The 72089-nt window shown below is 42.9% G+C and overlaps 3 protein-coding genes and 1 long non-coding RNA gene across 4 annotated transcripts in view; all 4 read right to left on the bottom strand.

Moving 5' to 3' along the window:
- rffl (ring finger and FYVE-like domain containing E3 ubiquitin protein ligase) overlaps nt 1–8608 on the bottom strand; it is a 9437-nt gene extending 829 nt beyond the window's left edge. The window contains 10 exon segments of the mRNA XM_030745490.1: nt 1–1515; nt 1885–2099; nt 2263–2286; nt 2839–3043; nt 3214–3242; nt 3245–3467; nt 4337–4534; nt 8434–8507; nt 8510–8551; nt 8554–8608. The exon segment at nt 1–1515 is cut by the window's left edge and continues 829 nt beyond it. Coding sequence (XP_030601350.1) covers nt 1912–2099; nt 2263–2286; nt 2839–3043; nt 3214–3242; nt 3245–3467; nt 4337–4534; nt 8434–8507; nt 8510–8551; nt 8554–8608 — 1038 coding nt within the window. The 3' untranslated portion in view covers nt 1–1515; nt 1885–1911.
- A 9211-nt stretch (nt 8609–17819) lies between these two features.
- eif4h (eukaryotic translation initiation factor 4h) lies at nt 17820–27695 on the bottom strand. The gene is given in 11 exon segments (XM_030744485.1): nt 17820–17923; nt 17926–17958; nt 19516–19662; nt 20163–20243; nt 22154–22250; nt 22336–22400; nt 22484–22537; nt 22540–22566; nt 22569–22644; nt 22646–22670; nt 27631–27695. Coding segments are annotated over 11 exon segments (774 nt in total).
- Nucleotides 27696–33152: 5457 nt separating this feature from the next.
- Nucleotides 33153–56643, bottom strand: ano7 (anoctamin 7). The gene is given in 25 exon segments (XM_030743518.1): nt 33153–34361; nt 34481–34600; nt 34788–34878; nt 37330–37456; nt 37459–37471; nt 38120–38325; nt 39778–39929; nt 40194–40291; nt 40940–40994; nt 41220–41331; nt 43060–43162; nt 43285–43383; nt 44609–44746; nt 44851–44994; nt 47153–47249; nt 47378–47468; nt 47558–47723; nt 47807–47917; nt 49273–49330; nt 49417–49553; nt 49628–49735; nt 50457–50584; nt 50660–50717; nt 54728–54831; nt 56581–56643. Coding segments are annotated over 24 exon segments (2649 nt in total). The 5' UTR covers nt 54812–54831; nt 56581–56643; the 3' UTR covers nt 33153–34208.
- Nucleotides 56644–66184: 9541 nt separating this feature from the next.
- LOC115789932 (uncharacterized) lies at nt 66185–70843 on the bottom strand. Its single transcript, XR_004020748.1, has 3 exons — nt 70751–70843; nt 69715–69822; nt 66185–66869 (listed from the first exon to the last, which is right to left on the bottom strand). It is a non-coding gene; the product is annotated as an uncharacterized LOC115789932 (long non-coding RNA).
- Nucleotides 70844–72089: the final 1246 nt, after the last annotated feature.

Raw genomic sequence — 72089 nt, 5'->3', positions numbered from 1 at the left:
GGACCTCTGCTGCTTCTAATAAACCTGCAACTACATTTAAAGATACAGTCCAACTTTCACCCAAACCTCCAGTTTGTGTTTCCAGGCACAGAGGATGAAGAGCTTGGGGTGCAGGCCAGGAATTATGTTTCAGAAATAAATCTGTGCTATTACGAGTCTGCAAAAAAACACTGACAAACACGTTGTGATTAATGGTTTCTGGGCTTTGTTCTTTCTGATCAGCACTAACTGCAAGAACTGTGAGCATGTACGTGGACCTCAGGGGAAGCTCCAGGTTCACGTTAGCTTAGCCAGCACACAAGCTGCCCAAATGCAGGACTTTGTATTTGGTCTCATCTCCTGGTCTCTACAGCAGCTTTGGTTCCAGTGCTGTCTGTGCTGCCCCCTGCTGGTTCCTGCATGACATTATACATGTGAATGATTGCACTTTTTTGAATGTGTGTGTGTGGTGTGTGTATTGGGGGGGTGCCTGTGATTTCCTGTTAATGTCACAGTGATGGACAAATTTGTACTTTGTTACCAGTTACAGACATTTAGCAGTAAAATCTGTGACCTGTGAACTCCAGTTTGGTTCTAAATGTAAATGCAGATGTTCCTATTACAAACATCTGTTTGGGTTAGACATTTAAAATGTATTTCCCTGAGTATTTCTTATAGAAAAACTACATTAAATAGGAAATTAGGAATTTCCTTGAATAGTCAGTTTTATGTTAATTATACACCATTAACTGTATGCTAGACTACCTTTAATTTGCTTTGCATTCATTTTTCATGCCACATGTTCAGCTGACCCACACGTGCTGGTCTGAAGCAGCTTTATCAGATTTTATTCCACCAGTGCTGACGAGTTAAAGCCGACCTCTGGAGACAGAAACTTTGGGGTTGGGTTTAAAGGCGTGGACCATCTCAGGGAAGCTGGAACTACAGACTGCTGCTGACTCATATCTGAGTGTCACACTGTGGGACCAAAGTCTTTAAGCACACAGGCCCAGGTGTGTTTCGCTTCACTTCCTTACTGCAGTGGAAACACTCTGCAGACTGTAAACAAATATTGCAATAAGAACGCAGTCCTAGAGTGGGTTTAAAGGCAGCGTGATGAGCTCCTGACCCTCATCACTGGTGGAGTTAAAGCCACGATTTGCTTTGGTAGATCTCTGCCCCAAACTTCTCAGAAGTCCCGATTGGACTGCACTTTGCTGATAGTTTGCAGGTCAGACAGAGGAGGTGAGGAGTTGTTGAAGGCACAGTGGATTCTTGGTCAATTGGTTCACAAACGTGCGATGTGGCCCGCATCGTTCCACTGAACGATTTCTGAGTTTGTACATTCAGCCTGTGCATCTAAACAGCAGCTCTGTGGCCTGAAGGGCGAGTAAGGGCACTTCATGTTCTTCAGACAGTTAAACTGCATGTTTTATTTCCACTAGAAAAATAGAGTTAACAAAATAAAACCCCATTCTGTCAGTTCCCTTCAGAAAGATCTGGTTACAGTTTTTATTGCTTTGGAGGCAGTCGGTCCTGCAAAGGAGAAGAAGAAAATCATTTTAAAATGATTTTATAAGTGATAAAATCTTTTCAGATTATAGGATCTGGAAACTTGAGGAACTTCTTAAAATTTAGAAAACAAGCATGCAGACGATGGCAGGTGAGGAATAAAGTCAAACTGGGTAAACTGGGACTGAAGTCAGACTGCTCAGTGAGCTCTGAATGACGATCAGTTTGTTAAACACTGAAAACTGCAAATGCAATAAAAATGGCTTCAAATTGTTAAAAGGCTGCAAACACTGAGGCAGGTTCAGGTTTGTTAAACTGCGCCTGGATGCACATTGTGCAGGTTAAACTGGGATCAGGACCGGGGTGGCGGGTTCAAATCTGGGTCGAGTTTACCTGGCTTCAGGCTTCAGGCTGGTGAGATCAGGACCGGAAGACGTGGACGGCTCGGATGACATACTGGCGGCACATGGGGCACTCGCTCATCCTCTTTCCACACTTGGTGCAGGTGACCATGTGACCGCACTCCAGCAGCACGCAGTCGATGGGAGAGTCCATACAGATCTTACAGAGGTTCTCCTCCAGACCTGCAGCACCGACACCGCCCGACTCTACAGACGGAGGAGGGACGACAATATTTTTTATTAATCACACGTAGGAATAAATACAGTTACACAGACCCAGAAAATCAGCTGATTTAAAAGATTTATGGCTTAGGCTTTACTTCAGCTGTGACTGGCCTGGATGTTTGTCTGTATTCTTTTGTAAACTCACCTGAAGCGTTCACAGCGTTGGCTGCTGAAAGCAAAAAAGAAAAGAGTCGTTACTTTGTGTGTGTGCGTGGGATCATCTCAGCAGAGCGCATCATCGACCCTCCAGCACAGATACGTTCCCTGCAGCTAACTGAGCGCGTCCCCGTTCATGTGCTGGAATTTCATGAACAAGTTCTTGTGAAAACATTTCCTAAAGAGTTAGTCCAAATTATTTTTCATGTTTTACCCTCAGAGCTTCAACAGTAGCTTTTTTTTTCCACTGGACTAAGTGGAAATTTAAACCAAACATGTAAGAGACCCACAGAAGAAACATCAGTTACTTTTTTTTTTTGTATCAAATTCTGCTCACTTTACTTTTTTAATTTAGTGCCATTTATTTCCTTTCTGTATTACTTTTAGTTCAAAATTCATTTGCTTTGCATGTGAAAAGTGTGGTATAATTAAATATTGCTTGCAGCTGATGGTGATGTTTGCATTACGAAACCTTAACTGTAGGTGGAGCTGTTCCTCTGTATATACTGAGCCTGCTTCATGTTAACATGAACAAACATATGAAAGCATCAGTGGATGGACTCACCCAGCAGGTTCTGCTGGTCCTGGTACAGACGCCTCACTCTCTCCATCAGTTCCCACTTCTCACAGCAGCCTTTGTAGTTGACGAAGTTCCTGGCGAGGATTTCCTTCAGCTGCCGGACGCTGAGCGCCTCAATGTCGTCCAAACAGGTCAGGTCGGCCAGAGACGCCCTTCGACCAGGAACCGGGGCCTCTTCGGGGTCCCAGGTCTGAACCAGATGGACATTAAGACACGGAGGCAGTCACACAACCCAGACTCAAATTCAGCACCAGGATCCAGGTTTAGAAACCAAACCAGGACACAACATGCAAAACGCTTTAACTGAACAAAAAAGTAACTTTGACTAATCAGAACTGCTGCTTAGGGTTCTGGGATTACCTGATCTTCATCCTGAATGTCGGGCTCAGCGGGGGTGTTTCTGTGGGTGGGGTTGGGGCCTCAGGCTGTGCAGTGGGGGGGTCAGGAGTTGGGGTTGGCATAGGCGTGAGGGACTCGGGAGTCGAGGTGGGGATGCGAGGGGCTAAGTTAGGTGAGTGAGAGGTCACAGAGGGTGGGTCAGTGCTCGGGGTCTCAGGGGCAGAGCTGCTCGATGGTGAGGACTGCTGGCCCAGAACAAGCTCCACCAGCTCCTCCTGAACAGCAGGAAACAGCATTTCATTTAGCAGGAAGTCGAGGAGTCTCAAGACTGCTCCTCAAAATCTGAACCATCAGCAGCAGCAAAAGTTCCGCTTTTAATCAAAGCTCAAATCAAGCAAAGAAATCTCAGTAAGTCAGATGGGTGCAGAGCGCGCGCGTGTGTGTGTGTGTGTGTGTGTAGACATTAACTCTACATTAACTACATCTCCACGGTGTGTGGAGTGAATTAGCCTTTTTAGCCTGACTGGATGTGAAATCAGCATAAACAGCTGATATTTCCGGCACTTTGAGCTCATTTGGATTTGATTGGATTGGTGTTTGTGACACTGCCCCCTGGTGACAGTAAACAGCTACAACATGTAGATAACCTGCAAAGCTGGGTGTAGGTCACATTGAAGCCATTAAGGGTTATACAAAGTTACAGACAAAGACTACACAAAGACTCAGAGAACTTCCATGCAAGGTAAAATATTTCAGCGTTGCTTCGTGAAAGCCTCTCAGCTGATGCCACCAACGAGCAGAGACAGAGGAGTGCTCGCAGAAAAGCGAGCTCAATCGTGATGCCAGCAGCTGGTTGGACTCGTCCTCCTCTTTACTGTTATCAATGAATATTTGTGGGTTTCCAAAAACATCCCAGAGCCTGCAGTCAGCAGGATCAGTGTGAACACATCATACTGACAGCTGATTACAGAGGACAGACGTCTTGTTATAAAGGCATTAAATATCAGATGTGATTCCCACACGGCTGCATTTCACGTGATGAATTCATACAAAATTTAAAAAATATATATTTCAATGTCTTCCATCAGGAAGTTTAAACAGCAGCAAATGAAACGGACCAATCACTTCAAACTGCATACGTCACCTTTTCCCTGCACATGTGGGTGGAAACCTCGTGTAGGTGCAGGTAGTCCCGGAGCTCCTTCACTTTCAGCTTCATGAGCTCCGCCCGCTCCAGCAGGTTGCCGTAGAAACGCTGGCAGGTGTGACAGAGGCGGGGCCGAGGCTCCCGCTGCGCGGAGCATCGGCCGCAGTAGTTCTTCTTACAGTCGACGCACACATGCTGAAACACACCGCAGGGCATCGGTCATTAAAACTGAACCCGGCATTCAATCATTTCTCTTTGAGTTCATTTTCTCAGATGTTTTATGGTGAAAAACACTCAACAAACCCATGGTGCCCTCACTCACATGGACAATAAAGACTGCTGCTGTGGAGACGGTGAGCAGCACCACGTTTCTGGGTGTGCATGTCACAGAGAACCTCTCCTGTACCCTGAACACCACTTCTCTGGCCAAGAAGGCTCACCAGCACCGCTACTCCCTCCGCAAGCTGTAAAGAGCCAGAGCCCCGGCCACCATCATGTGCACATTCTACAAAGGCACAATCGAGACCATCCTGACCAGCTGCATCACGGTGTGGTATGGCACCTGCGCAGCATCTTGGTGCAGGACCCTCCAGCACATAGTGACAGCAGCTGAGAAGATCATCAGTCTCTCTTCAGCCAGCTGCCATCAGGGAGGAGACCGCAGAGTCTCCGGGCCAGGACGAGCAGACTGAGCGACAGCTTCGTACACCAGCTCTCTGCGGCTCGTGTTTCAGCAGCTTTCATATTGAAATGTGTGTAAATATATGTGTTGCTAGGCAACCAAGCATGCAGTGATTGTTTTACAGTCATTTCTATGAGGGCAAAGTGACGTCCTCAGCAGTTCTGGAAGAAGTTATGCCACACACACCACAAAATTCCCTCTAAAATGAATAAACCTGTTTTAGGGAAAGTCATGAAATCTGATGGGGTTTGACCTGAATGGAGGTACAAGATTTTTAAAATGCAGGTTCTGGTGGTAACCTGCGTTCAGCAGCCTGTCACCTGATTTCTCCTGCAAACAGCTTTACTTACACAGCCCAACATGACAGACCATAAAACACCTCAGCCCTCTGAACTTTGATTTAGACCAGAAGAAAAAAAACTGCAGCGATCAAAGGTTTAAACTGTTCCAGCGTCTGCCACACTTGGATTAAGTTTAGTCCCAGACTACAAGGAAACATCTGTGACAGAAGCTTTCAGCTTAGGTTTAATCAGAGCTTAGAGTGGGCTGGAAGGATTAGAAGCTGAAGCCCTACATGTATGAGCTCTGCTCCCCAAGCTGTCACAGACCGTCTGTGAGGCTGGACTTCAGAAACGAGTGTTCAACATTTTTAGAGCGTGTGCGGCGCCATCTGGTGAAAGCACAGACTGTGAGGTCACTGGGTGGGTTAGTTGGTTGGCACCAGCAGACTTACATTAGCTCATGTTAGCTAACTAGTGACAGAATCGATACCTCAGAGGAAAACATGTAAACTAAACTAAACAGCAGACTGAGGGGGGGGCTCTTAGTGCTGCCCCCTGGCTGCAGCACCAAGTTTATGTTAAAAACAAGGATATCCTGTCCACTTTCAGTATTTGATGGCTAACTGCACTGAAACAGGAGAATCCGGCTGTTAGCGGTAATGTTCGTGTTTGTAGAGCACTGTATAACTGAGGACTGTGTGGAGGAGCGCCTGCTGGAGGGAGACGCTCTGATTCTTCACGCTCGGGTCGGTGTACCGAGCGATGCGATCAGTTGGCAGAGCCAATGTCCCTAATATGCAATCAGCTTTACTCTATGCAAAAAACATAACAGGTCACTACATGTGCATCACACCACAAACATGACTCAGTTTCTTACTGAAGCACGATCGGGAATCCTGACATCCATCAGCAGGAGAACAGATGGGTGTGCCACGGACAAACAAACAAGCAGAGCCTCTGAGGAAGAGCCTTTGGGAAAACTTATTTCCTTGTTTGGGTTTAGAAATTATTATCTCACATTATCTCACTGGGTGGATTCCTTCATACTAGACGTGAGGAAAAGCGAAGCCCAAACGTGAGTGAAGGAGAGTAACGGGGCTTTATTTCCCTGCAGACGTGCTGATGGATGTCAGGATTCCCACTGCCCATGGCAGGCCGTTTTAACATAAAATCTGTTTGTCTGACTATCCGTAATTACATTTCAGATATCTAAAACTGCATTATGACTATCCAGAATGATAATTTAAAGATATCCGCAGTTACATTCTGACTAGTAAGAATAATAATTAAAGATATCTTCAATTACATTTTGACGAGTCACAATTCCTTTCAAGACATCTCAAATGTCGTCACCGGATTCGTCATTTGACGGGTCACACATCCCTAATTACAATTTAAGATAACTCAAACGTAATTATGACATGTTAAAATTACGTTTTAGATATCTGAATTTAGCGATTGCATGTAAGCCCCCTTGTGCTGCACTGAGCTGTCCAAACAATTGCCTGTGTAGAATTTCAGGTGGCTTTCAGTCTGACTAGTCAGACTGTTAATTTAAGATATCTTCAATAGAAAAGCCGTTTAATTCAAGATATCTGTCATTCACTTGGAGATATCTTAAAAGGTATTTTGACTAATCAAAATTACAGTTCTAGATATCTCTAATTTAGTTTTGCCTAGTCATTATTTGCTTTCAAGATATCTAGAATTTAATTTGCACTAGTCAAAACTATTTATCGCCTGTGTAACAATACATTTAAGATATCTTGAATTAGAATTATGACTAGTCAGAATATAAAACAAGATATCCTAAATTAACTTTATGACTAGTCATAATTTACTGAAATGTGTGTTTCAGATAGTCAGTAATTCATTGAAGATATGTTAAATTGAAGCCGCCATACAAATCAATGGTAAATCTGACGTCATTTCGACTAGTCAAAATATAATGAGAGATATCTTAATTTACTAATATGTCTAGTCATAAATCAATTTCAGATATCTGGAATGTAAGTGTGCTGAATCGGATTTTATGTTAAAACGGCCTGCCATACACTGCACTTCAGTAAGAAGCCGAGTCATGTTTGTGGTGTGATGCTGATCCCAGCATCATGAATACATGCGTCATGTATTCATGATGCTGATGTCAATAAAGTTGCTGTACTTTTAGCTACTGAGGGATAATGAGCACTGGTGGAACACTGGAAACCACAAGTCCTCAGGTAACTTCAGCTCAACACCTGTGAGCAACCAGGGGACAGAGGCTTTATTTAAGGTGAGAGAAGAAAAAAAAAAATTTAGCGCGTGTTCATTTTAATGTTTGAGATGAAGAATGATGTAAGAAAGACGGGACAAGAGAGCAGGAAGAGGGACTATTTTCAAAAGGTATGGACTAATCCGGATTTCCTATTCAGATCCCTGAACCACCTCATCAGGCTGCTTGTTGTGCTGAAGCCTCGCCCGGTTTCATCAGGCGGTCGCCTCCAGCTCACACTGCGGTGCTTTTCAGCCAAATGTGAAACGGGAGGCATGAGAATCAGCACCTCCAAGTCTGAGACCTCAGTTCTCATCAGGAAAAAGGCAAAGTGCCCACTCCGGGTCAGGGAGGAGTTCAAGTATCTCTGGGTCTTATTCATGAGTGAGGAGAGAGCGTCCACAGATATGTGGACACTGTACCAGTCTGCTGTGGTGAAGAGAGAGCGCCTACCTTCATGGCCAAAGGGAAAGAAAACGATCAGAGATACAAGCAGCAGAAAGGAGCTTGTTCTGAAGGGCGTCTGGGCTCAGCCTTAGAGACGGGGTGGGCAGCTGGGTCAGGTTTGGGTTTTGTATTTTCTGTTTTGTTTCCTTCTTTTGTGTAATTTTACCTTTTATTTTTATGAACCATTTTACTTGATTTAAGCTCCTGTGTTTAATGTTTTGGCTGCTGAAACAGAAATAGCCCAACGTCTGTGGAGGATATAGCTCAGTGTTTGGGAGAACGGCAGAGCTTTGTTCCTTCAGGTGACTTCACAGCAGCACAGACTCATTTCTAACGCGCTCCCATCAGATTTCACACCGAGCTGAAAGAAGAAACTCAGGAGCTCGGCTCGCTCCAGCTGCAGGTTTGGGGCTGGAAATGATTCACTCACCTTCTTGGCAGGTGTGTCAAAGGGCCCCCCGCAGGCCTTGCAGGTGTGTTCAGGTGGAGTAGGAGACGGCTGGTGAAGGCCGAGTTTGTGTAGGACCGATGGCGTCTGTCGCTCCGGTGGACTGATCGACGTCAGTCGTGTCCATACAGATCCAGTTACAGCAGGACGCAAACATGCCTGAGGACGCAATGAAAACACTGAGACAGTCTTAAGGACTCATTTTTAAAAGGGTTCAAAACACATTCATACAAATGCTTCACAATAAAAGCCTTTAATGAAATAATGAAATATTAATATTTTATTTCCTCATCAGACAGAAATAGTCTAGTTTTGCACTGGTTTGCAAACGACTCATTTAGGAAAGCACACTTAAAGATCCCAAATGAGGATCCGCAGGCTGTTACACAATAAGCTCATTCATTTACAGCTGGACTACAAAGCAGCGCCGACATTTTCAGGCTTATTTGTGTTTGCTGGCTGGACCGAACCTAAAACAGTCGGAGATAACGTGACGGGGTAATCGCTTTCTCAGCCCGTTCTCTGCCAGGCTCTGAGCATGCTCACACCAAAGGAGGCAATACAGCACTGCCTGCTCGAACCAGAGACACTCTCACAGGGACGGACGACACATCTATTAAAAAGTCAATACAGGTTCTGCAAATCATCTCGTGATCAGTAAAACAAAGTGTGACATGTGTGGGGGACTAAAACAATTAAACATAATGATGTATCACAAAGATAACTAAACTCTATGATGTTACATTTGATCTTATGGCCAGGTGTGACATCTACCTCCACCTGCTCCTCTGTTAGGTGTACCTGTCCAACTGCTCATTAATACAAATATCTGATCAGCCAATCACATGACAGCAGCTCAGTGCATTTAGGCGTGTAGACTGGTGAGGACGACCTGCTGAAGTCCAAACTGAGCATCAGAATGATGAAGAAAGTTGATTTAAGTGACTAAAGTTGGCACGTTTGTTGGTCCGAGTGTTTCAGAAACTGCTGATCTGCTGGGATTTTCCCACACAGCATCTCTGGGGTTTACAGAGAAGCTCCGAAACTGAGAAAATATCCCGTGAACAGCAGCTGAGAAAACGCTGTGTTGATGTCAGAGGTCAGAGGAGAATGGCCAGCCTGCTTCAAGCTGACAAGAAGGCAACAGGGACTCAAATAACCACTTGTTACAACCAGGGTAGAAGAGCATGTCTGCACAACAAGTCGAACCTTCGGCAGCAGAAGAGCACACCAGGTGGGAAACTGAGGCTCACCAAAGCCTGAAGACTGGAAAAACGCTGGCTGGTCTGATGAATAAAACGAGAGCCTCAGCACAGCTCACTGACTCACTAATCTCATCATAAAGCAACGTCATCGCCTTTTTAATTGACTGCTGAAAACCATTTTCAACGACTGAAATAAAATTTTAAAGTTTCCGGCTGAGTTCCTGCAAATCTCACCAAATAAGAGTGAGAGTGAGTTAGACGGGGTTGATTCATCTGCTTATTAACATTGGGGTGTTCACCTGAGAGTCAAGCATTCATACTATAATCCTGATGTAATATCCAATAAATATCATTCAAACTTTCTAACATTAATATCTCCACATTACAAAACAGAAGTAAAGCTGAAGCGAAAGTAAACAAAGTAAAAACTGAACTGAAACAGCAAACTCGTGTGTGAACCGATTGAAACAAAAAGAAAAATTAAAAACTGCATGAAAAAAACCCTAACAATAATAAATCTGGTTTTTATACAGTGAAGGCCGTCAGTGCCTCAGCACAGCTTTTTATCGCCTGCATGTATTCCCTGCTCATCGGGCTCCAGACGAAAAACTGTCCCTGTTGTGTTTCTTTAACTCATCCATGAAGTTAAACACATCACTGTTGTCACGGCTGTCCGCCTCATCGTCCTCACAGCTGGACTTTCAACACGAGCCATTTGTTCCATAACAAACACCAAGAGCCGAGCTTTACCTGGAGACATGGGACCAACTTATTACTGAACTCTGTCACTGCCATGAAACAACTCTGTTCTGAAAAACTGTGTTGTTTTTGAGTTTCTCGCAGACGTTAACAAAATACTAAGAAAAAAAAAGCTGAAATATTCCTGATTATGTCCTGATGAATTCGGTTTTACGTTTCATGACGTTTGAGGCTTGATTAATAAGTCATCAGACCGACACACAAACTTAGCTTCACCTGTACGTCAATGTTGATCACACTGACATGTCATTAAAATAAACACTGTTAGATTGTAACTTGAGCCGAATGAGAAAACGTCTCCATATAATTCATAATAAGTCGTTATTTTTGGGTTCGGGAATGGCCGTACATTCACAGGGCAGCCACGGGGCTTTAAATCCCATGTTTTGTGAACGGAGTCCGGCGTGCGGAGTACGGGAAGTACCCTGTGCTGCTAGCAGGCTAAAAGCCGTGCTAGCGTCAGGCTCGTTAGAAGTTTTAAAAGAGCGAAAACGGACAGAAAGAGCCCCCGGGAACGGAGCCGGCGGCGCGGACACTTAGACCGGGTTAAACCAGCGCGCTTCACGGGTTCACCGATACACTCCCGGCCCGGTACCGACACAACGGACCACCTTACCTGTTGATGACAGGCTGCTGGGCTAGCACTTAGCTAACTGCCAGGAGAGTCGATGTTGGTTCAGAAACACTGACCGGGGCTGGTTGGTTAGTTAGCTGGTTAGGTAGACAGCATGACGACAACCTGAAGGAGGAAGTGAGGAAATAAAGGAGGCAGAGGCACTGAGGGCTGAGACAACACAACCAACCAGGAAGGTACACACACACACAACATACACACACTCACTCACTCACTCACTCACTCACTCACTCTCTCTTCTCCTCTCTCCTCTCTCTTCTCTCTCTCTCTCTCTCTCAGATAACACACTCTCGCAGATAACACACACACACACACACACACTCACTCACTCACTCACTCACTCACTCACTCTCTCTCTCAGATAACACACACACACACACACACACACGCCGCATGAAGAATTTGTCCTTCGCTGGAATAAAACTTTAATTTGACTTCTTTAAAATATCAGAAATTGATTCGGAGCTGTTATTTTTTCTGAACTTGGCGGAACAGACTGAGCGAGAGCTGATCAATCAGTGAGCTGATCAATTACCGCGGGCTTCGATAATTACCTGCGCTGACACGCCCACCTGCACGCTCCAGCCAGCTGCGCCGCGAATGCTGCTGCGCTTTTCTTCCAGAAAATACACCGCGGGAAAGCCAGGCGCAGCTCAGCCGCTGCTTAAATCTTCTTGCGCTTCTAGTCTCAGTTTTATGGTAGAGCTTCGGCCCAAAAGACCCCACCTGTAATAACTGTTCATATATTTGTCACAGTTGAGCATATCACTGTGACATATACCATACCATACCATACCATCTTTATTTATAAAGCACTTTAAAACAACCAAAAGTGCATTTTGTATTTATTTGGGTTATCTTTGTCTAATATTAAAATGTGTTTGATGATCCAAGGAAAGTGTGACAAATATGCAAAAATAAATAAATAACTCAGGAAGGGCGCAAATATTTTTCACAGCACTTCACATTTCCGCTGTCCTTAATTACATGCTAGAAATAGAAATGTGAACATTTTCCTTTATTTTCTATTCATATTACAGACATGCAGACTTTGCACACATGTGGAGTGGGTGAGCCAGAGGAGGAATTTGCTCAGAATTTCATTTCAACTATCAAGGATGTTTTTTAAAATTAATTTTTGATATGATCGAGTTTTATTTTGCCTTTTGAACAGAATTGTGGTGAATGCTGAAGTACGTTGTGATGAAAATCTGCACACATGTTAAGTGGATGAAGCAGAGTAGGAATGTGTTGAGTAATTCATGTCAACTACCAAGGCTGATTTTATATTTATTTTTAATATGATGTAATGATAGTTAATGCACATAGTTTAATTTGAGCCTGTCTGTTGATTTCTCAGGAATATGTCAGAGCTTTGATATGACCCACAGAGGAATGTGTTGAAAATTTCATGTCAGCTCTCATGGCTGATTTTTTATCCTTTAATTTCTACAGAATCCTGCAGCACTTTGATATGAAACTGAGCACACGTGTGGAGCAGGTGGACCAGAAGCAGAATGTGTTGAGAATTTCATGTCAACACACACACACCCACACACACAGCTTTGTCTTAAAATGCCCAGTATGATAAATCTAAGTGTGAGTCACAGTGATATACACTATGACAAATGTATAAACAAAATTATTACAGTTTTTTGGTCTGTAGCACTACCGTAAAACCCAGGTTGCAGTGCAAGAAAATTTAGGCGTCGGCTGAGCTGCGGCTGACATGACCCGGGTAGAAAATACGGTACAGGTGCCGAGCGACCCAGAAACAGAAGAAGAAGAAGTCAACTTTGACCGTTTGCTGCAGAGTCCAGTGGAGGTTCACTATTGCAAATAATACATGATCATCCTAACTCTACACAAGCACTGTCGTGTAATATTGGTGCATATTTCAGGAAAAAAAAAGCAAAGCCTCTAAATACTCAGCCTCTGCCTGTGCATGCTGTATTTCATAGGAGTATGTAATTTTGGACAAAATGACAGGAGCACCTGTTAGAGGGGACGCAGCTATTTGAGTTACGATTTCAACAATGGAGGAAAGAGAAAAAAGCTGAAATCTGAATATGTAGTAAAAGGAATTTTTGTGTCTCAGAATAAACCACATTTTCAAAAGTGTTGCTTCATTTTTTTAAAGCATTTTTAAACCTGTGACCTTTGTTCAACCTCAAAGTTCTGATAAACTGCTCTGAGGGTGTTATTGATGATTGATGATTATCACTCATAATGAAAACTACAAAATAATTTATTTAATTTTGGTTATTGAAATTGTTGGGTTATTCTTTTATTGAAGCATTCACAGTGTTTAAATGAAAATGTGCAGATAATCCTTGAAGCTTTTATTTTATTGGACTTAATTTTTTTTTGTTTATTAAATATGGCCCAAAACAGTGATGCGAGTGTTCCCATGGAAACCAAAATGACATTTGGTACAAATAACAGACAACCCAGAGGACGGAGGCCTCAGGTGGATAAGAGCTTCTTAAGTTACACTGATGTCTGTGATGAACTATTGAATAATAACATTATATTTTAATTGTAGTATTTGACAGCAATGCTCTGCCGTGTGTGCGCAGCAGTGTCTGAAGCTGTTTAGGAGGAACGTGTTGCCTCTGTGCTGCAGGATTTATTTCCTTCATTATTTGAGCTTTAAAGAGCTGGCACCTGTACCGTATTTTCTGAAGAAAAACGCTGGCTCGACCGCAGCGCTGCAGGTAACGCTTCCGTCTGGCCACGTAATTTCAAGCTGAAAGGAAACACTTCCAAAACCTAAAGTGTTGCAGATGAAAATAAATGATTAAAATATAATGTGGATTTCATCAAATACAATTCAAAATGAATGAACATGGAGCAAAATAAATGAATGAAAAAATTAACCAATTAAAGCGTACCTACATGTTTTTGCTCCGCCCCCTTTGAGGGCCAGAACTGAACACATCCCATCTCAAACTCCCCCTCCCAAAACAGCCAGCACGTGTGTGTGTGTGTGTGTGTGTGTGTGCGCGCACTGTGACTCGGAACAGAAAACATGCTGATTTCATTTTCCCTCAGTTTTATTAAACACAATGACGTTTAGCAGCATTCAGCATCACATGATTCTCTGTTTATCTGAGTCACCCAGCAGCGTCAAGGGGCTGATGATGAAGGTAACTGGATTACTGGCTCTTGGTCTTGCTCAGCAGCGTGGTGCCAGGTTTTGGCGGTCAGATCTGGGTTGATGCCATTCGAGGGCCGATGTTAACATAACAGAGGGGGGGTACAGGGAGAAGATTATACTGGCCATCATCAGTGAGTTTTTTGCAGTATCCCCTCCCATATCCACAGAAGTAGTGGTCTCCAACTTTGGGCCCAGAGGGTACTGGTCTTTCTTCTGGTGGACATGAACAGAACCGGCTCTGGACTCCGTGCAGCACTGATTTCAGTCGGTGTGGCCTCTGAGCTCTGTCCCAGTCTTTGAAGCATAAGCTTTCCATCACAGACAGCTGCAGAGACCTCATGGACTTCGTTGCTTCGTCTGTGGCCTTTCTGAACCTGTGAGTTCAGTTTGTCACAGGAGACCTTCAGCCAGGCTGTAGGCCACTCACAGGCAACTATAGCAAAGTAGCTGAAAAGAGAATACTTTTAAGAAATGAGAGAAAACAGCTTGTGTCATCATCATCATGACAGTGAGAACAGGCTGATGGAAATGAGTGATGAGCAGCTCTTGTGTTCTATCCTGGAGATACAGACGGCTGAAAGCTCACACTGGTCCTGCAACATCTGTCCAAACAGGTTTACGAAGACCTGAGACCTCTGAGTTACTCGTCACATCCATGCTCCTACCCTCACCTATGACCATGAACTGTGGGTAGAGCGCACAAAGAAAAGGTGGAAATGAAGTTCCTCCAAAGGGTCTCCAGTTCTGCTGTTTGTTTAAACCCCACAGCCTTCCTGCTGACTGTGCCCACCCCCTTATGACTTCAGTGTACCATCCTCTGACGGCCCGCTTCCAGCAGGATAATGCAGCAAGACACAAAGCTCAGATCATCTCAGACTGGTTTCTTCAACATGATGGTGCGTTCACGGCCTCCAGTCACAGCTCTCAGTCCCACAGGGAACCTTTGGGATGTGGTGGAACGAGGGGTTCTCCTCATGGAGGCAGCAGCTGTGATGCCGTCACGGCAAAATGCACCAAAATCTCGTTGAATCTGTGCCGTGAAGAATTAAAGCAGCTCTGAGGGCAAAGGTCATCTAACTGGATGATACATGTACCTAATAAACTGGCCACATTTGACCCCAACATCCCCCTCTGGCAGGAAATGTGAAGCCTATTTCCTCATAACGACACAGACAAACAGGCAGAACAGAACGAGCTTTATTCTTTATTCTTCTTTCATTTGGAAGAAAAAAATAAAACTTGAATGAGGAGTCGAGCCCCCCCGCCTCCCCCACCCTGAAATTAAACACATTCTGGTTGGTGTGCGATGATGATGATGAAGATACAGTTTTATTGCCATAAACAGTGAAGGGGGAAAAGTTCTAACAGCTTGTTTTAGTCTCAATTTCACCTCCAAGAAAACAAACAAACAAAAAAAACCCCGACCCACTACAGACCCACACCTGATCCACAGCGACACACCTGAGGACCGTTCACCTGGTTTACGGCCAGTTTCCTGTCAGACCCCAGAAAAGCAAACAGAAGTTACAGTTTCCAAACCAAAGCTCCATTTTTATTGTACACAAACAACTTTACAACACTTTCTCGGTGGACGCTGGCGTCTGACCCACACTGAACAACCAAATGACACAAAAAAAGCTTTCAATTTCTTCTGTTGTCGGCAGCACGGCGTGCTAGCGCCACCATCGGGTTGGGGAGTCTGTGGTGGCGGCTTTAAATGACTCAGTGCTGCAATCAAAGACAGATGGAAGGAGAAAAAAGAGGGGAGAGATGAAAAAGGGGGAGCAAAAGAAGGGAAAAATAAAAGTTAAGAAAAACACTTTGAACTCGTTTTGTCTTCCCTGATTTACGACCCTCATCCCGGATTCTGAGACGCTTCTCAGCTGAGAAACGATTTTCCCCAAATACGAGTTTTCATTTTCACTGCTTTACCTGCCGACTTTCAGCTTCTGAAGGCATTTAAAGCAGTGAAAATTCTAAATATAAAATATGTCTGATTCCTTCCTTCATGAGCCCCGTTTTTAAACAGTACGATCCTCGAGAACAGATGTGCACAGCTGTTTCTTTCTCAACAAGCCTGTAAAAAATTTGCCGTTACTCAAACAAATGGATACAGCATTGATCAATAAGTAGGAAGAAGTGACGTGAAAGGCAAACAGAAAAAAATTGTTTCTTTCCTATGATTTCCTTGTTTAAAGCCGCTCCAATCTCCATCATTAATTTCTGCTCAGACTGAAAAAACTTCCGCTAAAATGTGGATAAACTTCCCTCAAACTTTCATGCACAGATAATTAAAGCTGGTAGATTGTTTCTCAAAATAATGAAGCTGTTTCCAAAGAGAAAAACTGTTCATTACCTCTTTGTTTCCCTCATAACAAAACACAAAAGTGAAATGGAGCTGATATTTTAGGAGAAAAGTTTCCGTGGAAAAAAACAAAAAAAAAGGGATGAGTGCAGGAGGAAGAGCAAAAAAACCCCCAAACAAAAATGTAAATGTTTGAAGTTGATTTCAGGTGTTGTTTTCAGTGTGGATCAACAGACCAATCAGAGAAGAGTTTCTCTTGTGTGTGTGTGTGTGTGTCCAGTGTGGGTGCCATTGGACAGGTCACTGCCACATTGCTGCCGATCCAACAACACAACCAATCAGAGGAGCCTCTGCAAACTCTGCTGCATTCAGAGTCTGTTTTTCCACAGTCATTAAGTCAAGGTACGTTTTCTAATCTATAATTTCCAAAAAAATGTTGTCCCTTGAATGCACCCCTAATACTTTTTTTAATGGAAAATCCTGCAGACAGTGAATGCAGAACTTGTTTTCTCTGCCTGCAGTGCATCATGGGAACAGCAGTCTAAAGCTTTCTATTAGTTTACTTATTGAGGAAACATTTCCATCAGGTGGATCTGCCGCAGACACCTGAGTGGGCGGAGCTTTTTGAGTCCATCATGATAAACTCCGCCCACCCAGGATGACCAAGCCACCGAAACCAACTGAGGGCAGATCAAAGCATTCAATGAGCGACAGCGAAGAAAAAATAGAGGGGAATTTTTTTGACCAATCAGAGTGAGTAGGCGGGGGCTGCAGCTCAACAACTATAAAATACAAAAAAAATGAAAAAAATAAAATAAACACTAAGACTTTACAGGTTTAACCTCTGAGCTTCTTTCTGTTGGAGTAAATGTGGGTAACCTTTGACCCAGCAGAGGATGGGGTGGGGCTACAGGACGAAGCAGGTATGACATCACAGAAAGCGGAGGGTGGAGGTGAGGGGGCGGGGCAGAGAAACCCAAAGACGGAACATGCATTGACGAGCTGCTCGCTGCGTGTTAACAGGTGTATTACTGATCAGAGTGTCAGAGTGCGATTCGTCTTTATCCCACTAAGAATAAATATTCTGCTCAAACTGAACTCAAACAGGAAGAAGAAGAGGAGGAGGAGGAGGAGGGCAGCGTCCGCTCGCTCACTCGCCGTCTGTCAGGAAGGATCGCTAACTGTGGCGTTTAAATCACCCCGCTGGCTTTTCATGGTTTCAGTTCGCTCTGACCCACCTTCCCTCCCTCTCCCCTCTCCCCCCGCCCCCCTCCTCCTCCCACCGGCCGTGCGGCCTTCAGTCTCTTATGGTTTTTCTCTTGAGATCACCTCCTCTCGCGGCTTCGCTCCGCCGAAGATGGCAGAGTTGGGGTTGGCGACCTGGTTGAGCGGCTCAGAGACGGTCCGAGCTTCAGCTGCAGCCGAGGCCGCTGTGCGCGCTCCTCTGCAACAAAGACACAAAAACAGACGCTCAGTGCACGCAAGAGCTTCCTGTTCCAGAAACACTTCAAATGGTTAAACAGAATTTTACTCCCCCCCCAAAAAGTTTCTGTAATAACCAGGAGATCAGTGCTGTGTGACATGATTTTAAAAACACTATTTTTCTGCTTTTGTAGCGTCTCCGCTCTGCCAGTGTTACACTTTGTAGACGATCCCTGCACTCGTCTCCTGGCGCCGCTTATAACCATTTTCAAAGTGTCCAGCTTGGGTCATTTTACTGGAGATGGTTGTAACTCATCTCAGTTATGCGTTAGTGACTCCAGACGCTCACACCGATGTTTACAACAAAGTCAAAAACAGTCGAGCATCTTTAAAGTCATTGGAGCAGCAGCTCAGAGATCACACACACACACACACTCTGTGCTGCCAGGTTGCACTGACAGATATCAACTGCATGTCGTGCTCACAACATAGTAATTCATGTATTACAGTTATTCAAAATAAAGTGTGAGGGTCACGCAAACTGTGGGAATTTCCCAGGAGAAAGTAAAGCTATTGGCAGGTACGTACAGACTGTCCTGATGTCACGCTGCTCTGTTCTCTGTGTCGTGCACAGCTGTGATCAGAAGCTTCATTCTCTCATCAGGGTAATTTGGGGCTGTTAATGTTCTTTTTCAGGGTGGGATGAGTGAACAGCACACATCCTTAATGACTTTAAAAAACAAGAATTGGTGCACAAGCTTGAATTTAATTTGGATTTTCTCTAATCCACACAGGGTCAAAGTATGCGTACAGGGCTCAGAAACATGTATACACCCCCACTTATATTTGGTTAGAAGTTGCACCTCGATCAGACTCTTTTGTAGCCATCAATAAGCTTCAGGCATAATTGTGGTTGGATATTTAAATGCTCCTCTTGGCAGAGTTCATTTAAATTGGTTGCTTTCCTGGCAAAGATCCAACTTTTTAAAAAAAAAACCATTAAAGATGTTTGCTGCACAATCATTCCACCCTGGAAAAGCCCCAAATTACCCTGACATTCACACCTATGACGAGTGGATGGAAACTTCTGACCACAGCTGTCTGTTGTCCAACAGTTGACAAAGCTGTGTATGTACTGTAGCCCTGAGCATCAGTGCAATCACAACAACACGAGATGAAGATATCACTGAACAACTAGCGGCTAACCAGAAAGACCAGATTCTGCTGTGTGAGACTGATGAACTCTCCTCCTTCCTTTCTCTCCCTGGTTTAGTGTGAGAGGCGGGTCCTAAGATGCACACACCTGTGAGCACCTGGTTAATTGTTTTAAAAGGGTGTGACACACATTTGGTTAGTTTCTTGTGGTTTCTTTCTGCAGACACACACACACACACACCACAGCAATGCTAAAGCTCCTCAGTTTTTAACAAACTTAATTTGTCCCTAATTGGGAGCTTGTGTTGTGTCCACAGGAAGAGCCACAAAAGTGGCTGAAGGTCTCATCTGTTAAGGTCACGTTAGAGTTCAAAGACTGGAGATAAAATGTTTCCATTCATAAAAAAACAAGACGTTCTTCCACCTTCAGACGGTTCCCTGAAGTCTGTCGTTCCTCCTCGGGGAGGTCCGTCTCTGTAGCGACCCATCCCTCCGCTCCCACCCCTTCTTTCACCAGGGCGACTGCCACCGCCTCGACTCCGCCCTCCCATGTAGTCATCATCTCTAAAACCTGCAGGGAGACAGGTGAGCGGACGAGACACACACACGCAGACAGGTGAGTCTTCAGACAAACTGCCTCAGGCATCCTGAAAGAGTCCCAGACCTGGAAATGAGTATGAGTATGAGATGGTCGTGGTGAAGGGCATGATGGGGGAAAAACAGGGTGTGGTCCAGCAGCTTCAGGAGGCGGAGCCAGACACTAGAGTTACCACTTCCTGTTTGGTGTGTTTGATTAGTTTATTGTTAGTCTCTCCGCTACAGTCTGAATTACTGATCAATCATGTCTCACAATCATAATATTTCTCAGATTATCTCACATGATAAACATCAGTGCAGGTCCACAAAGTTCATCCAAATTTAATTTTGTTTAGTTTTATTGGTTTAAATAAAGTTTGGTGGGCAGGGACATTTTCCTGCCATGTTATTGGCTGCAGCCCACCCGGCAGTGCTCTGATTGGCTGCTGGAATGGGCTGCTGTCCAACCTGAGCTGCTGAACTCTCTAACCGCACCTCCTCCGGGCTGGTCGTAGAAGTCCTCACGGGAGTCACGTCCTCCTCCTCCTCTGGGAGCTCCTCGAGAGCCTCCTCGTCCTGCAGAGGACATGGGGCAGTTTAACACTGAGAGGAGAGGGGGGGGGGGGGGGGGGGAGGGAGAGAGAGGAGAAAAGAGGCGAGGAGAGCGAGGAAGAGGACTAAAAAGGAAAGAAACCAAGAGGAGGCAGCACCTCCTTCTGGCAGGAGCAAGAAAAAACAACACTAGAGAGGCGGAGCTTGTTAGTGGTCCATCAGCCAATCGGGGTTAGAGAGGAGCAGCAGCAGCAGTGTTTTGAACACTAAAGTAACTAAAGGTCATCAGGAGGAGCCGTCGGGTGGAACTCCACCTACCTGCAGGTGTCTATGAACAGCGGGGAGGTGAAAGGGGGGCGGTGTTCAGCGGAGGTGAGAGTGAAAGATGAAGCATGAAAGATGAAAAGTCCTCCTCCTCCTCAGAGTCAAAGGGCAACAAACATGTTTTCTCTGCATTTCCCTGAAGGCTGAATTTCAATGTCTGAATCACCTCTTCCAACGGTAACGGCAGCAGGTGTTCGGAGTGTCGGTAAAGCCCGGCAGAAGTGTCGGCGTGCAGCAAAAGCTGCCGTAAAGCGGCTCGTGGTGCTGTGACGTCACTGACACTCAAAGGTATTTTACTACAACAGAAACCTGCGACACACCTAAAAGCCCTTCAATCCAAACCACAGTGGGCGTTTAGCTTTGTCCTCCAGGTCCACAGAGCCCCACGAGCTCGAGAGCGTAAAACGCCTGCATGGACCGGCTGACCCGCACGATGTTCACATAAGCACCAAACAGAGCTGCAGCATTCAGACACGACTCTCACTCGGCCTCATTAAAAGCTGACAGACATTTCACTTTTTTCATTTCTGCTGTGTTCCTGTAACATCTCAGCGTTAGTGAGGAGCAGGTGAGTGGGCCTCGGCTCTGAACGCTCAGCGTGATGAGCCAAAGTTTTGGCACCGCGCTCACAGCTTTGAGCCGATTACACTCTCACCCTCCCTTTACTAACACACACTGCCAGAAGCAGCTAAAACAGCCACAACAGGTTTAAGAGTGTTCATCATGTTTGTGCGATTCATTTAAATCTCCTCCTCCTGTTTTCCCAGACTGTCCTCGTTTGCATGACCTGTGCCAAAGTGCAAGGTAAGAAGACACTGTGGTGAAGTAAGATGCGTGTTTTGTAGTCCATCTTCTGCACATTGTAGTTTCAACACAGTGGACATCCAGCGTCACGCCGTTAAGGAGACGAGTGTGAGGTCGCTGGGATTCTCCTCTTTTTTCCAAAGTCCTTCTTATTATTCCTGCCCACTTTTCCTTCTCAATAAAGGAAAAGTGGTTAAGAAAAGGAGACAGGAGACGTGCTTTAAGTAGTAAGGAGATCACAGCACCACGAGTCACTTTACGTCATCCTCCATTTTGGTTTGGGGCATGAAGCGAGCAGCAGCTTCACCTTCCACAGTGAGCTGCTTCTTCTACACCGATGGAAGTCTCTGCTGGGCTTTAACTTCACTCCGAACATCTGCTGCAGTTATCGTTTGGAAACGGGCGCCATCGTGTCCTGCATCCTTAACTGACCAATCAGCACGCATTAGCAGAATATTATTGTTTTATGGACAAATCGGCTTCACTGTGAGAAAATGTTAAAGGACATGAGAGCTGTGTGATTTAGGTTTCAGACGTGTTCTGGAAACAAAAATGTGGAGTTTTTGGAAATAATTATTTTAGCCATTTATTCACTCCTACTGACCGAGGAGTATCTCAGAGACGTCCGGATCTCGACTATAAATCTGCCGCAGTGACGTTTTTAAGCAAAAACATCGTGTGGTCTGAGCCTGTTGCTGGACGCAGGAGAAAACACCTTTTACGCACAAACGGTTTTGCTTTTGTCCGACATTCATTCCCAGCACTGCGCTCTGAAGCCGGCGCTCCGACCACTTCTCTGATCGTACCTCTGCTGTCGTCTTTCCTGAAGCCGAAGCCGCCGCCTCCTCGCTCTTGCCTTCGTCCCTCTGCGATGTCCACCCTCAGTGACCTTTCACCTAATAACTGCAGGTCAGAGGTCATGTTAGATACGGAGAACTGGAGCGCAGCAGAAGCAGAAAATGGTGGGTTCATTAAATCAGATACTCACAGCGCCGTCGTACGTCAAAGCTTCTTTTAGAGATTCCAAATCTTCAAATTCAACATAACAAAAACCTGAAAGAGACACAAACAGTCAGACGGGAAGTTTCATCCGAGGTAAAACCCCTTCATCCAAAACAACCAGCCCCTCCCCTGACCTTTGAACTTGTCTGTCTCTTTGTCTCTGACCAATCGGACGCTGCGGATGTTAGCTCGTTGAAGATGATGTCGATGTCTCCCTCACCGTGTTGAACGGCAGGTTTCCCACGTACGCTGTGAAACGGAGGCTCTGTCGCAGCTCCTTCTGCTTCCTGGGGGCCTCCGGGACCGCTGCCGCCACGGGGCCTGGTGGGAGGGAAAAGAGGGTGGCGGGGCATACACGGATCATTAGATGGTGACATAACCAAAGGGGAGTGTGTGATCTGGAGTACAGACTGAAGGCAGGTTTAAGGTGGCAACTTTTTGGGGTTTATTCAGTCAAAAAAGCCCAAATTTTTCTGCTGATCCACAAACCTGTTTTTAATCCAAACTTCAAGCAAATGGAGAAACTTAGCAACACTAGGTGAAAGCAAAAGACAAAAACAACTGTAGTATAAAAATATATTAAATGGAGAAAAGTGCCCAAACCTGAGGGAAGTTTCAGAGCTCAAAGCCTAAACCAGACTCAACCCTGAAAATTTGGTTTTCTCCTCATTTCTGTGACGGTGAAAAATCAAACTGAAGATTCTGATGAATAAAAACCTTCGAACTCCGTTTAACGTTCCGGCTGATAAGTATTAATTCGGCCATACAGCACTCCTGCAGCTTCCCCCACCCGCTAGAAAGGTAAAATGGGGGCGGCTCCAATTTTCATTGTGTCCCAAACCAGTAACCACTCTCCACACAATGAGCTAACTGGTCTTCCAACTGGGAAGATCACAACACAGGCTGTCCTGGGATGGAGTCTCAACAGAAAATGGTGGCGACACCACCCAAGGTAACAGAAATGACCACAGACCTAAGAAATGTGAAAGGCCACGGGAAAACAGCCTCGGCCCTGCGAACGCGTTCCTGATGAGTTCATGGGCTCAGTCGCTCACTGCAGGTCTATTTTGTAACCAAAGCTCACAGTTCGGTTCATATCACGGTGCAGAAGCCACAGTTTGGTTCATCTGCATAAATGAATTGTTATTTCTGGATCAAATGACTAAAACAAACACGTTAATTAGAATTTCTTTGTTCCCCAAAAAATAACCTTCAATGAACACAAAAGCCACATTTACTAGAACACAAATGAAAATTGAGTAAAAAAAAAAAAAACTGATGATGAATTAATCGTACCTATCACCTCATGCTCATTTATTCCAATACTGCTGCAGTGATTGATCTTCACAGATCAGACCTGCGACCCTCCGTTACAGACAGCTGACAGGAGCCGGTGGTTGCGCAGAAAGTGATGTCTGATGTTTGTGTGTTTTTATTAAGTGTAATGGTCTTTGCTTATACTGGTAAACTGACTGCAGTCAACAGGATTTATGAAGGGCTTCTATATAAATTGAAGAAATGACCTGTTTAGTGAGTATCCTTATTACTCTGCTCATTGTATCTATATTATAATCAATCCAGACCTTTTTGGCCACATCTTTATGGAGCTGTGATGTTATATTTGTTCGCCTGCTCTCTCTTCAAAAAGACATTGTTATTGACAGTGACACTTTTTACCCTGATAAAGAAGATATAAAAGTCCTCTGAAAACACTGATTGCAGTTTCTACTCTTGATGACTTGATATAATTAATGAGAGATTTGTTTGGCACGTTTCACAGATTATAGACCCAAAAAAGTCATTTACAACACTTTAAATACCAGAAATCTCTTTTTGGCACAACAACCAGCTAATCACCAGCAGCTCACATTATGCCAGCTAACATTAGGCTGAATGTCCCTTCCCCCCATAAACAGTTTGACTACATTCTGACATCATGTGAGAGTTTGAACCAATCAGCTGATATTATCAGATAATATTCAGTCTGGACATTTAAAAACAACTAACTAGACAAAGCTAATGTTGGGAAGTCCATCAGAACAATCTGGAATCTCATGAAAACCGTTTCCTCCTTCATTCTGTGGATCCAAACGGACAAATAATCAGACTTTATGATGCTTCAACGGTCGGGAGGTGGCGATTACGATGCCGGTAAATCCGTTTACTGCGGCTCTAACCGGGTTAGAAATCTGACGCTCGCTCCCGTTTGTTCATTTTTCTTCTGGATACAAACCAGGTAGAAACAGCTTTTGGGGTCAGAAGTCATGTGTGACCTCTGACCTCTTCCCAAAATGTTTGAATCTTTGTGCCAAACTCAATGAAACAGCCTCTGCCTCCATTATGGTGTGTTTAAGTGAAAGGCAGCAAACATGACAGCTTCATATTTCAGGAAATGCTTTAGCATCAAAATACACTTAAAGTATTCATTGAATATTTTTTTCAGCTGGAGCTAATTTTTATTATTTTATACACAGCTGAGCAGAATAATGTCCAATACTTCAGCACAGGGAGGTACAGTGCCACCTTAATTTCAGTCAGCAGAGACTTATTAACTACAAATTGATTCAAAAGGCAGCAGTCAGGATCAAAAGCTTTGAGTTTCATTCAATATTCAGAGGTTTCCTCCATGTTTGTATTTTGTAGTGAAGAACAATCGTAAGAACTCCATAAGTTTGAAAGACCTTTATTGGTAAATAAATCACAGTTATGTAAAGAGTTCAGAGCTGATCCCAGTCTGTGGATCTGAGGAGTTTCCCAGGATGATCGCAGTTATCTTTGTGCTGTGTGACATGGTGCTCCATCATGTAGATGGTCACCAAGTAGCTCCTGATCACTGAGGATGTGTTCAGTTTGGTCAGCGCCTACAAAGAGAATCCCACAAACTGGATCAACCTGGAGCGCTGATAAGGCAGGAAAACACCTGAGGGGGGCGTGGCGCTGATTCACAGCAGCAGGTCAGCAGCCGGCTCGCCTCAGGCTAACCGAGCTGCCTCATCAGTGACTGGCTGCTGCAGTGATGATGCAGATGTGCTGCTAAAATCAAGTTTCATATATGCTGCCAAAGGGAAACCAGCAGGACTGTTTGAAGCCGTTTAGTGAGTTCAAACTGAGATGTCTCAGACTGCCCCCCCCCCCCGGAGAATGAACAGCACTTTTCACTTCTGAGTGCTCAAATCACTTTAAACTACACAGCCACCACAAAAAGCCCAAAAATAAGCAATGACCCAATGACCTGGGGTCAAGGGTCATTTATATCACCTCACTGAGGAGCTGTTTTCCCTCACAGAAAATCCTGTGAACTGTTTAAAGCCACTCTCATACATGCCGTTTTAAAGCACAGCTGGATGAAGAGGACTCTAAAATGAAAGCTGTGCGTATGCTGATGAACTGATGAAGCTCTAAATCTACTCAGACTTTGCTTCAGGCTGACGGCAGCAACCTCTCTGTCACACACACCTGAGCCAACAACCTCTAACTCCACTACATTTATTTTAAAACTTTAGTTACTAATTATTTTTCCATGATTAAAAAAAAAGGTTTAATATCAAATTCAAATCTAATAAGGAATACTCTGTTCTTATAGATTAAAAACATCTTTAAGGGCCAGTAAAAGTCTGATCTACTGATCTGGAGACAGTGTTGAAGCCACGTGTGCAATGGATTCAGCAGATAATCAAAAACAGGAAGACTTTTATTCTCTTCTCTGCCTCCTCGTAACTCACCATCTCAGTTTGGAGCTTTGCTCAGAGAAAGTTAGAGCTTTAATATCATCACCTGCAGCTCTGAAGAATTCAAATCAGTTGCCTTAAAACCCTGAAGCAGTGAATTGTTCATCCACAGACTGCCCTGACTCAACTAGTTCAGAGGCATGAGGAGGTCTTCCTACATTAGAGCAGAGTGCTTCAGTGTGACTGCAAAGAATTTAATCACCCCCCCCCCCCAAAAAAAAAACAACAAAAAACTGACTGCTTATAAGAAACCCTGCAGACAGTTACAGTCGTCTAATAACAGTCAGTGTAATGCTGCACTAGTGCCGAACCAGCCAGAATCTGCAGAAATAGAGAAGCCCAACCAGGACAAACATCTGGAGCTCTGGCTCCCTACTTGCAGGACTACAGCGCCCCCTGCTGTTTCACACCACAGACAGGCTTTCCTCTGAAGGGATGCTCACATGAACGTGTCAGAGAGGCCCACTTTACCTTCACCCAACCACCCGGCAGACTTTAATACAGGTCAGTTTAGTTTTTGTTGGATGTATTTATCTTTGCACAGCTCAATCAGCCCCCCCTGCAAAAAAAGAAAAAAAAAGAAAAAGTGCACAAATCCCTCCCCTCCAATGGATGCATTTTATGGGGGGATTCCCTTCACTCTTCAAACATGGATTTCAGGCCCTCTGTTCAAACAAAATGTTTACTCCTCCCATCGGATCCATCTCCTGGCAGGCAGGTGGATGAGAGGTGCTACCTGCAGCTCTGTATCAAGACCTCATCTTTTGATTCCAGCCTGGTTCGCTGCAGCTGAAGAAACTGCGTTAAAAACGAACTGAATCTCTGTACCTATGAGCTGCGCTCAGACAGCATCAGTTTAAATCCAGCCAGCAGTTGAGGCTAAACACCAATTATACCTTTTCACAGTAAGTCTGGTTATGCGCATATCAAAGCTTTGTGTGCTGCAGACGTCCTGAACCCCCCTCCCCACCAGGAAAAATAAATCACAGTTTTTAATCATTGATCAGCCATCAGATAACATCCGCACTGAAGCGGAGCGGAAAACAGCAGCTAACCTGCCGGTAACCACAGCGACCGCTCTCCCAACCTCAGGCTCTGCCTGCTACGTGGATGAATGTGCAGGGACACATGATGCAGCCATGCGGGCAGCCTGCAGCTGCGGGTCCGCCACCCTCTCCACCTGCTGTGGGCACGAAGCCCACTGCTCACCAACGCCGGCCCGTAGCCGCACGCACTATCCGAGTATCTGAACTACTGAGCTGCGGGGCGCGCCGCACCAACCCCGGAGAGCCCGTTTTCACTGTCCACACGCAGCTAGCCGCTTGCTAACAGCTAGCATGTTAGCTCCGAGACCGCGTGTTTCCCGGCCGTTCTCCTCAGGATACCCTCACGCGTGCTCTGCCCATTCAGTAAGCGCTGAGCATGTCACGCTCCGGGGCCTACACAGCCTGCTCCCCGGACTCGGGTGCACAGCAGCGGGAACACGGTGACGGTCCGATCGGGGTTTGCGATTGTGGGGCACGGCAAAGCTGCCGTGTGCGGCGGAAACTCACCCTCTGCCGCCGCCGAAGCTGCCGTAGGCCCGGTCCCGCTCTTCAAAGTTGTCGTAGTCCGCCATTACTGCTGCTGTGTGTTGAAGAGGGAGGTCCTACACGTCACACGCACAGAGAGTTTAGCTGCCTCGCAGAGCGCCTGGCCGGGAACCGCCACACACTGACAACATTTTTAACTAAGGATGATGTTCAGAATGCCTATGAAATTAGATATGTATGATCTAAGTAACGAAACACAGCATGAAGGTGGAAAACAGAAGAAGAACAAATAAACTAGACTGAATGGTTAAAACAAATGAATATATAAATAGAATCCATTGTTTAAAATGTCATAATCCAATGGCCATTGATGGCGGCAGCACTGTCTCAGTTTGAGTCATTCGTCCACAGCTCACCACGTTTGTGTACCAAATGTGAGTCATGCAGTATAGACGTGAACCCAGATGTCCTCCTCTCTGAGAAACATCGATAAATACACCGAGCCTCATGCTTTAACTCACACGTGGATTCAAATCTAATAATGAACGCTTTGCTCGTATAGATTAAAGCCGTCTTTTATGGGCCAGTAAAAATCTGATCTACTGACTTGAGACAGTGTTGAAGCCACATGTGCGTGTGAGTCAGTGCTCTGAAAAAACAAACAAAAAAGACAATCATCTGCAGACCACGGCTTTAAAACTGCTGTTTTTGTCCTCAGTCTTCAGTGAAGCAGATAAACCCCTTTACATGGTGCCCAAGGATTTGTGACAGCTTTCCACATCAGCTGTTCAAAGGAACAGTAACACTCACTTAACAAGATATGTTTAGATTTTACTTTCCATTCAATGCAGTTTTATTTATATAGCACCAAATCACAACAAACAGTTCCCTCAAATTGCGTTATATTATAAGGTAAAGACCCTACAATCATACAGAGAAACCAAAAGTCAGATCGACCCCCTGTGAGCAGCACTTGGTGACAGTGGGAAGGAAAAACTCCTTTTAACAGGAAGAAACCTCCAGCAGAACCAGGCACAGGGAGGGGGGTCCATCTGCCGAGGGGGGGAGAGACAACCGGACAAAAGACACACTGTGGAAGAGAACAGAGATTAGATATACTAATGATTGAATGCAGAGTGGGGTATAAACAGAGTAAAAAGAGGTGAATGAAGAAGAAACACTCAGTGCATCATGGGACCCCCAGCAGCCTAGGCCTATAGCAGGATAACTAAGGGAGGGTTCAGGGTCACCTGATCCAGCCCTAACTATAAGCGTGATCATAAAGGAAAGTTTTAAGCCTAAGCTTAAAATAGAGAGGGTGTCTGTCTCCTGAATCAAGCTGGGAGCTGGTTCCACAGAAAGAGGGGCCTGAAAGCTGAAGGCTCTGCCTCCCATTTCTACTCTTAAGTATCCTAGGAACCACAAGGTAAGCCAGCAGTCTGAGAGCAAAGAGCTCTGTTGGGGTGATATGGTACTATGAGGTCTTTGAGATAAGATCAGGCCTGATTATTCAAGACCTTGTATGTGAGGGAGAAGGATTTTAAAATTCTATTCTAGATTTAACAGGGAGCCAATGAAGAGAAGCCAACATGGGAGAAATCTGCTCTCTCTTTCTAGTCCCTGTCAGTACTCTAGCTGCAGCATTTGGATCAGCTGAAGGCTTTTCAGGGAGCTTTTAGGACAGCCTGATAATAATGAATTACAATAGTCCAGCCTAGAAGTAAGAAATGCATGGATTAGCTTTTCAGCAATCACTCTGAGGTGCCGTTTACACGAAGCCGTTTTTCACTGGAAACGGTGTCGGTTTGATGCGTTTCAGCCTTTCGTTTACACGATGGCGTTTCAGAAACGATCCGCCTTTACACGAGGACATGTGAAACGATGAAAACGATGTAGTTCCCATGCCAGGCCACAAGTTGGCGTTGGTTTTCTCTTTGCAGTTTGTTTACGCAAGACGCGCATGCGTGGAGTGACACAGTAGGTAGTGCGGCAAATTGTTGCATTACTTACAAAACGGCCAATGTGAGAGGTTTGTGTGGACAGATGATAGGTTGGATCGCTGCTGCACACAACGCTGAATTAACAAACGGTAAAAAACACAGGAAAAGCATAAGAAAAACTCGTGAATCCGCGAGTACTGTTTATCAGTTTGCGCGTGCGCGAAAACTGGCCGTCGCAACCATAGTGCGCATGTGCGAGTCGAGCGTTTTCAAATCAACCCCGGTTTCAAGTGTTTACACGAAAACGCAAGCCGGTGCGTTTCTGAAACGCTCCACTCTGGACCCCCGTTTCTGAAACACCATCGTTTCCTTCACTCTGTTGTCGTGTAAACAGAAGGCGAAACGCATCAAAACGACACCGTTGTCGTGTAAACGCAAGGCCGAAACGCATCAAAACGACACCGTTCAAAATGAAAACGGTCTCGTGTAAACGGCACCTGAGACAGGATGTTTCTAATTTAGAAATATTGCACAAATGTAAAAAAGCAGCCCTACATATTTATTTTGACAGGAAAACAGTTTTTTTTTTTTTTTTTAATGAAGGAAGACACCTGAAACACTTTAATTAAAAAAAGTAAGACATTTAATATATTAAAGAATCAGAAAAAATACACACATGGCCATGTGGGGACTCAGAGTAAGAGTGTACTATCTCTCTCTCTGAGCCCGTGTTTCTGTCTAACCATAACATTTTTATACTGTCAGCCTCCTCTTATCTATACATAAACAATCTCTGGGCGCTACGAGTTTGACCTTCGTCACTCAGTCTTGTTTAAGCTGGTTTTCATGACTCAGATTCCTCTCAGTCATAAAGCACATCATCTTCCTAATGTTTTAACTTAATCAATACAAACAAATCTTGTCAGATTAATGACAGAACACTGTGACGTTGGTGATGTTTAATTCTGCGTCCTTGTGACCGGTCCTCAAGATAAGATGCACTGAAACAGAGAAGATAGTCTAGAACTTTCTGATCACTTGCTCTCTGTCTAATGTATTATTTAATTGTTATTATTTGGCTGATCCACTGTTTATTAATTAATTTACTGGAGTTTACCTTTAAACATTTGGTCCATTTGTTTTTTATTCATTGAGTAAAAATAATCCCTACTCCCTTCTTTTCACACCATTCATTGTGTGAAAATTTAACACCCCTATGGTTATTAACCTAAAAACAACATGAAACAAACGACATGACATTATAATATATTTAAAGCACAATAAGTCATTACAAGCAGAGTTGCTCTCAAATGATATGTCTGTAAGCCACTGAGTTCTGTATCAATGTTTATACTAAACAAGGACACACACCACACCACACACACCACACACACACACACACACACACACACACACACCACACACACACACACACACACACACACACACATTTGTTAGAAACAGACAGCAGCTCTCTTTTTCAGTAAAGAATGGAGAAGCATATGAAAAGCATAATAATTATTAGCACTCTTATTTCCTAAAATCAGCCTCCTTTTCTATAAAGTAAGACCAAACAAACAAGTGGACTAAAGCACGAGACACAAGATCATAAAACATAACCTCAGAATATCTGTTAAAGCACTTCACATAAAACAAATATTTATTACCACACTTTCATCAATTAGTATTTATTTGCTCAATAATTGATCCTGTTGTTATAGGTTTAACCCTTTTCTTTTTTTCTTTTCCAGGACTTAATCATCTAGTAAAGTGGAAAAGTTAGAATTTGTCCATCTGATTTCCCAAAACATTTTCCCATCATTAAAGATACAGGATTATTTATTTATTTGAGTTCTCTTCTAATTTTGACAATGCTCTGGAGAATTGAACTGCTACAGTTAAATATCATTTAGACTGAGTAAACCACACAAGTATCATCTGTTATTTTATTCTGCTGTTAATGATGTTCAGTTCTATCACTAAGTTTTCCAATCAGCCTCTGTAAGGTTAATCAACATTCCTGATTTAATATTATAATGAACCCAATCTAAGTTTTGTTTAGTTTTGACCCAAAGGCATACAGTGACACAAACTCTGCTGCTGCACCTTAAATTTGTTAAGAACCCCACCAGGAACTCTTAGGCATAAAGAAGCCTTTCAGGCTGATTGTTTTATTACAGCCTGGACTAATTCAGGCACCATCCCATTTTCCCAAGACTCCCATCCTCCACACGTCAGTCCTCTATTTGACAAACCAGGGATTTTTAATGCCATTTATACTCAGATAACAGGCCGTCACACTGAGATGTTCCCGTCCACAGTGTGATGGACAGGTGTTCTAGTCCGAGGCAAAACATTCCCTGTAAAAAGGCACATTTCCTTATCAGTTACTGGTATCTATGAAAAACTAGTCCAGTTGTATTGTACTGATTTTACCTACTGTCTTTAGTTTGAAAAACTGAGTCTGAACTGCAGGCCTTTGGGGTCAATATTTAAATTTGAATAGACCCTGTGGTCTGATCAGGTCTAACTATTCAACATGATTTTATTTATTAATTTTACCCACTAAATATAACACCCTGACTCAGAGACTATCAACTTAAAATCTACAAACTACAATTTGCCAAGAGACATATTTAACAGCAGAAGTGTATGTTTGAAAGATCTATTATTCAGTGTCTTCATATTAAAGATCACTTGATTAGTTTAACCCAGTCTAAATTTTTCTGTTCTGGAAATGATTCAATCTATTCAGATAAAAAATAAAAAGGAATTAAAGCTCTAAAATCATGATTAACACTCACCATGATTAGTCATCCTAGAATCCTACAGTTTAAATTTGCACATGGGTACATGTGTTATACCTGTGGAATAAAATGAAAAAACACTAAAACTAAAGGTAGAAGCAAACATAAAGAAAAACAAACATATATAAATTGTGATACCAAGATCCAACAATACATTGCCTATGGCAATTCAACAGGGAGTTTTGGAAAGTCTGGTTAGACACCATGTTTCCAAGGTTTGTGGGGCCGAGAACAAGAACTTTAGTTTGATCTGAATTTAGAAGCAGGAAATTAGAGGTTATCCAGGCCTTAAAGTCTTTAAGACATTCCTGCAGTTTAATTACACTGTAAAACCCAATGAGTTAGTTCAACTCAAATGATTTGAGGTAATCGATTGCCTTGAATCTTTTAAGTTCAATAACTCAAACATTTAAAGCATGAAAAAATTACTCATTATGAGTAAAAGCAACTCAGATATTTTGTGTTAAAGCAGCTTGGATGAATAAAGCCAAAAATGCTGTGAAGAGAAACAGGGAAGTCACGCAGCTCGGGATGCGAACCTGCGCCATCGGCACCACCACATGGCATGCGAGGTCACCTGCTCTTCCATTGAGCCACCCAGATGTTCATGAGTGCCTATTTTTTTTAAATCTACAAACATACTTATACAAACATTTGTTAAAATAGTGAATTTTCTGTGAATCAACTTATTTAATGGTTACTGATTTAATTAATTATTCTATCTGTTTGATATGACCAACATCAAATCTTTACACTTTGGCTGAGATACTGGCAGCAGATCCTTTGAGCCTGTAGGTTTGAGGTCCTCCGCAAATGTTTGATCACATCAGAATCTCCAAAGTGTCCTCCAGCAATTTTATTGCGGTGATGAGAAGCGCCACATGAATGCAGAGCCCAAGTGGTGGTGATGATGGATGAGCCAACGGGTCCTCAATTTTAAGCAGAACAACAAACAAACTCTGAAATCCAAAACAATTTCTCTCTTTTTTTGGCCATAAATTTTTATAAAAAAAAATAAAACCTTTCAATAATAGTAGCTAAATCAGACAAGACATCAGAACAAACATCTCAGACCAAAAATCACAAACAGCTGAACATGAGGGATTTCTGCTCACTTGCTGGTCTTCTAAAGATCTGGAACCTTTTTAAAAAAGATTGAACAACTCAGGCTGTCAGAGGTCAAGCCAATGTCCAAAAGAGTTTTCAGAAATAAATCAACAGGAACTTATTGTGTTCTTATAAAAGTCTTTCAATCCTTACATACAAGGAGTTAACACAAGTCTTGCAGATCACGTTGCCACATAAGGCCTCTTCTACACCTGATGCAAACCTTGATCAGGTGTAGCAGATGTCTTTAAAGGTACTGTATTTATTTTAGTCCTTATAGGAGCAAGTGACGCCTCGTGTCTGACTAAGCATTCATTTACCTACATGTAGCAACAGTGTGTGAGAAGCTTTTGATGTTGGAATTTATGCCAACATCGAGGATTAACTTTCCATAATCAACCATAAAGTGTCTGGTTATGTATACATTTACGTGTAACAGCTAGCCAAGTGTTGCATTTGCTAACCTATAAGAAACATTACACTGGTCTCTCTCTCTGCCTCCCATCAGGTTGCTAACTATTGAGCAGCTAATACAGAAAAACACTTCACACTTAAAAAATAACTTAAAAAAAATGAAAATTCATCTAAAAGGTTTCAGCTACAATAAACATGGCAAACTATTTGAAAGTGGCTGCAGTCAAAATGAAGGATGTCAGTTATTGTATGATGGGCAGGTCTCATTGGTTTAAAACAAGTGTTCACTGTTACAGATGTGGAGTTAGCGCAGCTCCACTTGGGCTTCATCTTAGGAGCTGAATGTTGCCTCAGTCTCCTCTGCGATCTCCTCCAGGTTCGATGAAGGCAGGTCACTCTGCTGTGGTGAGATTCTGGATCTCCGCTGTCGCAGGTCACTGGGTGGGGCATCCTCATTCCCAGGAATCATGGTTTTCCCCAAAGACTGCGAACACAGAACACAATGGTAAACTAGAACTGGCTCCATCTCAAACCTGAACAACCTGAAACAAAAACATCACGTGAACACTGGACATCTGTTAACTTAGAAGAGTTCTTTGGTACCTGGTTCTCAGCCAGAGCCTCCTTAGCCATGTAGTGCTCCCTCTTTATCTTCATCTCCACCTCTTCAGACACGTCAGGAACCATCAAATCAATGAGGCGGCCAATGAAGAAGACCACATGCTGAGGAAGAAAGACGGGGAAAAGTCTTCACTTCATGGGACGAACACAGCAAGACCTGAATCTGCTGCTGATCAATGTTTTACAGGCTGCTTCTTACAGCAGTACATTTAGATTTCCATTTTTTGTTCAGTTTGGGTTTTGCCAAAGTTTTATGCTTGACGTTCAGTGAAGTCTGAGAGACACTGACCTCAAATATAATGACGAAACCGAGCCGTATAGCGAGGAGGTGGAAGTACTCAGGCAGGTATTCACCGTTTTCATCTCTGAAACCCCGATACCTGCGGAGGACAACAAGTTGATCACCTGCAGAATTTTACCTTTTGTGCTACTTATCCACAGCAGGTAGCTCCACGTGTTTGATGTGGCACATTTTTACAGTGGATGCCCTTCCAGACACACAATCCCAAAGGGTGTTTGTCGCCTCCTGCGATCAAACTGGGGATCTTTCACTTCTTAAGCAAATGTGGAAACCACTGCACATGAAGCCACCAGTATATTAAGTACACAAAGTAAATCAAGTGATCCACAGTAAACATTTAGACACTTGACCAACTTTGGAAGGGCTCTCTTTCCTGCTTCATATACAGCACTGGAAACATCAGCACCAGCAGTGAACTTGCCCTCAGGATTTGGGTGCTAAACAGTAAAATGAAATGAAGTGACACTGAGAAGGTGACTTTGGCAGACATCTAAACAATGTCAAGATTTGGCTGTGAAACAAAAAGGTAAAAAGTTGTTTTGAATATCTAGAAAAAAGGAATTCCTTCATGTATAATTTGATTAAAACATCACAGGAAACTCCTTCCATCCATTTTCTTATGAACTTATCTAACTAAGCTCCTGCAGATCTTGGCAGGTACATCATAACCTACACGGTGAGACAGGCAAACAATTCACTTACACAAACCCCACCAAGAAACACTCCATGCCTACCAGGGGTGAAGGTAGTTTCAAATTCTTGCTGGTACTATGACAAAAACACATATTATATATATATATATATATATATATATATATATATATATATATATATATATATATCTCTCTCTCTCTCCTCTCCTCTCATCCCTCTCCTCTCCTTCATCGCTATCTCTCTCTCGCTACTCTCTCCTCCTACTCTCCGAAGCCAGTCGCATCCCTTGACCCTGTGAAAAATTTTGTTGTTCCGTTACTGCGTGTTTGCTCCCGCTACCCCCCATGGATGACCACCTCCATGCATTCTGGCTCTCTCCACCAATACAAAACTTCTGGAAAAAAAAATGACCAAATTTTCTCAAACCCCAATCCTCTTGGCAACCACCGTGTTTTGGAGCTGAATGCGCTCTCGTGCAGCGTAAATGAAATCTCTGGTCATAAGCAGTGTTTTGAGCTGTGCAGTGTTGTTGAAATTGAGCAGAATAACATGAAACACAATTAGTTAACCTCTATTTGCTTTTAATTGAGAGAGTTTGTAAAAAGCAGACCAACATTAAACGTAGCGGCGAACGTTTTAACCTGTTAACTAGCCGAAACAAAATCACCCGAAAAAACTACGCCTGTGGTTATTGTTGGCTCTGGAAAACCCATGTATGTAGTACATTTTATATGGAAGGCTAGACCCTCCCTTTTTGATTGACACCTCATTCAGCCAATCATATTAAGAAATGGGTTTTCCAGAGCCAATAATAACCAGGGGGTGTCACGTAGCTTTTCTGTTGAGTTTGGTGAAGCCAGTTACATGATTGTCCGAAGGAGGCGTCAATCAAATAGGAGGGTCTAGCCTGTCATGTACAATGCACTACACCCGTCCCGCTTATGGGACTGGCCGTCCGCTGATGGAAGCCTGGATCTCTGAGGGGAGAGAAGCTAGAGAACTGAGGCTCCAGCATAGCACGAACACTTCAGAAACAATTTGAAATGAGAGAGAAAAAAAAAAAAAAGCAATTTACTGATTAAGTCGTGTTTTAGACTGCTTATTGCTAGCGGATCTATTCTGACCCAAAGTGCAGCCATGACCGGTTCTGAATGAAGGCTTTACAGCAGACAGCACGAACTCTTGCTGCTACTGCGTACCGGCGCAGAACCGTACCGGCTTACTTTCACCCCTGATGCCAACTACGTCACCACATTAGTCAAGCACGTGGGACCAATAAGGCAAATATAACCTACTCAGCCCAAACATGCAAACCTGAAGTCCACAGACTGTTGAATGAGTTCACCCTGTTTCTTTACGGCACCTCTATGTGACACTTAGATATAGCCCAGCTTTAGCCCAAACTTACTGGATCAGTGGATGCACCAAAAATATGAGAATATATACATCAAAATTATCTTCCTGTTCCATTATGTATCATATGGTGAGCCTATCAACTGGCTGCCATAGTGCCTAATGAGAACAGTTTATTAGATTAAGTGTTGGGCATGCAGTGATGAGGTCATGAATATGAGACACGTGTATTTGTGTTTTATTAGAATAAGTGTCATTGAAACATCAAATTTAACCTCAGTTTAAGCCTGAAAAGCTGTTAATGACAAAGTAGTAGCTTCTTCTTTCGTTTTCTTGTCCTTTCAAAGACCTGAAAACTTGACGTTTCAGCTTTCAAACAAATCTCAAAGCTGACTGAAACACAGAATCATTTCAGTGACTATTTTGAAGCTAAAACAAAGTCCTGACTTCTCGACCAGCCTCAGCCACATAAGGGACATGTGGTGCTTGATGAAGTTGGTGGTGTTGGGGTGTAGTTGCTTACCTGCAGGATGTGTTGTGCTGTTGCTGGTAGCTGAGTGGCGATGTAGCCAGAGTGAAGTTATGAAGCCACTCAGTTGGCTGTCTCTGGGTGTAACGGTAGTACAGACGAGGCAGGAAGGATGACGTAACGCAATGAGGAACGCCTAAAAATACAAGTTCAGATTCTGCTGAGTAACCTGAACATCAGTCAGGTTGTCGGCGGCTCATTAGGGTTAAAATATGTTTTAGCCACATGCTGAACAAACTCATTTCAGAAAGTACAACACGTCATCCTTCAAATTAAGTCCCGCTTATGGGACGTGGCTGTCCCATAAGCGGGACTTGATTAGCCTAATAGTTCTCCTGCTGTGTGGGATAAGATCATACTTTATGGTTGTGGTGAAGATAAATGGGGGCAAAAAATGCATACTTTGGACAAAATTTTGAGAAAAATTTGACTTTTTCACTAAGAAGAAAATTATATCAAAAAAGTTGACTGGTATCCTTTAACACTCACCAGGTCATCAGCAACCCACCTAAGATTAGGGGTACAGTATGGGTTAATGTCTAATGGAACATTTTCATATTTGGAGTGCTTAAATAAAACTGTAATTCAAAAATTCACATATGAAATCTTATTTGAAAGGTCAGTGAAAATCTGTCAATAGCATGTAGCTAAAATCAAGCCCACCCTCACCCTCGGGGGGGGGGGGGGGGGGGGGGGGTTGCTGTAACCCTGATAGATATAGAGGTAAAAACAGCTCACTGAGGAACGGGCTAATAGTTCATCCACATGATAGAAAAACTCTTACATTGCTCAGGACAGCCACATGTGCGATGAACTGCAGGATCGGAAACCAGATGCCGATGTCCTGAGCTCGCTCTGCCACCGGGCGGCGATATTCAGTCACAAACTTCTGAGCATCCAGCCGCACCTCCCCCCAATTATTAATGAGTGCGAAGAGAGGAGCGAGAGGGCACGCTGCCACGAAGATGGTGATAAAACCGAACTGAATCACTTTGGAGGATGAGGAGAAGAGCCATGGATTAGATTTATGAAACAATACATCTCCCAGGGTGCTTCATGGCAGTAGCTCCAGGAATGATTCACCGAGTGCAGATAAAACAAATGAAATTTCAAAGTTTACTGCTTAACATGTGGATTTACACAATTTGGCTCAAAGTTGAGTTCAATATCACAGAAAACAATAAAAATGCTCAGATTTGAGAAGCTGATATCAGTCAGTGACTCAAATGATAAACTAAACTAGCATAACTGTTGACAGTTGCTTTTCCATGTGTTTAGCTTTAAGTATTCAAAACAGATGTGTCAGAGAGGGAGGAATCATTTCAGTTCAATTCAACTTATATAGCATCAAATCACAACAACAGTCTTCTCAAGGTGCTTCATACTGTAAGGTAAAGCCTGTACAATAATACAGAGAAAATCCAACAATCAAAATGACCCCCTATGAGCAGCACTTGGTGACAGTGGGAAGGAAAAAACTCCCTTTTAACAGGAAGAAACCTCCAGCAGAACCAGGCTCAGGGAGGGGGGGGGGGTCATCTGCTGTGACCGGTTGGGGCTGAGGGGAGACAGGACAAAAGACACACTGTGGAAGAGACAGAGATAAAGTGTGTGCCATCTGTCTTCTTGGATAGATAAAGCTGGGTATCATCTGCATAACAATGAAAATGTGTGCAATGCTTTCTAATAATACTGCCTGTGTATGTATAATGTAAATAGAAGTGGACCTAGCACAGAACCCTGTGGAACTCCATAAGTAACCTTAGTGTGTGAATGATTCAGACCACTGCAGCGCAGTACCTTTAGCTTTGAATAAAGGCATATTGTATAAAGTACTTTATGTAATATGCCTTTATTCCCCGCTTCACACACAAATTCATACAAGCTCTTTTTGCTCTAAGTGTTTGTCTAACATTCGCACACACATTCACAGTCTGATGAATGCATCGGGAGCAGTCTACATACCAAGGACACTTTGGCATGTAGACTGGAGCAGCCAGGGATCGACCCATAAATCCTCTGATTAGTAACTGCTCTACCTCCTGAGGAGAGCAACCTTTGAGCCACCTCAAAGGTTAATGTGATGAATTCTGAAGCCTGACTGAAACTCAGTCAGCTGTTTTACAACTACTCCTTCAAAAAAATTTTGAGATAAAATGAAGGTTGGAGATTGGCCTATAATTACCTAACACAGCTGAGTCAAGTGATGGCTTTTTAAGTAATGGTTTAATAACTGCCACCTTAAAAGCCGGTGGTACGTAGCCCATTAATAAAGATGGATTGATCATATTTAAGATTGAAGCATTAATTAATGGACGGACTTCTTTGAGCAGTCTAGTAGGAATGGGGTCTAATAGACATGTTGATGGGTTGGAGGAAGTAACTATTGAAGTTAACTCAGAAAGATCAATCTGAGGATAAAGCCAAAGAGTCAGGACTCACCCATCTCCAAGTACTCGCTAAAGAGTCCCTCACAGACCAGCAGCTGATAGTCTGCCTCCCAGGGAGAAACCTCCTCCTGCCTCTGGGCATCCTGTCTGGCCTCCTTAAGCTGAGGGCTCAGCTTCCACTTCTGCCACCACGACTTCAGCTTCCTGCAAATAATGAGCCCCCATCATTAGAAAGCACCTGAGACAGTGTTGGTTACAGAACTCCCATGACTCTGTATTTCACAGTGCTTTGTGCCAGTTCACATCTGGAGCCAGGAATATCTGGAGGAATTGTTCACTATTGTGAGAAAAGGTTAAAACTGGACATTTGGTGCCATGGCTTCATACGTGGAATGGAGGGATGTAGTCTGTTCTCATGTGTTACTATTACAATTTTGTGAGATTGTGAATCTGTGTGCGTTTGCTTACGGGGAAATGAATTCCTGGATGTTGTTGATCAGCTGTTTTCCCACCATGATGACCAGTAGTTCCTGAGCCAGATCAATAAGACATCCACCTGCTCCACACTGTAACACACAACCGGAGGGAAAGCGTTTAGTGGTTCATTTATTCATAAAACTGAGTACAGTGCAAGTTCAGACAGGCCGAGCTCAGCTGTAAATCAGCTGAGCTTAATGTCACATCACATCAGCTGATCAGCAGATACTCTTACTGTATTTAGTATTACCAAAATCTGTCTGCATGCACAGAAATTCTTATTAACTCCTTACATTCAGAGTCCAGACAAAACCTCATTCAGAAATTTTTCCACAAACAGGTTGCTGCAGGACGGTGATTTAACTGCAGAGTGACACGGGTGCTCGGCAACCTTGCTTTTATAAAGCGATACAACCAGCTGAGTCGAGTCCCTGCTGCAAAGAGACATGTTGCAGATGAGCTGCACTCTTTGGTGCAGACTGACTCAGATTGATTGCAGCATGTCTGTTTGGAGACAGGAAGCCTCCCATCAGGCAACCAGTGCAATCACCTTGTGACTGAAAATGGACCCAGAGGTTGACGGCAATGCAATTCAACTCATACTGACCAAATTAATACAATATTTCAAAACTGAGAAAAGTTTCCGTGTAGTTTTAAAAAGTCAATTTTCTTTTCTTGTTGTTGAAGAGACCTGATATTTCTTTATAATAATCAGATGATCATAATCATCAACTCACGTCTTCATTGCGGACTCCAAACAGAGTGTTGTAATTTCCAGGGTAACCAATGAAGCTGAAACAAACAACCAATCAGAAGGTTACAACATGAGGTCACAAACTTTATAAAGCATAACATTTACAGTTTTAGTCCTGTGATGCTTCATCTACTCTCATTTTAGAAAGCAGCCAACTGAGCTGAATTTCATCTGTTGAATGTAGATAATAAGAGTGATAAATAGTAACAAAATGTCTCGTAGGTCAGCTGAACCTGTACGGCCTGCTCTGCAGCAGCTCTCACCTGCCTTTGAAGAAGGCAATGTAAACCGGAGACGAGTAGAAGTTGATGAACTGGAAGATGAAAACTTTGAGGATGAACATGTCTTCATATTTAGTCTGAGTGCGATGCATCTCTGACAGAAACACACACACAAACATTAAATACTCCTCTGCAAATCAAAGCGCACCAACATTAACACCACACACACGTGATGTCTGTGCCTCTGGCCATCACTGGGTTTGCGTGTGTGTACATACGCCTGTCTTTGATCAACAGGTTAAAGGACCCTCTCTGCTATAATAATGACATTTATTTTCATTTAAATAAAGCAATATTACTAAAATCCAAATGATTTTAATACTAATGATTTTTTTTCTATTAAAAAAAGCCAAAATGACTCAATATAGGCAAAACATACTGTATAAAATACTGGATATTAATTCTCACCACTATAACAGCTTCTGTTATACACTGCCTGGCCTAAAAAAAACAAAAAGTCACCACCTGGATTTAAATAAGCAAACAGGTACGAGCCTCCTATTGAATAATTACTGCATGGGTGATTATCTTTGAGCTGGCAACAAGTTATTTAACCCCAACTGGTGCAATGAGTTGCTTCTCATTTCTTAAACAACCATGTAAAAAGACACATCGCGTGATCGTGGAAAAGATGTCAGTCTGTTTGAGAAGGATCAAATCATTGGCATGCATCAAGCAGAGAAAACATCTAAGGAGATTGCAGAAACCACTAAAATTGAGTTAAGAACTGTCCAACGCATTATTAAAAACTGGAAGGATAGTGAGGACCCATCGTCTTCGAGGAAGAAATGTGGCTGGAAAAAAAATCCTGAATGATCGTGATCGGCAATCACTTAAACATTTGGTGAAATCAAATGGAAGAAAAACAACAGTAGCACTCAGGGCTGTGTTTAACAGTGAAAGTAAGAGCATTTCCACACGCACACTGCGAAGGGAACTCAAGGGATTGGGACTGAACAGCTGTGTAGCCTTAAGAAAACCACTAATCAGTGAGGCTAACCGCAAAGGGAGCTAGGGAGCACAAAGATTGGACTCTGGAGCAATGGAAGAAGGTCATGTGGTCTGATGAGTCCAGATTTACCTGTTCCAGAGTGATGGGCGCATCAGGGTAAGAAGAGAGGCAGGTGAAGTGATGCACCATCATGCCGAGTGCCTACTGTACAAGCCTGTGGGGGCAGTGCTGTGATCTGGGGTTTCTGCAGTTGGTCAGGTCTTGGTTCAGCAACATTATGAGCTCACAGAATGAGATCAGCTGACTACCTGAATATACTGAATGACCAGGTTATTTCATCAATGGATTTTTTTCTTCCCTGATGGCACGGACATATTCCAAGATGACAATGCCAGGATTCATCGGGCTCGAATTGTGAAAGAGTGGTTCTGGGAGCACGAGACATCATTTTCACACATGGATCGGCCTCCACAGAGTCCAGACCTCAACCCCAATGACAATCTTTGGGATGTGTTGGAGAAGGCTTTGCGCAGTGGTCAGAATCTGCCATCATCACTGCAAGATCTTGGTGAAAAATCAATGCAACACTGGATGGAAATAAATCTTGTGACATTGCAGAAGCTATCGAAACAATGCCACAGCGAATGCACGCTGTGGCATTGTTTCGAATCAAAGCTAAAGGCGCCAACAAAATTTTAGTGTTTTTTTTGGTGGCGACTTTTTTTTTGGGCCAGGCAGTGTATGTTTAAAAGATCTTAGATGACCTTAAATAAATAACTGACTAACCTGCCCTTAAAAAATGCAGACTTTACAAAATGTAAGTTAAAGAAAGTTTCTTTAAACAAGGCTGAGGTGTGGAGGGTGACTCACCCCAGCGGGTGAGGATGTGGGCCAGTGCAGTGTAAATCCTGGACAGCAAAAGGATGACCAACAGATTCAACACTGACCCTGAAAGACTGGCTATTCTCCCAGCCTGAACACACAAACACAGACAGAAAAAACACACACACACAATTTTGTTGACGTCAGTGAGGTGGAGATCCTCAAGCGAAGCTCCCTCAAAACGTGAAAGAGCACGAGTTGCAGTTTACTCACAGAGAAGCTGAAGAAGCTGTTATTGGATTTGTAGATGATGATGCTGAGGATGGTGCGATACAAAATGATGGCAGTGAGAAATATCAACACCACAGCAACCTGCACAGAAGTTCAAACCTTTTAACAACTAATATTTAACATAATTTCACTTTACAGATTGAGATAAAGACAAATTAATAAATATAGATACACATCAACAGACAGAAATATGGACAAGTCAATTATGACCTTAATTAACCTCCTCACATGAAACAACAGCCTGGGTTTGAGCACATACTCAGATTTAAACGATGTTGTTGGGACGCTGTGGAAGATGTAAATAAAACCAGAATGCACTGATTTGCAAATCTCATAAACTCATATTTTATTCTCAAGAGAGCAGAGAAAAAAGAAGAAGACGTCTCTAGATGGGAGGACATGCTGCTACCTTTCAGCACTGATGGAGCCTTTCCAGATGTGCCAGCTGCAGTTCCACTGAAATATTTTGAAAATATACACAATCATGTTACTGAGCAGTTGCCAGTTAACCTCATAAGTTGTTCCTCCAGCTGTACTTTTCTTTTGTTGCCTCATCTCAACTTTTGAGAGTCCATCAAATTCAAAATGAGCTCATATTTTTCATCAAATTGTAAAACTTCTCAGTTTAAATGTTTGATATGTTTTCTATGTTCTATTATAAATAAAATATGGGTTTATGAGATTTGCAAATCATTGCATTCTGGTTTTATTTTCAGTTTTACACAGTGTCCCAAATTTTTGGAAGTTGGGGTTGTAGATCCAGACTACGTTTCAATAGGTCTGAGGACTCATTATTATGCAGCATTGCTGTGTGGGTACATTTGCACCACCAATAGCCCCTGATGTTAGTGGTTCCAACCTTTACCCCCCTTTGCCATCATTGTGATGTCAGTGCTGAGCCCCAATCAAGAACCGGTTCCAGGTTTTGGAGTTGGGGATAAAAACCGGCTCCATGAAACTGCTGCTCGCAGTGTTGCCAGTGACTATGGGAGGAGCCGCCGTGAGAAATTCAGCAGTGATCTGTCAGACGCTGTCTGCCATGATTTTCTTCAAACAGAAAGGAGCCAAACCTCTGCTGGCAACAGCGTGCAATCATCGTTTTTTAAACCTGAGGAAATGTGAGCTCTTCTCATAAAAGGTACCAACAGTTTCAGCACCGGCAGCACGTCCACGGAAAAGACGTGCCTGGACCTTCAGTCATTTGTTGATGGAACAGATTTTAGTTTGGGTGGAAACACACTTTAGATTTTATAAGCTACAGTTTGGTGAATCTGCTTCCTCCTGTCGTGGAGGTCAGGAGACCCACCATGATGATGATGACCATGCAGCCAGTCAGAGTTCTGTTGAATCGTTTCCTTTCAGGAAAGTACGGCTCCTCTGCTCCGGTCACTGGGTTCTTCATGGTCATCGGTGCCATGGCGGTGAACTCTGGACGAGGTCGCTCCTGTCAAAACACAAAAGTGTGAAATTCACGAATTCACAAAAACCCAAACAAACATTGCACTTTAATCACAAAAAGCAGGTGAGGCAGGTGTGATGGCATCGCACCTCGATGTCCTCGAACTCGGAGCAGTCCCAGCGGTGAGACAGGGATGAACACGTTCTCTTCCAGTACTCGAGGAACGTGATGGCCCACAAAGACATGAAGACACTGAGAAAAACTGTTCCTCCATTATCAAACAGGAGACCTGCCTACACAGACACACACACAGGGTCACTCAGGCTTTCAGAGGCAGGTCACCAGCAGAGGTGGTTAATGGATATGGTGGGATAAACAGATGTCCAAGTGGGACAGGAAATTGTCCCGTACTCCACACCTGCAAAGTTCAACAACCAACACAGCTGGCAACAAGAAACTCGTATTCGTTAGTCTAAAGTTCTTCATTCTTTAGTTTCTGCTGAGCTGTGAGTTAAGTCAGAGGCTGAGCTACACACAAGTGCACAGTTATCCAATATGTCTACAGTCAGTACAGCGACTGATTAAGGTGAATAAACACAAACATGGTACGCTTGAAAATAAAGTTTTAGACACAAGGAGAAAAAACAGATACTAGTATTTACTCAATAAATACTCAATAAAAGGGGGCACACAGAGGTCCTCATGGACAATTCCACACAGAGGTTTACTCTGCTGCACACTGCCCCGATGAGCCGCAACACTGCAACCACTCCTGCCTTATGTGCTCTGACCTTCAGAGGTCTGAACTCTTCCAGACCTTTGAATGTCAGTGTGGTATTTGACACCACGATGTTAGCTTTTAAGGTGTGAGCTGATACATGCCAAAGTAGCCAAGGTCTTTACAGCTGCTCATTTCTCCAAAACCAAACACAAAAGCTCAACATATCATGATTATTCACTTCATGTGCGAGCAGCCACGATGTCTTGGACCACTGGAGAAAATCAGTGAATCAAGGAATAATGAAAAGAACCTGTGTTTTTACATTTTTCTTGTTTTGACTCATTTCCAAACAAGAAAATATCTAAATATTCAAAATGATGATTCTTGGCTTGTCGATCGCTGTGAAGAAATAACAGGAAACAGAACCTCATGAAAATACTACTGCAAAAATGTGCTTTGAAAATGTGTCAGTCTACCTGCAGCAGGAACCTGGTGGATTATTTCTTTGTTGTTAAAATGCTTCTTGGCAATAACTCGCAGCGTTGGAAAGCCTGTTTATTTCCCTTTAAGTGGAGCCACATTTTGTAAGGAAAATGCATTTGTGGGTTGAGCAGCAGAGTTGAGTATGTGGGTTGCGTCCATGAAAAACTCACCAAATCTTTTCTGCCAAACAGCTGATTCTGATATTGACTCTTATTTAGAGCGTCTGGTACTCCAGGTGCTGACAGTCATGCTCGTCATCATTGGAGATAATCTCAATGCAAAGAAATATCAAGATGAGATCCTGCAGCCAGTGACAATCCCACATCTCTCCAATCTGGGACTGAACTCTGTCCTCCAAGATGACAACGCTCACTCCCACAGAGCAGATTTTTCAGACTACTTCCAGAATTTGGGAGTGGAGCGGATGAGATGGCCTGCTGGCAGTCCTGACCTCAACCCCACTGAACACTTGTGGGATCAGCTTAGGTGTGCTGTTTGTGCCAGAGCAACCAACACAAACCACACTGGCTGACATGCAACAAATGCTGGTTGAAGAATGGGACACCATCCCACAGCAGTGTGTGACCGAGCTGGTGACCAGCATGAAGAGGAGGTGCCGGGCTGTTGTGGCTGTGCTTGGTTCTTCCACATGCTGCTGAGGCCTCTGTTTGTTGAATGAATAATTGTTAAATTGATATAATATCTTATTTCTTCAGACTTCAATCATCCAATCCAGTAAATAACACCAAACAAGAGTCAACAGCAGAATAAGCCGTTTTGACATTGGCAGAGAAGATTTTTCTTGATGAAGTTTTTCATGGGCACAGCCCACATACTCAACTCTGCTGCTCAACCCACAAATGCCTTTTTCTTACAAGTGTGGCTCCATTTAAGAGAAATAAACAGGCTTTCCAATGGTGTAAGATTTATTGCCACGAAGCATTGTTACAACAAAGAAATAACCAACCAAACACAAATTTCCTTACTTTTTGTGCTCAGTTTATGAACGAGATGCGTAACATAATGCGTAACATATTTACTGAAATAAGGAACATGGCTGCTCCGCCTCAGCTTTGTTTCATACTGTGAACATGAACAGAAGTTTCTGTGAGGAATGAAATAAAAATAATGTCTCCACACAGCTGACCCATCAGCTGTCAGGTTGTCCGTTTCATAAAATTACAGAGGATTAAAATGTTTATATGAATCTGAAAGTCTGTACATGCAGGTGAACGATGGGCAGGTACCTTGTAGGTGACACAGATACTGGAGTAGTTCCAGTACTCGCAGATATTACAGAGGGGACACATATGGAAGCTGCTTCCACTGTTACACAACTCCTTCCTGCAAATTCAAACACACAGACATGATTAGATTAGCAGGTGTTTTGATTACCACAGGCACATGAAAAAGACATCATAAATGAAGTGTTGGGTTTTAAAGTGGAACACTGATAATGAGTTTATACTTACGCTGGAATATCAGTGGCCACGAGCCAAAACCCGATCAGGAAGACCACAGTCCCAACGACAGACGCTGGCAGCAGCCAGCCAGTGTAGAAGCCTACATGCAGATACTGTGAGATGCTCCTCCTCACACAATAACTGTAAGTTATTATTGAAACCTGTCTGAAGTATTATCATTATATTTACCGAGCCAGGCAAAATAAAGTGCTGTCTTCTCTCCAAAGTACTCCCTGATGTGGTCTAGAGGTTGGTAGCGTCTCCAGCAGGACCACTGGGCCCAGTATGCATACAGGGTCTGTCTCAGACTTAAACTCTCGGAAGTGACCGGGGGGGTCGGCAACTGGAAATCTCCCTGCAAACATGTTGAACATAAGCGTGGTTTTCAGGCTGGATACCAAAGCAGATTTAGAGCAGGGTTCGTGGTTTATATCTCACCTCGTGGAGTGGGTAGGCAGCAGTGAACACCTGCTCGTTCACCAGTCGGTCGATTCCCACCTCCCCCTTCTTCACCGAACCGTATGGAGTCCTGGCTAAGATCTCATACAGCTGGAGGCACAGAGGGTTTTAAAGTAACTGAGCAGGCAGCTTCTCCTTCCTTTGAGTCTTCATGCTAAGCTAGGCTAACCATGTCTAATGCTGATTATGAGAGGGATAAACATGGCTCTTTCTCCAAAACCTTAATGATTAATAGGAATAGCAGGGCCTCCAGGATACTGCCCTGCGGAACACCACAACCTACTTAGCTTACATTTCCATTGATGTTTTTTAAAACAAACTTCTGATGTTTGAGCCCACTTTCTTGCACAGAAATATATATTAGATCATTTGAAATGTTATTTTATAAACCTCACAGTTTTTCTTCGGGGTTACAGTAAAATACATTACACACTGAGCAGATTACTGAGTTCTGTGCTTACAGAAAGTAACTAAACACAGTGAGTTTTTATATTTTAACTCAATTCAATTCAAACTTTATCACACCAAATCAAACCAGTCAGCTGAAGGCATTTTGTGTGTGTGTGTGTGTGTGTGTGTGTGTGTGTGTGTGTGTGTGTGTGTGTGTGTGTGTATGAGTGTTTTTATATATATGTGTGTGGACGTGTTTGCAGAGTTTGTTTGAGGAGGAGGCGTTGCCGCCAGCAGCATCCGCCTGTTGACTGAAACATCCTGGATCTGAGAGGTGGTGGGGTTTTCTACCTCTGAGCCAATCAGAGGAGTCTGGAAGGAGCAGGTGACACTCAGTCCAGTTTAAAGAAGTCCAGTCATTAAAGAAGTGTCGGGAGAAATGAAATTGAGGAGGTTAAATTCATGCTTTCAGTTTTCTTTCAATAATTAAATATTTAGATGTTGGTTCGTGCATTTTTGTTTTTTATGACTTTTTAATCAAATACGGCAAAAATAATGTGCCTGTATTTGGATTTCTACTCTGAAATCATCAAATTAGCTTAAACTACATTAAAAATGTGTCTTTAGTTTTTATTTTTAAGTTGCACTACAGTGACGTGTACGACACCGAGATAACGAGTTCCCTGAGGGCGTAGGTCTTTTCCTCGTGTTCTTACTCTCCTCTAATTCGATAACAGGAAACCATTGAAAGCTGTTGAACACAAACCTTCCTTCAGCAGAACATCCAAGAAAGACATTCAGGTGGAAAACTACATCCAGCAGACGGCGGGTTTGCATCTCCAACATCGATGTAACTTTTCTATCAGAACTTTTGCCAAATCAAGAGTAGATCTAGATAAGAAACGATGATCAGCTGATGGTTATTCACTGTTGCTGGGAAAACTTTCTGCACCTTTTCTTTCTGTGCCCATCAGCAAGCTTCAGTCATAATGTCACAGAGGTCTTAAGTTGATGTCCACACAGACTCTGAGAGGTCATGCGCAGCTTCAACTCACCACTTGGTGTCTCTGAGTCGTCTTGAAGAACGTGTCTTTGCTGTCGCTGCCCAAGAACCTGCAGACAGAAAACAGGTCAGAAAAAGAAGAAGAAGAAGAAGAAGAAGGGTGACCCACAGGACAGCGTGCTGAGGGTGTTTGTACCTCTCCAGCTTGTTGGTCCTGAACTGACAGGTGTAGTAGTCAGGTGGAGGGTTGGGGACATCCTGGGACATAAGGTTGGGAAGAGACAGCTTGGACAGTACCTGTTCAGACCAGTTAATGATGGGAGCAGTGACCACCTGCAGGAGGACAGAGGGCACGCTGTGAGGACGCTGCTCTGTGTTAGGACACCAACAGAGGATGTGGTCTGTACCTGCAGTGGGACTCTGAGGCTGATCTCCTCAGCATAGTAACAGAGGACGCTCCACGGAGCACTGAGGAGGACGAAACAGATCTTCTTCTTTGTCTGAAGGACTTCCTTCTGCAGAAAAGAAGGAAATTATTTCAGAGTCCTTGAGTCCAACCACCACTGCAGGACCTGCACCTCATCCAGTCTAAACAAACACCTCCTTATGAAAATGCTGCAGTCAATATAAATAAAGGTCACAGTGCAGGATTCTGGTAAAGGAAGCTTCAGGTTTGAGTGGGTTCAGCTGCATTCAGGCAAAACTGTCAGGCAGCAGCTGAAATGCAAACTCAAAACCATCAGTTATCATACGAGGACAGTTTACCCTTTACCATCTTTATATGTGGCTGTGGCTCAGGAGGCAGAGCAGGTCATCTACTAATCAGAAGGTTGTTGTTTTGAACTCCAGCTGCTCCAGTCTGCACGCCAAAGCATCTTTTAGCACAGATACTGAACCCCGAGTTGCTCCCGCCGCATTCATGTGTGCGTTACACGGGCGATCATTGAGGGGACAGAATGGGAGCAATTTAAACAGTAGTGTTAAAGGTGGTGTTGGATAGTGGTGTTGAGTCAGAGCTGCTGAGGTTTGTGATTCAGCAGTTCAGCATGCAGCCTATCAGAGCGATGGGGTGTATTTTCATCTCTGAGGATTTTTATACTGTAGTACTGACAAATTTACTTTGGCAAACGATGTCCGCGCCGTCTGTGACCGCACCGTCTGTGACCCCTCCCAGCTCAGTTTCACTTCCTCCATGTTTGACTTGACTGCTGACTCACCTGTGTTTGTTTTGCTCACCTGTTCCTGCAGAAGTCCAGAGTGTCTCAGTCTTTTCAGAAACTCCTCCCTCCACTTTTGGTAGGTGGGGCTAACACCTGTGCTCTCCTCCTGCGTGGTCCGTGGCTCCTCCCACACCAGCACAAAGTCTGACAGAGAGGATCACAGGATTGGTTCCTCTGCTAAATGCTGTGTTTGTAACTGTGGTTTTGTGTTTTACTCACCCACTCGAGTCGATTCATCACTGAAAACGTTCCTGTTCTGAGGCTGAACTGGTGCATTCTGGGAAATAATAAAACCTGTCAGACTGATTTAAGAGGAAAATAATGAAAAACCAGGGTCTGTTTTCACAAAGCTTCTCAAACTACTGGATGACCTTCCCTTTAAAGGTTTAAGGACTGAATCCCGCTGAATGTCAAAGTCATTCACAAAGCTTCCCAGAGTTTCTTAATGGTGGCAAGTGCAGAGCTAAGAGAGCACACCGCCACGCGTTCCTCCTGCAGGTGAGGAAGCAGAATACCTGCAGTCTGCATGAGCCAGTCACCACTGAAGTCCGACACACAAACAGCAGCAGTGACAGAGATGAAGGCGCGCCTTATCTCTGAGGCTGATGGAAACACGAGGACGCAGAGAGGACTTGTTGACTTTATGAATTATTCATGCAAGTTGTGTGCTTGTTATATTAGTTGACTCATGTATGTAACTTGCCACCATAAAACCAGTGTTTGCATAACTGCAGAAAAGTTATACGGCCTGTGACTGAGGGCGTAACTTCCCTGGAATTCAATGGAAGTTCCACCTATTTTACCTGAAATGAGTATTAAACTACATTACACTGCAGTAGATACACTAGAATAAAGGGGTAATAGAAGGAATCTTATACTGTAAGTAGTTTTAAGTGTAATTTCAGGGTATTTTTGCTTAAAAGTAAACCAGCTTTTTCATGTTACACTGTAAATATGCTGTACTTTTAGCAACGCTGACCACATTATGTAGTGGCTTAACCTTGCCTTATTACATTTTATGATGCATTATACTAGTGTCATGCTGTACTAGAGTAATGCTAGTGTGCATCATGTTTCACTATTCAGCTGTCCTCTTATATTCCATGCTGTCCCTCTTCTTCACAGACCTGCAGCAAACCTGCAGTTTTTTTCTTGCAAGCAGGAGACGGAGAACAGTCCTTATCACAATTTTATATGTAACCACTACATGACATGGCCCACACCCTGTATTTAGTGTATTTACAGCACAAGATGATGAAATTTCCTCTGGAGCTTGAAAAAAAAAAAAAAAGGCTTATTCAGTTCTCAAACCAGAAGGTGGAGAGACCCAGGTATTTAAACCCCAGTGGGCGGTGTCCCCTGAGGGTGGTTGTGACCCACTACTGTTCCTGTGCACAATCACAGGGAGGTGCAGCATTGTTCTGAATTCAACTGATTACCACACCAAAATTACTACACTCCTCAGTGACAACAATACTTATGAGGTCTTAAGATGAGATCCCTCAAACAGCTACAAGAAGAAAGTCATCCACTGCAAAAGAAGCTACTCCATGCATTTATGGACATCCAAAGGAGTCCCACTCAGACCCATCATCAGCAGTACAAACACCTACAACATTTCTAAGCACTTCATCACCATCTTATTGCCGCTTGTAGGTAACACACCCCACCACATTGAAAACTCCACAGATTTTACAAACAAGGTCCATAATCTTGCACTGAATCCAGATGAAACCATGGTGTCCTTTGATGTGGTTTCACTTTTCACTCGCATACCCACAACTGAGGCAGTGGAGACCGTCAGAAAACGACTACAGGAAGACGACGCCTTACGGAACAGAACCAGCTTCACCCCAGATCAGATTTGTACACTTTTAGACCTCTGCCTTACCACAACATGTTTCAAATACAATGATGGATTCTACAGACAGAAACATGGATGTGCCATGGGCTCCCCAGTGTCTCCCACTGTAGCCAACCTTTACATGGAGGAAGTGGAAAGTAAAGCTCTTGGTTCTTTCAAAGGGATGGCATCTGGCCAGCGGTGCTCACTGAGGAAGATGGAAGCCTCAACATTGAAGTTTACCAGAAGCCCACACTCACGGACCAGTACCTACTCTCTGACTCCCACCACCCGCTGGAACACAAACTCGGGGTGATCAGGACCCTACAACACCGGGCACCAAGTGTTCCCTCTGAGGCTGAAGGGAAACAAGAGGAACAACACTGTCATCCCTTATGTGGCAGATTGTGAGAGAAACTCAGGAGAATTTTCTCCAAGCATGACATCCCAGAATACTTCAAACCAAATCTAAGGCAAAAACGGTTCATCCCAAGGACAAACACCCAAACACAAGATCAGCAATGGAGTGTCTGCTGTCCAGCGCAGTGAAGAGTGCTCGGACCTCTACAGAAACCAAACAGCTTCACAAACGCACAACGTAGAAGAGCCACCTCAACGGGACAAGACTCAGCTGTTCATCTGCATCTAAAGGTCAAAGGTCACTCTTTGAGGATGCCAACATTCACATTTTGGACCAAGAAGACCGATGGTTTGAAAGAGGAGTAAAAGAAGCATCACTGTGAACAACCATCACTGAACAGAGGAGGTGGATTACATCACCAACTTCCCCCCGTCTACAATGCAGTGCTGAGCTCCCTCCCCAGGCGCCTCAACCCCCACTCACACCTTTGTCCAGGTGACCTCAATAGGTCCCATGATACAATGGAGAGAAGTCCGACAGTGGTTTTATCCGAAAGCACTGATTGTGGTGACGCATCGCTTCTTTCACACCTTGGTGCATGTGATTATGTGCATGAACAATAGAGGGTCATAACCACCTCCAGGGGACTACGCCCACTGGGGTTTGAATACCTGGGTCTCTTCAGCTTCTTGGGAACTGAAGAAGCCTTTTGGATGAGAGTCAACTTTTTTCAAGCTCCAGAGATTACTATGACCTGGATGACTGAGAACCTACAGACACATGATGGAGTTTTGTTTGCTTTTCTGATAAAATACCCAGAAATTATGCACTACTTAAAGTTACTTACACTATTATATTTTCTTCATCCCTGTAAAAACTTGATTAAGAATAAGAATAACTTTATTGATCCCAGAGGGTAATTAATACACCTGACACAGCTAATCTGCTATTTGTATGAAAACTGAAAAGCCTGATGGCTGTGGGTATGAATGATTACCCCTTATTCTAGTGTATCTACCAGTGAATATTTGTAGGTGAACATCATTTCAGGTAAAATTCACTGTTATTAATCGTGGGCTGTATTAAATGCTCCGCGGTCACAGCTTAAAGGTCAGATCTGACTGGGACTGCATTTGGAGAGATGAGCTCACGTTTTCTACCTGATGTGAAAACACAATCACAGCCCAAAGTGATGATCACACCTGTGAGCCAACAGCAGCACACACAGACTGAGGGACCCTGACCAAAGATGACTGACACCTGCACTCAGCCCCAAACATGTCAGCACGCCATCCTGTGGCTAAATGTGGCTCATAATTTCTCTTTAACTTCATTATGTTTGAGAATATCTGTAACTATGTGTCTAAATGGAGTTAACTGCATGATGAGGTTTCACTGTCCACTACACCGGTTACCACCACTTATTATTTTCATCATTAGCCTTTGATGATCCAATCACAGCTTTTGAAAGGGTACCCGGCAGGGTCGGCCCCACCCCCTCTCTGGAGAATGTTTTAGGAGCTCTGAGGATTCTCAGGGTGTTTGTGAAAGCAGGCCCTGGACCTACAATCTCTATCACACTTACAAAAATCTAATTCCAAAAATGAGCCTGACATGAATTATTTGTGTAAGCTGGCTTGTTTTTAACGATCTGGCAGCAGAGGGACCCTGCTGGGGTGTTTCTTCTTTCTTCCTGCTGTTTCACGTCTCCATTGTTGGTAATGAGGATGATGACAGACACGCCGAAGAGGAGACGAACAGAACAAACATCTACTGTTCTCCACTGTTTGATCGCTCAGTGCTGAGTGGCGCCGCTCTTCATCACACACATCCTGTGTTCGTTCTTTCAATCAGGCTCTAAAAACACAACTCCGAGATGTGTGAGACTTACAGACTGATGCCCAGCAACACACCCAAATGCTACATGTTGTAGCAGGATGCTGTCACCAGGGGGCGGAGTCTATATTAAACAACCAGCGTGTGAATGATGTTTGTGCATAAAGAACTTCTCTTTGGCCACAGCAAATGGACTTTTTAATCTTTCCAATCAGGGAGTTATTGATTACATGCAAAGGGCCGTTACCATGGTGCCATAGTTGTTCTCCGGGTTGGTTTCCATGGCAATTAATGTTGTGCCATCTTCTCGCTGATCCCCTCTCCTCCTCATCCTCTCGAACCTTCCCCGTCCTGCAGATCCACCACACACACACACACACACACACACACACACACACACACACACACACACACACACACACACACACACACACACACACACACACACACACAGTTCAGGGCTTCGGCAGCCTGTGGAACACTTTTTCCCCTGCAGGAGGACTGGGTCACTTTGTCATGATTTCCTCCTGTGGTGGATTCACGTTCATTTTTGTCTCTTAATCAGGTCGATAACATCGAAGTGGTTTTAGATGCAGGTCAGCAAAGACGGAATAATATTTCCTACATGTGAAGGAAGATTTTTAACTTTAGTTTAGATGGTTTCTATTGTTTTTTTATGTTCTGGAAGGCAAAGCTTCAACCAGCACCTCTCATAAAGAAAAACTACAGCTTCCTCCATGAACACAGAAATAAACTATTTTACAGTTTTATGACAGTAAGATCGAGACCAAACCACCTTAAACTTTTACCTGAGTGCCACCTTATTACCAACAGAGTACTGTGGCACTTCAGTTTACACTGCTGGAAAGCATTCCCAAAGTTAGAAATCAGAGTAAGCACGTTTCTGTCTCCAGATCAATAATTTGAGGAGTGAAACTAAACGGCATCATGGGCCTAAATTTAAACTGATGCTGCTGCTTTTGATCTAACACAGTGGTTTACTGCAGTGCGCTCCACATCAGACATCTTTATTTTCCTAAAAATGAATATTTATTCATCTTAGATGCACTTCATGTTTTTCACCGGGTCATCGTGTCTCACAGTCTGACCCCAGATCTGATCTAAGGGTGTCCATGAAGCCCACAGCCTGCTCTGCACCATCACTGGACCCCAACACTGCGAACCACCCAGTTTACTCTGCACGTCCTGTCCAGGAGCTCTAACCTGAGAATAACCTGAACCAGGAAGAACTTTCCTGTCACGAGGTAGAAGCTTTCAGCACAGTCTCCTTTATATCTCCGTCATTTATCCAGGTAAAAACTCCTTTCATCTGGCTGAGGGGGCAGCAGAAACTGCAGCAACTTTATCTTTAACTTCAGATATTTGAAGTTGCCAAAAAAGTGACAATAATGTAGAACACGAAGTAGTTACAATGACATGTAAAGGTACTTTATGTTTCCTATATAAACTCCTTCATAAATCCTACCAAAACACAAAAGCATGTTAGACATCATAAACACACAAACAGCAGAAATCATTTTTGCACCTCCAAGCAGCTCCTTTTGTGCACTGTTCACTGTTTTTTAAATAATCTACCAGATCCTTTACAACACCCGCGTCTGTACTACTACCACTAGTACGTGTGCTAATACCGGAGTGAAGGCTGTGTGTACTTTTACCACCTGCTGGGCTGGCAGGACTTTCCGCTGTCAGGCCCACCGGTCCGCAGCGCTGACAGCGCATCTGTCATCATTATTACATTTAAACCGGTTTCGGGTTTTTACAAAATGAAGCTTTGGATCAAATTCCTTCTTTTTCCCTCTGGAAGTTCAAACAAACTCCACCCAGCTCCAGCTGCGCCCCCAGCTTCGGCTCCAGCTGTCACACACGACGACCTGCCGCTCTCATACCCGCGGACTGGACCCAAGTAATCAATGAGCTCATCGATCACAGTATTGATTATGTATTGATGGACTTCAATCTGCGACCACCTCACAGTTCATTTCGTTCTAAAGTGAGTTTTTCCCGGAACGATCAGACTGATTAAATCCGGACGGACTGAAGTGAAGCTCTCCGTGTGGCTTGTGCAGTCGGACTCACCTGTGCGCGCGGACGGTGACGGCTTCAGGTGAGTTTGCGGCTCTCTGGGGCGGCAGAAGGTGATCGAAATGTTTGCGGCTGCGAACTCGCTGCAGGAGGCCCCGCCCATCCTTCTAACCCCGCCCCTGCTCTTTACTAAAAACAAACTCGAGCGCAGAGTCACGACCAAAAACTGTGTCCACGCGCACAGTAACACGCGCACATTTCTTCTTCTCGGCGGGGCTTTAAGCCGCTCCTGATCTGTGTGCACCTGCGCAAAGCACCCCTCACCTGTGGATGGAGGCAGACACGCCCTCAGTTTCAGAGAAGTGTGTGTGTGTGTGTGTGTGTGTGCGTGATAAAAAGACCCTCACCTGTCAGAGGCTTTAAGTCCATCAATCTTCTCAGGGACGGACATGATCCACGTCTGCCCTCTGCTGGTGAACCGGCTGCACTGCACTCACATCAGTCTTCAGTTGTGTGTTTGTTGCCTTTCACACACTGATGGTGTAACACTCAGTCAGGATCCAGTTTAGTGGTTTGCTGCAGTATGAACAGGATGAAGAAGCAGCTCGTCATCACCTGAGTTTAACAGTTTTTGTTTATATATCTGTCACATTTTAATGTTTCAGATCATCAAACTAATTCTAATATTAGACAAAGATAACCTGAGGAAAAACAAAATGCAGCTTTTAAATGATGATTTCATTTATTAAGGGCACATATACCTGCTTGTGTGAGAAAGTAATCAGCCTCTTGTTAAATCATGAATTAGCTGATTAACCACATTTTTTGGAAAGCTGAGTTCAGGTTCACGGCCACACCCAGACCTGCCAAATCAAGAAATCCCTTCAATAGAACCTGTCTGACAAAGTGAAGCAGGCTACGAGATCTCAAAAGCAGCACATCAGCTGAGAAACAGTCCCAGAGGGACTCCAGAGAACCACGGTGAGAGCCAGTATCCACACGTGGAGAAAACATGTCAACGACTCATCCAGGAGGTCACAGAAGAACCCAGAACAACGTCTGAAGAACTGCAGGCCTCACTCACCTTATTTAAGGTCAGAGTTCATGATTCAAAAATAAGAGAGAGACTGGACAAAAATGGCCTCCATGGGAGAGCTCCAAGGAGAAAACCTCTGCTGACCGAAAAGAACACAAAGGCTCGTCTCACATCTGCCAACAAACATCTGGATGATCCCCAAAACTATATTCTGTGGACTGACGAGACAGAAGCTGAACTTTCTGGAAGGTTTGAGTCCTGTTACATCTGCATGAACTAACACAGCATTTCATAAAAGAACATCACACCCACAGTCAAACATGGTGGTGGTGGTTTGATGGTCTGGGGCTGCTCTGCTGCTTCAGGACGACCTGCTGTAACTGATGGAACCATGAATTCTGCTCTCCACCAGAAAATCCTGAAGGAGAACGTCCGGCCATCAGTTTGTGGTAAGAAGCTCAAGAGCACTCGAGTTATAGAATAGAATAGAATGCCTTTTTTGTCATTATACAGGATGTACAATGAGATTGGAGCAGGAATGATGTATGCAGCAGGAAATGATCTGAGTCTTGCCTTAGATTCCTAGTTTTTTATTGGTTTTGGATTCTTTTGTGTTTTAGGTTGTGTTACTGTGTTGTTTGCCTTGTCTCAGTTTGCCCTGCGTTCAGTTGCTCTCTTGTATTGTTTATCTTCTGTCCTTGTCTCAAGTTCATGTGTCTTAGTCTTGGGCTGTTTGCTACGTCCTGGTTTATTTTGGTGTGCCTTTGGTCATTGTGCTTTGTGTTTAGCTTTTGCTTCCTGTGTTTTTTTGCCCAGCTGTTTCCTGGGGCCTATTCCAGGAAGCAGGTTCAACAAACTCTGTTTCAGATGATGTGAATGTTTGAGTGGAGATGAGGCTGAAATGATTTGAAGACTTGAAAACTGAACTAAATGGATTTAAAGTGACTTAAATGATGTCATTTTGAAGGTTATGGTGTCTGAAATTCAGAGTATGAATTTCCACATATTTCCACTGAAAATCATCTAAATCTGTGATCATCGGCTCTGTAACGGATCCGCAAACCGTGTCCGAGTCCACCTTCACAGCAGGAGGATCCAAATGGATCAGGATCAGGGATTCAGACCCTATAAGGCCCAGATCCAGTTCAGGCTCCAGTCATTTTCCAGCTCATCCAGTCTGGATCTGTTCATAATGGATTTATTTTCCCGACACGATCTGCATGTTTTAATGAAAATGCCTCATCCTCCCAAAATTCTCTGAATTTTAAAACCTATAAAGCTTAGACATTTATCATGTTTGCCTTTACTGGCAAAACTTTACATTCATTACAGGAAAGCTGCTCTGAATGTTTCCAGCTAAATATGAAACTATGACTGACCTCTGACTTTTAAGAGACTAAAATCTCTGTTTGAGTGACCTGGACAAGACGACAGCAACACAGTGTCCAGATTTAAACACAAAAGCAGCAGAAAGCAAATAGGATACAATTACACCAAGGAATTCTAACTATAAGAACAGCATGACAACTAAATCATAAGCATCTACATTTCAGGGCCGTCATGTAAAACCTATTTAATCCCTTAAACTCATTCCCAGTATATGGAGCAGCATATCTAAACACTTTCTTGGCTCCCTCTGTCCTCACCTGCGGCACAGCTAGTAACAAACAGTCCTGACACCTCAGGAAGTGGAGACCTGAGCTCTTTAGGTCTGCTGTAAATAAGGAGGACGATGACCCAGAACACACTTATAAATAACAACACAGCAGTGCTTGAGTCTGTGAATATGTAGGGAGGGCCATCCATCATAAAGCAAGCAGTGATGAAACATGATGGCCAAGGATGAAGACTAATTAAATGAGCTACACAAAAACGCCACCGTACTGTAACAGGAACAGGAAGTTGTTCAACACTGCAGTGAGTAAGACCAGAGGTCTGACTCTGAGCTCGTTCGTAAAAACCCTGTGCAGGTGGATTCGCTCTACTCTGAGCTTTGATAGAGATTTCAGGTGCAGCAGGAGGGGAGGAGTCAGAGCGAAAACCTGCCAGCGAACAGGTTAAATTCACAGTCTGTTACCATGGTAACTGACCCAGAGTTGAAATGAAGTCTTTCTGGAACAGAAAACATGAGTTTACGTCATCTCAGGATTAACAAACTCAGAGTTTCAGGTGAAGCTGCTTCCTGGAACAGGAAGCTTCAGCTCCGCCTGGAAGGTCTGCACCACCCAGACTGGGACACGGAGGTCCCTGAAGAAGATCTCCGAGTCAGTCTGAACCCTCCTCAGGGGGGTGGGTGTGAATGAGGAGGCCTCAAGCGTTTATGCAGTTTTTCCACTTATTTTATCTTCATTTTTATGATCACTTTTACACACATGAATGAAGAGAAATAACATTTGTGTTTGTTCTGTTTCAAGACAGTGAAACCTGCAACAGACCAAGAGCTCCATCTCAGACTCTGCAGGCCCCAGTTAGCATGTTAAAGGTTAAAGTTCATGACAGAACAATTAGAAACAGGCTGAACACGTACGGCTCGTGTGGAACAGTTTCCAGGAGAAAGCTCCTTCTGGAACAATGAGCCTCATCTACTAATATTTGAGTGGGAACGCTCTTACCCTGCAAAAAATGAGTTTGCATGCAGAGTTACCATCAGATTTATGAAATGTGGCATCACAGAACAGCTGTGCGGCCGGCAGGACAAGGATCCCAATGCAGGACTCAGAAGACAGGGACTGAACTTGAACGCAGCTTTATTAATGGTTCTCTCAGAAAACACCAGAGGGGAGGGGAGAGGAAACAGCTGGGAGCACAGCTAGGACTAATCACTGAAGAGACACAGGAAGTAGAACTAAATACCACACAGGAGACACAGGAGACAAAATAAGGCAGGAAGTAACGAACACTGAGACTTCCAAACTTGACAGAGAGATGTGTCACAGAGAAGAGACTGATTTACCGCAGGAGACAGCACAGAGACGAGACTGGGACCGAAGGGAAATACAAAAGGGAATTAACAACCTGATAACAAAAACTAAAGGTACAGAAAACAGAAAGAGAGACAAAACTGGATGGAAACAAACGGGGAAACCAGCTAACCACGGGGACAGACACGGAAAAACAAGGGAGGCAGGAACACACCGTGTCTCAGGAAATATAAACTTCCACCATGAACAGAACTAAACAAGAACCCAAAACCTATGAATATGAATATAAAGAAACAAACCAGGAACCACTAAAATAAGGCAACTTAAAACTCTGGCTCTCAGGGATCACGGCTTCTTTTGTTCTCACCACCTTAAATCAGAATCACTCTGAACCAAATGCCTTCTGCTGTCTGCACACACCTTTCCATTTAGTAACAAATTCAGGTATGAAAATATTGATAAATCACAGATTTGCATGTGAAACATATGCATGATTTATGCAGTGAGTTGTGTGTATGTGCTGTTAGTAAATGAGCTCCAGTGAGGTTGGACAGATGAGACCAGAGTGGAGATGTTTGTCCATGATGCTCTGCAGCACAGACAGCTCAGAGCAGCTGTCAGCGCGGTGGATTTGGACCTGAGGGGGTGTCCAATGAAACCGGGTTAATGGGTCTTTATTTTAAAGCTCTGTCCCAGAAATGATCAGTTTAACAATTTTCTGCAGCATTCATTTTTTTTCTTATTTGCAGCTTTGTTGCATTTTGCATGATATATTTAATTACTGTTTTTCTTTTTATAGATATTTGTAATCCTTTTATCATCATCATCTGATAACATCTCTGACTGGAGAAGGTGATGAGCTCCGAGCCTGAAGCAGGGAGCCTGCTTTAACAGAGACAGTTGAGAACCACCTTCATGATTCTTGTTACCTCCAGCTGGGATTTTAGGTTTTGAATTGATTCACAGCTTCTGCAGCTGTGAATGGAAGTTAAACTGGTTTTATTACTTCTTGCAGAACACAGACAGCGTGGCTAACGCTAACAGCTGACATCGGTCCATGTCTAAAGGGCCACGCAGAGGCACCAGAACCATAAATGCAAAGTAACATGAAATGTTTGTCTTGTATGGATAATCAGATTGAACGGCTCTGACTGCAGTTTCAGTGAAGACAATGCAAATTCAAATGGAGCTCAGGTGTTCTGTATAATCAGGTGTTCTGTCAGTGACTACGCAAACATTTGAAGACAGAAGAATAACATTTGCTCTTTGTTACCTTTGGCATTTCATTACAATCATCTCAATTGTATTTTTAAAAGCCTGCCGTACCATCAGAGCCTAAAGCTGCTTCACCGATGAAGTAAAACACCAAAATGACACAGAGAGGAGGGAAGCCCCGCCTCTTCCTGTCGCAGCGAGCTCAGCACACTGATGATCAGACCTGGACATGGATCACCGCCGCTGCTGCTGCAGCTCTGTTCTCTTTATGTCATCAAATGCATACTGGTGAGAGAGAGAGAGAGTGAGAGGTTTCAGCTGTCAGCATGCCAGCCTTTCTCCTTCCTGTCCCATCAGCCTCTCTCTGCTTGTGTTCTCCATCCCATGGTGCAGAACAGAGAGAGCTTAGGACAGCTTCTCCTCACCTTGTTCTTTTTACTTTTGCATGTGAACATCTGTGGAGAGTTCCAGTCTTTCAGTTTGCTGTTAGATCCAACATCTCCACAGTACTGACCCCTTAAAATCCACTGTTTTCTCTGCTTCTGATCTGATCACAACATTTATTTCTATCCACAGTTACAGGAATTTACTTTCACTCATAAAACTGATGCTGTTCCTCGTTGTTACACGTCAACGAGAGCTTTTTGATACCAAAAGAGGTTTTTGCACAGACTGATACAAAATCATGACGCTCACTTTCTTACATGAAATACTCTGAAAGTGACAACTGAATTTCAACTGTTGAAGCTGACGGAGCACGTTTAATTTTTTATTTATTTTAGAATAGAATATTTTCCAATAGAATATTTTCCAATAGAATATTTTCCAATAGAATATTGGAATACTGGTTTTCTGCTGAGGTGTGACGGCAATACTTGTGCTCGTTGCTGACCTTGCGGTTGCAGGTGCAATGCTTTGTGTAGCACCAAAAAACAAAAATAGGATCTGCTCAATGCGTGCAAATCTGCTGCTGTGAATGATGGATGCTTGGTGTGATTTGATCACCGTCACACCGTTCCAGGTCAAATTTATATTTTTTCTGCACACTTTACAAAACGCCTCTCGATCATTCCCCATGACTGGCTTAACCCTCTGGGGTCCGGGGTGTATTTGGCAATTTTTGACTGTTTTGTTTTTAGCGTCATAGTTGACCTTAGAAACTGTTTACCTTGCCTTGTTTGGTATCATTTTTTATCAGCACGACCTCATGTGCGTGACTGTATAGTTATTCTTTCATTTTAACATACTGTATTAACACACTGGACTTACAATCACATAAAAACATAAATCAGAGTAGAAAAAAATTAGATTTTTTTTTTTAACTGTAAAAATCACAAACATGCTTAACGAATTATTTTAACAACTTAAAATGTAAATTTTCAAAACTTGTCTAAAAATATAGTAAATAATAAAGTCATATACAACTATTCACATTAAAATGCAGGAAAGGCCTCAGGCGTTTTTCTGTACAACTCACATTATGGTGCATTTTTCCACCAATAGGAAAGGGGTTGTCAGGAGTTATTTTGTTTTTATTAGTAAGCACTTCCTGTTAGCAAAACAGACGTTTTCGCCGTTTATTTCAGCACAAAACGCGCATCGAAGGTGAGGACAATATACAGGAAAAAGCATGGCATAAATTATTGGGCATAACTCTGGTTTTACTTGTCCTATCAACGTAATTTAAAAACTGGTACATAGTTTGAAGTCTGCACTTTCGATTCATGACAGCAGCGTCCCGATGCTACGTCATCTCAAATCGGCGATGTTATTTTGACGCGCCGGCGCGTGTGTGGACTTTTTTTTTTAAATCAACTTTATTTAACACAGCAAGTGTAAACATACAAAGCATGAACCACAAGGAAAAACCAACGTTGTTTACATGTCTTAATAACAATCACAAGTAAAAAAAAAAAAAAAAAACAGTGAACCCAACCTAAATCCCTTAACAAAAAAACAACAAAAAAAAAAAAAGGGGGGGGGGTGCGGGGCTAAGTCAAATCAGATGGAAATGAACCAGAAAAATCCATAACTTCAGGGCTTTCGGACTTTTCATTAATTTGAGAGATTTGCAAAAAAGCTTAAACTCATTCTTCCAATGACTTAAGGTGGGTTTAACTTTAAGACATTTGTGAATAAAAAATTTCACCAGTAATATAATATTATTTAAGACAAAATCCTCTTTCTTATTCTCGTTAAAAATGCCAAATTTAATAACCTGTATGTTCAGAATTTGAAAGAGTAGATTCTTGGAAAGGAGCCAGCTCTGCAAATCCTCCCACAGTAAATGAACAGTAGTACAGTAAAAGAAAAGATGTTCTAGAGATTCAGACTCATCACCGCAAAAACCACAGTTTTCTGCTTCAAAACCAAATTTTGCTCTCAAAAATTCTTTTGTTGGATAGATTTCATTCAAAATTTTGAAGTTAATTTCTTTAATCTTAGGTGCAAGAGGGAAGGATAAATAGCTTCTTCTAATTTTTTAAATTTTATCTAACTCAAAATCCTTCAGAATGTATTGTCTTCTAACCTGGTTCAGAGAATGAATGTTTATTAGAAAATTTCTTATAACTTTATTTGAACATTTGTAGTCACAGAATTCTACACCATTAATGCAGAGCTGCCTCAAGTTTGGGGAAATCTTTGAATATACAATTCTCTCTTTCATCATCAATTTTAGAGCTGTCGGTATAGCATTTACCACTCTATTATAACATTTCACTGTACAATTAAGATGAAATTTTCCACAGAAATCTTCATGCTTTAGTACATTGCCTTCCTCATCCATAAGATGATCAATAGCCCATATTCCATTATCATTCCATTCTTCTATATACAGTGATTTTCTATTACATTGGATATATATATTATTCCAAATTGGGCTGTTATGTGGAGTGAAATTATGGCTGTAAATTCATTTCCAATAAAGAAGGACTTGTTGATGAAAATTAGAGAGCTTGACAGGTAATGATTTACATTCAAAATCACATCTCAACAAAAATTCTATACCACCCAATTTTTGAAAAACCATATTGGGGACAATAAACCAAAAAGAATTCTTATTGTTAATGTAAGATTTTAGCCATTTCAACTTCAAAACCCCATTCATAACATCAAAATCCAATGCAGAAATACCTCCCTCTTCATAATTCTTTGCAATATCAGCTTTCCTAATATACTGACATTTGTTCCTCCAAATAAATTTAAAGTTTATGTTGTTTATCATTTTTATTAAGTTAGTAGAAATAGGTAAGTCTGGACAGACTATCCATTTTAGATAGTAACCAAAAATAGTAATATCCCTTTGTAGCCATTTGTTTAGAATCAGTTTACATTTCCCTATATTATTGGCCACATTTTTGCTGTCAGATATTGTTCTATCTTTAGAGATCGTAATGCCCAAATATTTTACCTCCTTTTTAACTTTTATATTACAAATTGTTGGTTGAAGAGAATCATGTAGTGTTAAAATTTCACACTTCATTTTTAAGAAATAAGGTTGTGTCATCTGCCAATTGACCGATAATTATTTGTCTATCTAATACCTTTAACCCTTCAAAAAGGGTTTCAAAATAAAAGGATGTTCAACTGAATCGAACGCTTTATAAAAATCTAAGAATATCAGGAAGTTCCTTGTTGCATCCGTGGACTCATTGAACCAAAGCTGTGAAAACCATTTTCCCATGACGAGGAGCAAAATAACTCGCTACTCCCAACAACACCGCGCATGCGCACAGTAAATCGGACAGCGAGTCTATGAACGTCAGCTCAGGTCCTGCTGACTAGTTATTTTTATACAGATTTCATAGTTAAACAAACTTAAAACAAAAAGTCTGCATCAATGGAAAAGTCAAACTATATTGAAGGGGTGATGAAAAATTTACTAACAAGTCAAATTCTGTTTGTTACCTTTTACCAGCCTTAATTTGAGCTCATTTAATTTACTACCCGCAGAAACCCTGTTACATTATACATGCTCCCCATAGGCAGTATTATTAGAAGGCATAGCAATATCTGTCCATGAAGCCAGATGATGCACATCAATTAGTTAAACTGCAGGAATGTCTCAAAGACATTAAGGCCTGGATGACCTCTCATCTCCTGCTTCTAAATTCAGATCAAACTGAAGTTCTTGTACTCGGCCCCACAAATCTCAGAAACATGGCGTCTAACCAGATACTTACTTTGGATGGCATTACTTTGGCCTCCAGTAACACTGTGAGAAAGTCATTTTTGTCATTTGACAATTTTGACTATTGTAATTCATTAATATCAGGATATTGGTTTGTCCTAACAGCTCCCTGAAAAGCCTTGGATACTCATTCTTTAAATATCAGGGTAATATCCCAATTTTTATCTGCTAAAGACCTTTACTCGGATCTCTTTTCATATTAAGGTTATCTATGATGTAATCCAGTTTTGAGATGTTGTATATATAATGCACCAAAACCAGATCTCATTTTGTACACTGAATATTTCTCTGTAATTACTGTAGGGGCTTTACCTTACAAAACGCCTTGAGGTGACTGTTGTGATCTGGCGCTATATAAATAAAACTGAATTGAAAAATTGAATAGTTAAAATGTAATGGTGGACTGCCAAAAATTAATCACTTAGCTCAGTCAGAAAATGAATCAAGTATTTTGATAAACATTTCATTCAGTCTCAGAGCAGACTTTTGTCACACTGGTGTAGCTCAGACTGTCACAGAGAAGGACTCAGATGTGTTCATTTAGAAAATGAACGTTGATTTACAAAAATATTAAATGCAGAACAGAAGTGTGTGAGAAATGAAAAAAAAACCCATGAAACAAGAAATAAACAGAAGACTACTCAACAGTACTCAGACAAACACTAGCAATTTGGAACTTAATGTACTTTTTTTTTTTTAACTTTTTCAAATAAAGGGCCTTAACCCCCTTAGGAGGCTGCCTTTTGCTGGGCATGCCGCTGACTTCCCTCCTGTGTTTCACCTTGCAGGAGTTCTGCTGTCCTAGTTTATTTTGGCACTTGTGCAGTATTTCACTGAGCCTGGTGGCCCTCCACTCGGGCTGGCTGACTATCCACGTCTGTCTGTCCTCCTCATCAGTTTCCTCGTCACTCATGAATCACGCAGGGACGCCTTTCAAATACTCAAACTCATCCTGGCTGAGCACTTCCCTGGCTACAGCCTTATGGGCATGCAGAAAAAACAGAAACACAACTATAGGCCTAGTCTGCTGGGGGGTTCACATAATGCACTGTTTCTCATTCACCTTATTTACTTTGTTTATACTCCACTCTGCATTTAATCATTAATTGATATTAATCTCTGGCTCTCTTCCACAGCATGTCTTTCTCTCCCCTCAGCCCAACCGGTCGCGGCAGATGACTGCCCCTCCCTGAGCCTGGTTCTGCTGGAGGTTTCTTCCTGTTAAAAGGGAGTTTTTCCTTTCCACTGTCGCCAAGTGCTGCTCATAGGGGGTCGTTTTTGACTGTTGGGTTTACTCTGTATTATTGTAGGGTCTTTACCCACAATACAAAGCGCCTTGAGGCGACAGTTTGTTGTGATTTGGCGCTATATAAATAAAATTGAATTGAATTGAATTGAATTATTCAAGCAGTACTCGACCTGCACCGCAAGACTCAAAAGTGCTACACTGGACAGCCTGGTATTTCTCGTATGTCCCACACGCTGGGCTGCTCCTTTCAAGCAGTGTAATGAGGTATTAAATGGCACAAAATGAAAATACTTCTTATTTTATTACTCTTACCAAATTCTTGGGTAAAAACAAACCATTTTGATTTTTTTGTCTCTATTTTTATTATTTTATTTAATATTTTGTGCACGTCCCTAAAACTACTGTCCACCCTGTCATCATGGAGTTTAAGAGACCATCTAATGAAATCAGTAACATCAGCACCCTGAATCTGTCTTTCTTCAATGGAGGCTGAAACAGCTGCTGCAGCTACAGTGAGCAGCTGCACTTATATTTCCTTATTTTCAGGGATTTTCTTTTCTTTTTTTTTTTTTTTACATATTTTGATGAGATGGTGATAATTTAAGAGTTCTTTGAACTGTTTTTTTCTCAAATTAGGCTCATACTGCTAAAAAGGGTCAATCATTGGTGAGTTTTGTATTGTCTTTTTAGAGCAATGAGTCCAGATGGAGCAGAGACAGCACGATAATATTGGGAGGAGGAGAAGAAGAAGAAGAAGAAGAAAAAGAAGAAGAAGAAGAAGAAGAAGAAAAAGAAGAAGAAGAAGAAGGAGGGTATCCCTGAGCTCAGAGAGACAGAGAAGGGGGGGAGGGGGGGGGGGGGGTGGTGGAAAAAAAGAGAGACGAGTATCCTGCTGCCTTAACCTGCTGTGGGAGAAATGCATCAGTACAACTGAGATTTTTTTGAGATTTGTTTCTACAAGAGTCCATCCATCCATTCTCTTCCGCTTATCCTGCTGGGGGGCGCTGGAGTCTATCCCAGCTGTCATAGGGCCAGAGGCAGAGTACACCCTGTACAGGTCGTCAGCCTGTCGCAGGGCCAACACAGAGAGACAGACAACCATTCACACCTATGAGCAATTTAGAGTGACCAATTAACCTAACCCCAGTAAGTGCATGTCTTTGGACTGTGGGAGGAAACCCACACAGAGAGGTCCGGGCCATGGTGGAATCAAACCCAGACCTTCTGGATGTCATTCTAACTGTGAGGCAGCAGTGCTAACCACCACGCCACCGTGCTGCCCTCTGGAAGATTATGTTAGTCAAATGGCAGCTGGACACAAGCAAACAGTCACACAACTTAAGACAAAAATGCAGAGAGTTTGAGTACGATACAATGAAGAACTGAGGAAGTGACTCAGAGAAACAGTTTGTTCCTTTTTCCACCTTAGAGCCTATTATAGATCTTAATTGTGATGCAAAAAGCTTATGAATGTTCATATTTATATTTTGTAATGTTCACCTTTGTTGAGAAAGCTCTTAATAAATCTACTCATGTCAGCAGTTAACACATTTTTGTCCACCCTGTAATTTTTCAGTTTTTGTTGAAAATAATCAAGTTATTGTCACAAGTTAGTAAAAGCTTTTCATGTTTCCTTAATAAACGAATCACTGATCAAATCCTGGTTTTTAGAGATTTTATTTAAAAAGGAAAACACAGCTGTCACAGATTATTTGATGACACGAGCAATTTGCAATTATTTCACTATTTTCAAAAGCCTTATTTTACCAAATAAATATTATTATTGAGCAAGGGACAAACTATCTATCTGAAAATGTGCACTGTATAATCACATTGTTATGAAAATTTATTTTCATTTGACTTTGTCCTTGACAGGGTCGACATATTTTACAATGTGCTCATTCTTTATCTGCTTGCAGTAAATTCATAAAAAGTGTGGGAGCTTGACCAACATGCATTTACAACAGCTTAAGGTCAACTTGATACAATGGATATGAAATTAGTTGGGAAATCGAAACTTTTTTTGAGATGATTTATGATGTCCCAAAAGCACTTTTTGGTGATATTGATCCGGACATTTCAGTGTGGGGTCTGCATGTTCTCCCTGTGCCCCCCCACAGTTTTCATGTTAAAATGTCAAATATTATAAATACTGAAGTACAAGTAACTCAAAATTGTACAGTTCTTGAGTAAATGTACTTTCCAACCGTTGCATTATCCTCTCTGCAGTATGTATTTACTCCAGCCTCCCAAAGAAATCTGGAATCAGTTTTCTAACAGTTCAGTTTAAATGGTTTTGTTTTTTTAAACTGCTTTATTATCTTTTGAAGGAAGACCACTTACCGACTTTCTTTTCAGAACCTCCTCCTGTCTGCCACTAGGTGGCACCACAAATGCAATTTGTCATTCCTTTGCTCATTTTTACAAGGACCAAAGGAATAACTGATCTGAACGAGCAGCTATTTGAGTTATTTAGTGAATAGTGTTATTTATACTGTCACACCAACAGAGTGCAACATAAAATCAAACTTCTTTCCCTGACTTTAAAAACTACACAATATATGATCCAACTTACTGTGTCTCCTGTTGTTGAGGGTTTTGGTTCGCTGATCCTCTCCTTTCCTGTTCTCCTCAAGAAGCCTGAACTCCCGTCTGACATTTGTATAATATCTGTTGCAAGCTTCTATGAACATAAAATGCCACTTTTTAATTCATAGACTTACTTTGATATTTTTGCATGTCAAAACTATGAAAGGGATAGTTCACACAAATTATATAAAGGTTAACTGTATAACATTTGCTTCCCACCGTGTAAACTAGCCCGACTGTTCTGAGCAACAACAGTCGTGGATATTTGAGACACGCGATCATGCACCGCAACTGGTTTTGACAAGACTGAAAAATCACACGTGCACATTACTGTGTACAGCACACCTCGCAGCAACCTTTATGAATGGGAAATCCCCACCAGCAATCAGCTGATCATGCTGAATGAATGCGGGAACGTTTATCCCCACGGGGGGGTTGTAATCAAAAATTTGGCCATGTACTCCAGCGTTGTGGTGTGATTTGAAAGGTGACGGTGATTGCAATAATAGTTCAATTTAAATGGGATCCTACGGATAACCGGGAGAAATGCAACACCGTCAGGCTTGACAGGTTTTTGACCTGGTAGACAACACAATCGGCTATCTAAGCGTAAAAGAGGCGGGGAAAGAGCTTGTTACTGAGTCAGCCTCAGTCTAGGTGCCCCACCTAACCTGAGGCTGAAGAACATGAATTTTCACACCTGGAAAATATAGAAATCCAGGACTGTAAGAAAGGCTTACAAAGTCCCTGTCCATGGCACATGTTGTTTTAAGGCTACACATTCACATCTTCTTTTTACTTTCTGGCCACAGCGGCTGTTTTGCTAACAGTGGAGAGTGACAGGAGACTGTGGGGACAGCTACGGGAGAGGACATGTGGGAAATGGGACTTGAACCTGTGCCGTCCACACTGCTACGCAGCATATGTATGTGGTTGCCTGCTCGACCTCTGAGCCACCCCGGCGCCCGCACATTAACATTTTTATGACTTACTCAAAACAAAGTTAAGAAAAGTCAACTCACTCCTTATCAAAGAAGCCTCAAAGTCATTCCCATTCATTACTGCCTGTGAAATGGCTTTGGTCACTTCTAAATTGTGCTGTGAGGCAAACCTGCAGGTTACATAGAAAGAGTTAGACTAGATGAATGTTTTCCTCCTCTCTGCTGCCTGATATTTAAATACAAGACAAAGCAGATCATGGGTAAAATATATACAATGCTTAATGAAAACAAACTGACTAGTGTAGAGGATCTTAAGCATAGATGGGAGGGGGAATTAGAAGAGACAATTCCAGAGACAACTTGGTTACAGGTTTTAAAGAATATTTCCACATCATCAGTGTCTCTTAGACACTATTATACAGTTTATGGTTGTACATCGTCTCCACTGGTCAAAGGATAAACTTACAAGAATCAAGACAGGCCTGGATCCCACACGCGACCGTTGTAAGACTCCTCCCGCCACTCTGCTGCACATGTTTTGGTTGTGTCCAAAACTACATGATTTATGGAGCTCAATCTCTGAAACTTTCTCCAAAAAAACAGGACAAACGATTCACCTCTGACTTCACTGTTTGGTGTGAGTCCCTCTGAATTATCCCTCAATAAACTAGAGTCAAACATGATTGCGTACTCCTCCTTGCCGGCCAGAAGACTTATCCTCGGCCACCAACATTTGGCCACTGGATTAAAGATGTGATGAGTCGCATCCACTTAGAGAAGATTAAGTTCACCATCAGAGGTTGTCCTGGAAAATTCTACGCTTCATGGCAACCATTCATTAGTTATGTTGAGAATATGTCAGCCTGCGATATTGATCTACGATTGTACTAAGTTGAATGTATATAGCCCAGTGACCCACTGTTATACATACGTATAGCTTTGTACATACCCTGAATATGTAGCATTACTTGTTTATTGATTTTTTCTTTTTCTCTCCATGTGAGAGCTGGTATCAGTGGAAGGGAAGGCAGCATTGTTGTACATGTTTCTTTGTTCTGTCTGTTTAATCATTGAAAATAATTAAAAAAAAACACCTGCATAAATGCAGACACAAAGCACTGTAGATGGATGACACATATCATGTCTATAAACCTCTTCTAGCTAGCAGACAACTTACACATATGGCCTTGGGAATGTGCTGGGAAGTGTGTGGGAGAGTAGCTTGTGCTGCTGCTCTCCCCTTTAGTTGGTCCATGTCATCCTTGATGGTTACCAGCTTTTCATTTATTGTATCCACTTTTTCTACCAGTTTAGCCAAGGTTCTGTGCGTGTCTGCCAATGCTCTGAAATACAGAAAAGCAACAACACAGAAAAACATGACAGAAATCAAATCCAATGCAGAGGCTGTATTTGCCACAGA

This window comes from Archocentrus centrarchus, chromosome 13 (genome assembly GCF_007364275.1).
Source record: "Archocentrus centrarchus isolate MPI-CPG fArcCen1 chromosome 13, fArcCen1, whole genome shotgun sequence".
NCBI classification, from domain to species: Eukaryota; Metazoa; Chordata; class Actinopteri; order Cichliformes; family Cichlidae; genus Archocentrus; species Archocentrus centrarchus.
This window is presented reverse-complemented; position numbering and strand designations above follow the sequence as displayed.